Here is a 72,089-nt window from a genome sequence, read left to right on the forward strand (position 1 = left end):
TGCTTTCGGAGAGTGATCTTTATATCGCTTCTCTCACATGCATTAACACATAAAAATTCGACCGGCCTCTTTGTAGGGTGATTTCTACATAAATCACTTGGCGATCTGCTTAACATAACGCAATATTTCGTGTCCCGAATAAAAATATCAAATATGGAAGAGAATTGTATGCGGTTGATTTAAGACTTATGGAAGTGTATCGTGTAGTCGCTATGATTTTATCAAGCTTCTGATAAACTTTCATTGAATTTAAATCCGAGAACATCCTTCACTCACCATCGATCTTCATTACTAACTTTGGTGATTTACTTGACAAGTTTCAAGATGGTCATCTTTAAAACTTAACTACTAACTTTATTTTCAGCACTCTATTATATTGCTCTTTATATTTCTCGTTTTATGCTTCATTTTATCATTCATCATGTTTATGTTTCCGCCATTTTCTCTTTGTCCATTTGGACGTTTATTTTTCGCTATTTTCCCTTTGTCCATTTGGACGCTTTGTTTATGTTTCCTCTATTTTCTTTTTGTCCACTTGGACCATACTCTATTTTTGGGTTAAAACACTAATAAACAACTTAAAATAAAATAAAAAAACACCTAAGGCTCTTTATGGACTATTGGTTACTATCCCGAGCATTTTGGAGATATGGACTTGTTGGACTTAGTACCTCTGGACCCTGTTATTCTGTTGTTACTCTGATGTTATTCTGTCATTCTGGCATTGGATTGTTGTCTGTTTGTGTGTGCAGGTATTTCCTCGTAAAGCCCTTGATGGTTAATTCCAAGGCGTCATGATAAGGATTTTACTCAAAAACAGCCGTTACTCTGCCCGATTTTCGTCATGATTTTAATGTGCTTAATGCAAAGTTGTGCTAAAGTCAATAAGTTCATCTGGATCCCCAAGTGGTAATATGTTGTCTTAGTGTTGATATTCCAAAGGATGGTAAATCTACCTTGACTCTTAATGTCAAGTGTTGGCTTCTTTTTGGTTAGATCTTTCTTTCCTTAGCTTTTATTTTAAGCTCTAGGATAGTCTCTTCATCTCTTGCTTCCTTCTTCGATTTTAAAAATCTTCTCCCTTTTTCCAAAATCTTCTTATGTTTGTTATCAATTTTAAAACCTTTTCTTTAAAAATATCTTTTGCCCTCAGTGGCTTTTCTTTTAATGTTTAGACACGATTAATTGTTGTAGTCAGTTGCGATACCCCACGATTTTGAAATTGATCGATATTATGGGATCTTTTCCACGTGAGAGAGCTAGTGGCATACTCATTGATTTTTATCCGATTTGGAGCCCTTCTTTCATTTGTGATGCAAAGAATCCTTTGTTCTCATGATCAAGATCAATGGCTCAGTATTCTCTCCGACGATGATAAAGTGTTTATTCCTTTTAAAAACCTTTTCCCTTTTAAGTGGAACTACATTAGCTCTGACTTCTCCATTGCACCGAGGAGGTATGTAGGCACAAGGCTTGATGTCTTGCCGAGCTTATTTTCAAAATCAAACAAACTGTTTCTTTTGCATACAATATCTTTTAATAAACACAAATTTTCAAAAAGGTTCCTGTGGAGTACCACAGATATGAGGGGTGCTTAAAACATTCCCCTTGTATAATCAACACCCGTACCTAAGATCTCTTCTTTTTGTTTTAAGAACAAACTTTGGGTTTTCTTCGTTCTTTTCCCTTTTCCTTTGGGAACAATAAAGCACGGTGGCGACTTTCACTGAAATAATGAGTCAAGTCAATTCAATGGCTTTGAACTCAGATTTTCCCCGCTATAGAAAAATAGCGACTTCGCTGGGGACCCAATTTTAAGTGTGTTAAGCCTTTTTTTGTTTATCTGTGTGTTTTATCTGTATATATTATTGTGTGTTTTATTTCTTTTTGGTGCTCGATGGTTCCTCTATGATGAGATAAAGTCCTAACCTGGAGTTTTGTGAGTAACTTGAGATAGGAGGTGGTAAGCCCAATAGTTGCATGTTAGGAGAAATCCTTAACATGAGCATCATATGGTGGAACCCCAATCAGTGGAGGCCCCATGGAAGGTAGTAGATGTTGTTACAAACCATCATAAGAACGCTATTACTTTCAATAGTGAGTGTCCGTAGATGCTGAATGGCCTAGAACCCTTGTAACCAATCTAAGCCTTGTTAGGATGTAGCGCATAAACAAGTTCAAGTACCAATTCGAGCTTGTTGTCATGTGATGCTACGCTCAGACGAGGTCTTTTTAGGAATAATATTGGCGCCCATGAGTAGTTATGCGAGCCGGTAGTATCTGGTAGAAGATTGAAAACTCTGGGAACCTTTGTAGAACCCGTTCAGAAGATACAAAATTCCCTACTACATACCTTTGGGGTGGTTCTTAACCTTGACTCCATGCTCGTGACATCGAACCTTTGAACTTTGTTCGTGCGGCCGTGTGTGATCTTGATTGTGATTGATGCATAAACCATGCATCCATGCATTCATTTGATTTCCAAGGAACTCATAGGTCTTTCTTTGTAAACATCATAAGTTTCATCAAACTCAATGGATCTTGGGTGTTGATAGGGTGAAAACCTTAATCCACCAAAATGGGTGATTGATCTTGATGATAACTTGATCAAAGCTTTGATCCAATATAGGGTTTACATCCTTCATGTTTTGATGTTTACAAGTTAATAACTTGAATTCCTTGAAAATGAAATAAATAAAAAGCGACAACAACAATTGCATCATTTGCATACATACATCTAGGTTGTCCAGAAAACTTATTATTGTCTGTCTCCATCTTCAGAGTTGTCTGTCTACCGTCAAGCTGATTCCTCCACAGAAGTACTGAACTAGAGCCAACGTCAAAAGAAGAATGGAATACCAAGAGCAACACAATGCAGATGTTAGAATAGAAATTGATGGATTGAAGTCAGGCATGACCAAGCTAACAGAAATGCTGCAAGTTTTGATTGCTAGAGGAGAACCGCCTCAAAAGACTGTCATTGTTGAAGTCCTAAGTGCTGATGTTGACCCTCAACCTACTCAACAACCACCTTCTACGTGGCCTGAGTTTGATTTGCCACTTGTTTACACTCCTCCCATTGAGAAGACTCCTGGTATTGGTCAATCTTCACAACTTATGAATGGTCAAGCTTCAAACCAAGTTTTTTGTGCTCCTATCATGATTGAATCTCAGGCTATTGTGCATACTGTTGCTCAACCTACTCATGTGAATCCTGTGTTTAAATATCAAGCTGCCCGTTCCCAGAATGGAAGTCAAGGAGATGCTGGAGATATTGAAGATGTCAAAGAGCAGTATCAGACTTTGGAAAAGCGCCTGAGAGCCATGGAAGGAAACAACTACTTTGGGGTTGCTACGGAGAATATGTGTTTGGTTTCTGATGTTGTCAACGCCCCCGCTACAAACCCCTTTCTGTTTGGCGGTATTATTACTTCCTTGGCTTGTGCCTTAGGTCTTGGTGATGAGCTCCTTTCACTCTCTCATCTCATGATGCATGCTCAATCACTTGACCTCACTTATTGCCGTGACTCCCACTTGGTTTCACCCCGCCATGATGGGTGATACACTTTGGTCGTCAACAAAGTTCTGATTCCTTATGTCATCCTTCCGTGCCCCGAAAGAATCAACATCCGTTATGTTCAGCGTTGGAGGCTTATTGAAGACAATCCTCAAGATAACCAACCTGAACATCCAAATGAACCTGTGGATGCAAATGAAGAAGAACTCAACCAAGGACAAGCTGATGACAACCAACCTCCTCAAAACAACCTTCCGCCTATCACTCTTGATGCCATGTATGCTGCAATTCAACGACAAGACCACCTATTTCAAGCTATGCAGACAAATCAAAATGAAACACTAAGGATTATTCGAGAGATGCAACAGGAGCACCGTGACTATGCTATTAGGAACGAAGGTCAATACACTGAAATTGCTACACAATTGCATGATCTTAACATTCGTGTGAATGGCTCTCCTACTGATAGACGTCGCCGTGTTCGTACAAGAGGCGCAAACAGTTCTCGGAACCGCAACATTGAGGAGTAGTTCTCATGCATTGAGGATACTGCATCATCTAAGTCTGGGGGAGTCGTATTACTTGCTTTAGTCTATTTTCCTTTCCTTTTCCTTTCTAGTTTTATTTCCCTTCCTTGTAATGTTTTTTCTAATTCAATAAAGAATATTTATGGAATTTCAAGTATTATCTTTATAATTCCGTAGTTATTTCAATTTCTTCCATTTTCTTGAGCCATAACAAAAAATTTTGCTCTTAAACGATAAACGCAAAAACCCCACACGTTCGAGAAATACGAAGCTACTTAAACACCAAACGCATAACAATTGGCTAAGATTTAAGTCAATATCCTTATTGTCCCTACACTCTAAAACCCCCAAGTATGCGTAACCTATTTGAATACCCTTTATACCGAAACCATCGACTTTAATTTTTGAAGTAACCCTTAGTAGTTTATTCTAGCAGTCGGCACCGTCTTAGATACCAACTACGCAGAGAGTCGATGAATATAAGTGTATGATCCTCATAATAATAATTATGTGCTTAACCATAATAAGAAATGTGCCTACTAAGTAAGGTGATCCTCACAAGATCATTTAACCTAACGGTCGCAAATCTCAAATACAAAGAATTTAAAAACTCATTGTTGATTGGTTCAGAAGTCATCTGGTACTGAACTTGGTAGGAAGGACTATTGTCCTATTCCCCACAATCCTCAAATGAGCGCTAAGGAGTATACCACATAACGGTGCCAGAACTCCATAAAAAGGATCATAGTCACTAACCGACTACTCTGCTATGTGCGTGTCAAGATAATGGGCTTAATGTGATTGCGCGCGAATGAAAAAGGTAAAACATGATTACGAGTCAAAGGTCGAGCTATAATGGCATGATTCAGATTGGTATGCATACTGGGAGTTGTCTAGTGTCGCTACTATAAGTTTATTGCTTGGATCTGCAACATTATTTTCAAACAAGAACACAATGTAGCTGAGTATGACCGAACGACGTGGTGGAAGCGTATTTCATTTCGCTGTCCTCCCTTTTCTATCTTGTTATTTTGCTTGAGGACAAGCAAAGGTTCAAGTCTGGGGGAATTTGATAACACGATTTTATATCGTATATTTAGCCTGAAATCTATAGATATTTATAGCATTTTCCGTTTATTATATTGATTTATTATGATATTACGCGAGTTTTTGCTTTGTTTCAGGTTTTACACTCTTATTATGACTAATTGTGAAAAAGAGAAGAAATGGAGCTAAAACGACCCCTATCTATGCCTAAAAGATGAAAAAGGAGTGCTGAAGTGAAAGAGGGGTGCAAATAAGGCCCAAGTGTGCTGAAAGAGACCCAAAGACCCAATGAAGCAATCCAGCCCACGAAGGAAAGCATCCCAAACCACACAAGTAAGTGGAGACGCACGTCTAGGCCACATCAGCAAAAGGGAGACGCACGTCTCCATTTCCCTAAAGATTCTCCACTTGAGACGCACGTCTCAAGTCACGCACCCAGTCTTCCTGAAGAATCGGAGACGCACGTCTCCAACCCAGTCTGAAGAACTTCCTCTTTTCACGCAACGTCACTGCAAAGCATCCCCTATAAATAGAAGCAGTCACTTCAGTCCAAACTGTCTGATTTCCTGCTAACAAAGTGCTGCCGAAATTGTACCGCGAACCATATTTTCATTCTGCTTTCATTCAAACACTTATTTTCTCACAACGATTTCTACACCGGAAATTGTTGTGAACTTTTTATAAATCTAGCCTTACGTTAGATTTATCGCTTTTATTTCCTTGTTTTATTTTCCGTTCGTTTAAATTCCGAAGAACGACCCAGCCAACCTGTGGTGGAGGTTCGATACTTGAAGATTTACTTGCCATTTATTTAATTCAGGTTTAATATTTACCGCTTTATTTATATGTTTATTTGCATGATATATTGTATGCCTATTAACATGCCTATTATTATAAACCGAATCTATTTATGCATGTTTAACCGTATTAATATGTCTGGCTAAATTACTAAGGTGTCGGTATGTAGAGTAAGTTAACCGTGGGATCCGAAATAAATTGGCTTAATTATGTTTTATTAAATATCACTTATTTTTGGTTTATATGTCTAATTTAATTAGTAAGTCTTAAAACCAATAGAGCGAAAGTTTGAGGGGTTAAGACAGTCAAAGGTTAAAATCAACAGAGCGAAAGTTTGAGATCTTTAATCAGATAGTAGACATAGGACATTAGTTTTAAGGATGGCGAAAGCGTATTAAAACTAATTGGGTCTTATTTATTTTCAAAAATTGTTTTTACACCCGAGTGGGATGGCGAAAGCGTACGTTAGGGATATTAGCATGTTTCGAGTCAACAGAGCGAAAGTTTGAGATTAGGAGATTTAAATAGATAATAACTTCATAAAATAGGCATTTTATTAATTACGTTGTTTCCAAAAAGCTCTTCTAAAATCTAATGGGATGGCGAAAGCGTACATTAGGATTAGGATAGTAATCTGAATCAACAGAGCGAAAGTTTGAGACGAGGATTTTTAATCAATTGAATTAGTAAAGATTTTTAATTAAATTATGCAAAAGCCAATGGACCTTCGGATTACCTTAAGTTAAACGAAATGCATACTGATACCTATCTTTTATTATATTCTTTATTTCTCACAATCATTCTCCCTTAGGAACAATCAAAATTTTAGTAGCCCTAGCTTTACATAGTAACCTTAGATAACGGTAGATCGATTCATAGTCCCTGTGGATTCGATATCTTTTAAAACTACACGACACGACTGTGCACTTGCAGTCATCAGATTTATAGACACGTAAAATCGCGATCAAGTTTTTGGCGCCGTTGCCGAGGACTATTTAAGTCGATATCGTAACTCACTGTTACATCGTAGAGACTAAGACAATTCTTCCCTTTCTTTATGAACGATTGTATGCCAAATACTCGTTCACAAGGAGGAGATTTAATACAACGAATTAACGAGATCGAACGTTTCATTAACGTCAAACGTCGAGCTCGCAATCTTCCCGAAGTAGCACCAATTCCGATTAATCAGGAATTGACTTTTACTGATCAAATTAATCAAATCACCCCAAAGTTAGAGATGGCTTCTCTTCGTCCTCTTAGAGACTATGCCGCTCCTTCGCGCGCTGAACCGCACTCAAGTATCGCACCACCTGCGATTGAGGCAAACAATTTCGAACTGAAACCTTCGCTGGTCCAAGCTGTTCAACAGAATCAATTCTCTGGAAGCCCTGTAGACGACCCTAACCTCCATTTATCTGTGTTCGTGCAATACGCCGACACCGTCAAAGCTAACAATGTTAGTTCCGAAGCTATTCGATTACGTCTCTTTCCTTTCTCCTTGAGAGATAGATCTAGAGCGTGGCTTCAATCCCTGCCTTCAAACTCCATAACTACATGGGACGAATTGAAGAGAGTATTCTTAGCGAGATACTTCCCGCCTAGCAAAACTGCTATGCTCAGAGGTCAAATCAACGGATTTACCCAGAAAGATAACGAATCACTCTTCGAAGCTTGGGAACGTTATAAGGACATGCTTAGACTATGCCCTCATCATGGACTCGAACCATGGCTGATCATCCATACTTTCTATGGTGGTCTCCTATATAACACTAAAATGACTATAGATGTCGCTGCTGGCGGAGCATTAATGGACAAACCTCATGATGAAGCATATAACCTCATAGAGAACATGGCACAAAACCATTACCAATGGGGTGGAGAACGCGCTGCTCTAGAGAAAGCCCAAACCAAAGGAGGAATGTACGAAGTAAGTGGTATAGACCGCGTTAATGCGAAAGTAGACGCTTTAACTCAAAAGATCGAGAACTTAATCATCACTCCTTCAGCCACCGCTGCTGCTGTAACACCTAACTGCGAGATCTGTGGATTGACTGGACATGTAGTTGCCGAATGTCAACTCTTGACTGGAGCCCCATCTGATCTAGTAAATTATGCTCAAGTAAACCCTTATTCTAACACGTACAACCCTGGATGGAAGAACCATCCAAACTTTTCCTATAAAAACAACAATGCTTTGTACGCACCTGGACAAGCACCTGATGTACCACCTGGCTACCAAAAAGCGCCTGTAGCTGCTCAAAACACCTCTAGGAAGTCGAATCTAGAAATCATGATGGAAAACTTTATAGCTTCCCAACAAAGACTTCCTGAATCAAAACATTCACAATAGCGAGCAACTAAAACAACTATCGAACAAAGTAGATGCTTTAGCTACACATAACAAAATGCTAGAGACTCAAATCTCACAAGTAGCTCAACAACAAGCACCTACTGCTGCCCCTGCTGGCACGTTTCCTGCTCAACCACAACCTAATCCTAAAGGACATGCGAACGCAATAACACTACGAAGTGGAACGAATTACGATGGACCCATTGATCCTAGAACTCAAAACGTACCCATGTCACAACAAGAGCCAAAGGAAACCCAAAAGACATCAAATGATGACCAAGCTGCTAAGACTAAAGAGAACAATAACGAAGTGGAATCTGAAAAGGAAAAACCTTATGTTCCACCACCACCTTATAAGCCGCCAATTCCTTATCCTCAGAGATTAGCTAAATCAAAAACCGAAGCGCAATTTAAAAGATTTGTAGAACTTCTGAAACAATTAAACATAACCATACCATTCACAGAAGCCATAACTGAAATGCCTTCGTACGCTAAATTCCTAAAAGAAATCTTATCGAACAAAAAGAAACTCGAGGATAACGAAACCGTGACGCTTACCGCTGAATGTAGCGCTATCATCCAAAATAACATGCCTCCAAAACTGAAAGACCCTGGTAGTTTCTCCATACCCTGCGTAATAGGTAAAACCATTATAGAGAAGGCCCTGTGCGATTTAGGAGCTAGTGTTAGTTTGATGCCTCTTTCGACCTGAAAGAAACTAAATCTAGGTGAGCTTAAAGCAACGAGAATGTCTCTTCAACTAGCTGACCGTTCAGTAAAATACCCTGTAGGAATGTTAGAGAATATCCCGGTTCGTGTAGGTCAATTCTACATCCCAACTGATTTCATCATTATGGATATCCAAGAAGATTCTAACATCCCGATCATATTAGGAAGACCATTTTTAGCAACCGCTGGTGCAATTATAGACGTAAAGCGAGGAAAGCTTACTTTTGAAGTAGGAGAAGAGAAAATAGAATTTATCCTTTCCCAATTCCTAAAAGCACCTTCTATAATTGACACATGCTGTTCTGCTGACATAATCGACGAGTGTGTTAATCAAATACAATCCGAGCCAAATAAGGAAACCGAGATCCTAAAAATTCCTATACCGCCAATCCTTGAAGATGACAACTGGCGTGGGGAATATCAAGATAACCACTTGAGTGAATGCTTGGCCCTTACTCCTGATCCAATACCTGGATCGAAGAAACCTGCTATAGAACTGAAAACACTGCCTACTGATCTTAAATACGAATTCCTAGACGAAGAACTAAACCGACCAGTTATAGTGAACGCCAACTTAGGACAAACCGAGACTGTAAAATTACTTACTGTCCTAAGAAAATACCCAACCGCTTTAGGATATAACATATCAGATTTGAAAGGAATAAGTCCTTCCCTCTGTATGCACCGCATTATGCTCGGAGACGACTGTAAAACCTTTAGAGAACATCAAAGGCGGATAAATCCTATTATGAGCGATGTGGTTAAAAAGGAAATCCAAAAACTACTAGAAGCCGGAATAATATATCCTATATCCGATAGTAAATGGGTTAGCCCTGTTCACGTCGTACCAAAGAAAGGAGGAGTTACTGTAATCACTAACGCTAAAGGCGAATCTGTAGCACAACGTACCCAAACTGAATGGAGAATGTGCATTGACTATAGGAAGCTAAACAAAGCTACACGAAAAGACCATTTCCCTTTACCTTTCATAGATCAGATGCTCGAACGCCTAGCTAAACACTCGCATTTCTGTTATCTAGATGGATACTCCGGATTTTTCCAAATTCCTATCCACCCTGACGACCAAGAGAAGACTACGTTTACCTGTCCATATGGTACATTCGCTTATAGACGAATGCCTTTTGGGCTTTGCAATGCACCCGCGACCTTCCAAAGATGCATGATGGCAATATTTGCCGACTTCCTAGATGGAATAATGGAGGTCTTTATGGACGACTTCTCTGTCTGTGGAGGAAGTTTCGAAACATGTTTAGAGAACCTTGAACTGGTACTTAAACGATGCGTAAGCGTAAACCTGGTCCTTAATTGGGAAAAATGCCATTTCATGGTTCGACAATGAATTGTACTTGGACACATCGTATCCGATAGAGGGATCGAAGTAGATAAAGCCAAAATTGAAATTATCGAAAACCTTCAACCTCCCAAAACCGTTAGAGAAATAAGAAGTTTTCTAGGACACGCTGGTTTTTACCGACGTTTCATTAAGGATTTCTCTAAAATTACAAAACCCTTAACTGAACTACTAATGAAAGACGCCAAATTCATTTTTACCGATAAATGCACTGAAGCATTTCATACGCTTAAACGAGCATTAATCTCTGCGCCAATTATGCAACCTCCTGACTGGAATGAGCCTTTCGAAATAATGTGCGACGCGAGTGATTATGCTGTAGGAGCCGTTCTAGGGCAAAGAAAAGATAAGAAACTACATGTCATATACTATGCGAGTAGAACCCTAGACGAAGCTCAAATGAATTATGCCACGACAGAAAAAGAATTATTAGCTGTCGTATTTGCATTAGACAAATTCCGTTCTTACCTGGTAGGAGCCAAAATAATCATATACACTGACCATGCCGCCATTAGGTACCTCCTAACCAAAAAGGACGCCAAACCAAGACTTTTGAGATGGATTTTGTTACTACAAGAGTTCGACCTGGAAATTAAAGATAAAAAGGGTACTGAAATGTCGTAGCAGATCACCTCTCTCGATTGGAAAATCTAAAACCCGAACAAGTACCAATTGACGATGATTTCCCTTATGAAAGACTCATCGCTCAATTAGAAGCAAATGAATTCGAACCATACCATCCAAATGCTGAAACCAACAACTTAGCTGAAATAGCGTTAACCCGCTCTGACACACCTTGGTATGCAGATTTCGTAAACTACCTAGCTGCTGGTGTGCTTCCTCCTGATCTAAGTTACCAACAGAAGAAGAAATTCTTCCACGACCTAAAACATTACTATTGGGACGACCCACTCCTGTTCAAAAGAGGCCCCGATGGAATCTTTAGACGTTGTGTACCCGAAGAAGAAATAGGAAGTATAATAACACACTGCCATTCTGCACCGTGTGGAGGACACCATAGCACATCTAGAACCTGCGCCAAAATCCTTCAATCTGGACTTTTCTGGCCCAACCTATGGAAAGACGTTTATTTTGCTGTAATAAACTGTGATAGATGCCAACGAACCGGAAACATTTCGAGACGTGGTGAAATGCCTCAAAAAGGCATTCTTGAAGTAGAAATATTTGACGTCTGGGGAATAGACTTCATGGGTCCGTTTCCATCGTCGTTTAGAAATCAATATATACTCGTAGCCGTCGATTACGTTTTAAAATGGATAGAGGCTATCGCTTCTCCTACAAACGATACACGAGTAGTCACCAAACTCTTCAAAAACGTCATCTTTCCTAGGTTTGGTGTGCCAAGATTGGTAATTAGCGATGGTGGTTCCCATTTCATTTCAAGAATACTTGAGAAACTCCTTCAAAAATATGGAGTAAATCATCGAATAGCTACACCATACCATCCACAAACAAGCAGACAAGTAGAAGTATCTAACCGCGAAATAAAACAAATATTGGAGAAAACTGTTGCTATATCTAGGAAAGATTGGTCAACCAAGCTAAATGAAGCTTTATGGGCTTATAGAACAGCTTTCAAAACTCCAATAGGAACTACCCCATTCAAACTCGTTTATGGAAAATCATGCCACCTACCGGTAGAGTTAGAACATAAAGCCTATTGGGCCATTAAGAACTTAAACCTAAACTACACTGCCGCTGGTGAGAAACGACTTCTAGACATAAACGAATTAGAAAAACTTAGACAAGACGCTTATGAAAATGCCAAAATCTATAAAGAGAGAACGAAAGAATGGCACGACAAGCGTATATCTAGGAAAAATTTTAGCATAGGCGATAAAGTACTTTTATTTAATTCTAGACTAAAACTATTCCCTGGTAAGTTACGATCTAGATGGTCTGGCCCTTTCGAAATAACTAACATATTTCCGAGTGGAGCGATACAAATCAAAGGAGAAACTGTAAAGCCTTTTGTCGTAAATGGGCAACGTCTAAAGTATTACCATCATCTCGAACACGATGAAAACATCGAAGTTTTTAAACTTGACGAGCTGCCCACTCATTCGAAAAAATAGTTTTCCATTTTTTAAAATCGTCGAGCTTACGACATAAAACAAAGCGCTTGGTGGGAGACAACCCACATTTATTTATTCTTCTATTTTATTTTATTTTTATTTTTAACCTTTTATTTTCATTTAAACACTCTATTCTATTTTTAATTATTTTAATTTTAATCATTTTTAATTTTTCATACATCTTATAATAATTATTATAATTATAACTGCTATCTTAATTTGAGAAAATATTCCTTTTTATAATTATATTTATTATTATAACTTGTTACTTAATTTTTCTTTTATTTTTATTTTAAATAAACACTAGCCTAATTCTAACTTAATCTTAATATTTTCAACTTCTAGGTTTTTCTTAACTACTAACTAAGATGCAAGAAGTCGATAATATGGAAGTTGTGTTCCGTGGTAGAGGACAAGAAGCAAGATTTGATAAGCTGGCTGAAAGACAAACGGATTTGACTTGCTACCCTCACCAACCGACTATGGTACGACTTGGTATCGAAGAGAGCGTTTTGCACCTGCTAGACCAAATCGGTTGGACTGGTGCTCACTTGTTCCGCAAGTTTAGTACCTACCGGAAACTCACTCTGGAATTCTTGAGCTCCCTGACCTATCTTCCCAACTGTGGACAAGGACTAAGAAAAGGAGTCATTCTCTTTAGACTCTTTGGTATGGAATTTAATTTTTGCTTCCGAGATTTTGCTGAAATGCTAGAGCTACCTCATGGATCAGATGTATACACCAAAGTAGCTGAAGACAGTCTTGCTTACTGGGAGTTGGAAAGATACTGGGGCAAGATCACTGGAAACGACAACCCTGAAGAGAACGAATTCCAATCTGAGAACATCCATAACCCCACTTTCAGATACTTCCATAAGATCATTGCTCACTACATCTTTGGAAAACCCGATAATGTCACTGAAGTTTCTAAAGAAGAGTTATTCATCATGTTCTGCTCCTCTCAGAATCGCCCGGTTAATGCCATCACATTCATGCTAACAAACTTCGAGCGCATCACGCAAGACGAAGTTTCACCTATTAGGATCGGCGGATTTGTCACTATGATTGCTAATGCTATAGGAATGAGAGTACCTTTGCTTAGATTGACACCTCTTGGTTCCCATAATTCCATGGACATTAACTTCTGCTTTAATCGAGGTATCATCGGTAACCTTGGACCTGATCGGTTTGAATTGCTCATTGAAAACAAAGTTTGGTATCAGTTCACCTTACCGAATCCTAGGACGAGTGTGCACAACCCCGCCAACTGGCTTTACTATGGTCAGATTCCTGAGAGAGAACCCTCACCTGAAACTCCTCAAGCTTATGAACATTTTGATGAGGAAATGCACGTATCAGAATCTGAGCCTGAAACACCTCCTGGATACTATGAACCTTTACCTGTAGATGAACCCATTCCTGAGTATGAACCTCTCTCTGAAGACGAACCTATACCCGAGTATGAGCCTGAGACTCCTTCTGAAGATTCTGCTGATGATTACACTGTTGACATGACTGATGTCGAGCTCGAGCCACAACAACCCGCTGCATCCACCGCATCGGTGAATCAAAGAATGCCTAATCTGGACACAAACGAGCAAGCCATCACTGCACTGCAACAAGATGTACAACATGTGCGCAACGAGCTTCACACTTTGCAAATGCATTTCTTCGATTTCATCGACATCGTCAATGCTCAGTTCGACGTAGTTAGATTATTAGATTTTATTTCTAGTTTTAGTAATTTCAAATTCCTAGTTTAGAATTTAATTTTCTGCACTTTTACATTCTGCTTCTGTTAACACTCAGTACGGGTTTAATTTTAAATGCATTATTCTATTCATTACTGCTGCTGTGTTTTTACTACTACTATTAAACTGCTATGCATGCCTGTATACCATATTTTTGCCGTTTATAGTATGATACAATTACACTGTACTGAGCTGGTATTCTGTATTAATGCTACTGTCAGAGTTGGTCCACCCTTGCACGCGTGGAAACCACTTCCCTAGGCTAGGAGACGCACGTCTCCACCTCTGTGGGACCGGCCTCTGCATGCAAAGGACAGGAGGCGCCCGTCTCCACCTCTGTTCCCCAGCAGACTGACTGCCTGAGACGCGCGTCCCCCAAGGCCAGCAGTCTGCATTTGACCACGTAGAAGCATCTTTATTCCCATTTGAATTTTGAATTTGAATTTCAAAATTCATCATTCAATCTTCTTCATTCTTCCCATTATTTCTTCCATTTAAACACCATTAACCTCATTCATCCCCCATCATTCACCTCTTAACTCTTCATCATTTCCCATTCTTCTATTCCATTCAAACTTCAAACACCACCATAATTCCATTTTAATTCTCCATTAACCACACCATTTTCAAACCTCACTATAAAACCACACCACCACTACTCTTATTTTTCACAACCTTCATACCATTTTTCTACCCTTCTACTATCCACTCTATTTTCTTTCTAAACTCACCATGCCTCCACGTTCAATCATCCGTAGTGTGCGTCCTGAGAGACCACCCCCTAACCTTAACAATGTTATATTACGAGAAGACGACAACGATGCTCAAAGGACCAAATACATCGCTTTCTATGAACGTTCGGTTGTTCCCACAAAATTTGTGAACACCGAATGTCTAGAAACTCTAGGCCTCATTGATGGTGTCACCCGTTTACTCACTAAATCTAGCCTACACCATCTTTGTACCGAACTCGTACCTACTTATGAGCCGCTCGTCTTAGAGTTCTTGAGTTCTTTCAATTACGACACTCCTTCTGATCAACAACTCTTAACCGGTAGCATCCAATTTCGGATGTTCAACCGTGAATATACTCTGGATCAAGAAGTTGTGGCTACGTACTTGCACTTTAATACGTCACCAAATGCTCTCCGCACTATCTTTCAAGAACTCAATGGTCGTTCATGGGAACAACACGCCTTCGACCTTTGGTTTAATCTCACTGGCGAAGTTCAAACTGGTTGGACGGCCCTACATGCTTCTCACATTCAAAACCCCGCTATACGTTATTTTCAACGTGTTTTGGGGCATACTATTTTTGCGAGATCCAACAACCACAAGGTAAATCAACATGGACTACTTTTCCTTTACTGTGCGTTAAACAATCTCTATTTCAATGCCGCACCATTTATGCTCCAACACATCCAAGGCTGTGTCAACGCCCCCGCTACAAACCCCTTTCTGTTTGGCGGTATTATTACTTCCTTGGCCTGTGCCTTAGGTCTTGGTGATGAGCTCCTTTCACTCTCTCATCTCATGATGCATGCTCAATCACTCGACCTCACTTATTGCCGTGACTCCCACTTGGTTTCACCCCGCCATGATGGCTGATACACTTTGGTCGTCAACAAAGTTCTGATTCCTTATGTCATCCTTCCGTGCGCCGAAAGAATCAACATCCGTTATGTTCAGCGTTGGAGGCTTATTGAAGACAATCCTCAAGATAACCAACCTGAACATCCTAATGAACCTGTGGATGCAAATGAAGAAGAACTCATCCAAGGACAAGCTGATTACAACCAACCTCCTCAAAACAACCTTCCGCCTATCACTCTTGATGCCATGTATGCTGCAATTCAACGACAAGACCACCTATTTCAAGCTATGCAGACAAATCAAAATGAAACACTAAGGCTTATTCGAGAGATGCAACAGGAGCACCGTGACTATGCTATTAGGAACGAAGGCCAATACACTGAAATTGCTACACAATTGCATGATCTTAACATTCGTGTGAATGGCTCTCCTACTGATAGACGTCGCCGTGTTCGTACAAGAGGCGCAAGCAGTTCTCACAACCGCAACACTGAGGAGTAGTTCTCATGCATTGAGGATACTGCATCATCTAAGTCTGGGGGAGTCGTATTACTTGCTTTAGTCTATTTTCCTTTCCTTTTCCTTTCTAGTTTTATTTCCCTTCCTTGTAATGTTTTTTCTAATTCAATAAAGAATATTTATGGAATTTCAAGTATTATCTTTATAATTCCGTAGTTATTTCAATTTCTTCCATTTTCTTGAGCCATAACAAAAAATTTTGCTCTTAAACGATAAACGCAAAAACCCCACACGTTCGAGAAATACGAAGCTACTTAAACACCAAACGCATAGCAATTGGCTAAGATTTAAGTCAATATCCTTATTGTCCCTACACTCTAAAACCCCCAAGTATGCGTAACCGATTTGAATACCCTTTATACCGAAACCATCGACTTTAATTTTTGAAGTAACCCTTAGTAGTTTATTCTAGCAGTCGGCACCGTCTTAGATACCAACTACGCAGAGAGTCGATGAATATAAGTGTATGATCCTCATAATAATAATTATGTGCTTAACCATAATAAGAAATGTGCCTACTAAGTAAGGTGATCCTCACAAGATCATTTAACCTAACGGTCGCAAATCTCAAATACAAAGAATTTAAAAACTCATTGTTGATTGGTTCAGAAGTCATCTGGTACTGAACTTGGTAGGAAGGACTATTGTCCTATTCCCCACAATCCTCAAATGAGCGCTAAGGAGTATACCACATAACGGGGCCAGAACTCCATAAGAAGGATCATAGTCACTAACCGACTACTCTGCTATGTGCGTGTCAAGATAATGGGCTTAATGTGATTGCGCGCGAATGAAAAAGGTAAAACATGATTACGAGTCAAAGGTCGAGCTATAATGGCATGATTCAGATTGGCTTAATTATGTTTTATTAAATATCACTTATTTTTGGTTTATATGTCTAATTTAATTAGTAAGTCTTAAAACCAATAGAGCGAAAGTTTGAGATCTTTAACCAGATAGTAGACATAGGACATTAGTTTTAAGGATGGCGAAAGCGTATTAAAACTAATTGGGACTTATTTATTTTCAAAAATTGTTTTTACACCCGAGCGGGATGGCGAAAGCGTACGTTAGGGATATTAGCATGTTCCGAGTCAACAGAGCGAAAGTTTGAGATTAGGAGATTTAAATAGATAACAACTTCATAAAATAGGCATTTTATTAATTACGTTGTTTCCAAAAAGCTCTTCTAAAATCTAATGGGATGGCGAAAGCGTACATTAGGATTAGGATAGTAATCTGAATCAACAGAGCGAAAGTTTGAGACGAGGATTTTTAATCAATTGAATTAGTAAAGATTTTTAATTAAATTATGCAAAAGCCAATGGACCTTCGGATTACCTTAAGTTAAACGAAATACATACTGATACATGTCTTTTATTATATTCTTTATTTCTCACAATCACTCTCCCTTAGGAACAATCAAAATTTTAGTAGCCCTAGCTTTACATAGTAACCTTCGATAACGGTAGATCGATTCATAATCCCTGTGGATTCGATATCTTTTAAGACTACACGACACGAATGTGCACTTGTAGTCATCAGATTTATAGACACGTAAAGTCGCGATCAATGGCATACTCGTTGATTTTTATCCGAGTTGGAGCCCTTCTGTCATTTGTGATGCAAAGAATCCATTTTTTCTCATGATTAAGATCAATGGCTGTGTACTTTCTCCGACGATGATAAAGTTTTTATTCCTTTTAAAAACCTTTTCCCTTTTAAGTGGAACTACATTAGCTCTGACTTCTCCATTGCACCGAGGAGGTATGTAGGCACAAGGCTTGATGTCTTGCCGAGCTTATTTTAAAAATCAAACAAACCGTTTCTTTTGTTTACAATATCTTTTAATAAACACAGATTTTCAAAAAGGTTCATGTGGAATAGCACAGATATGAGGGGTGCTTAAAACCTTCCCCTTGTATAATCAACACTCGTACCTAAGATCTCTTCTTTTTGTTTTAAGAACATACTTTGGGTTTTCTTCGTTCTTTTCCCTTTTCCTTTGAAAACAATAAAGCGTGAAGGCGACTTTCACTGAAATTACGAGTCAAGTCAATTCAATGGATTTGAAATCAGATTTTCCCCGCTACACCTAGAGGAAGAGTATCAAGTGGGGGACAGATCTGTTGTCGCGCGCGGATCAATAACGAGGATTTTGAAAATGTAATTTAGCGACAATGACTCGAGTCGTATCATAAGGATTCTTATTTTGTTATTAACTAATATAAATAAAATTGGGGGTTTATGGTTTTAGAATCAATTTGTAAAACAAAGTAAATAAGTGATTATCAAAATTAAGCTAAATGGCTAATCATATTGATTCGGGTTCTGACTTATCATCGGTTATAATAACACCAATCCCTAATCGGCTTCAATCCTATTCGATTATGAGATTAATCAGACAAGTGCTTATCAAAACCATACGAGTTATGGTCCTAGTTACCGAATTAAGAAATAGTTAAGAATATGACGAGTTAACGAATTAAGAAAACGATAATGCACAATTAAATTTAGGAACATGCTGTTAGAACAAGATTTATTCTGATCAATATTCTTAGTTTTGATGATAACAAGGATATGAATTTTGTGTGAGATAATGTGGTACTCTAATACATTGAAATTTCCCTTTCAGGAAATATATAAAGAGTATGCACAAATCAGCGCTCAGAAGCTTTGTCTCAGAAGGTTCAGCATGCAACATCAGAACATGGTCTGGCAAGACATCAGAAGATGGTCAAGGCAGAATCAGAACATGGGTCTATGGAAGCATCAGAAGAACTAGAGATCAGAAGCAGAAGCACTGAAGTTATCATGGTATCACGCTCAGAAGCACTTCAAAGTCAGAAGACAAGAAGATGCTATGCACCAAGCTGTTTGACTCTGATGATATTCAAATATTATATTCACAAACATCAGATCAGAAGAAAGTACAAGTGGCAGGCTACGCTGACTGACAAAAGGAACGTTGAAAGCTATTAAAGGCAACGTCAGTAGACACAGCGTGAACAAGGCTCGAGGTAGTTGACAAAAGCGTGAAACATTAAATGCAATGCTGTACGGAACACGCAAAGCATTAAATGCACCCAACGGTCATCTTCTCAAATGCCTATAAATATGAAGTTCTTATGAGAAGCAAGGTTAACAACTCTGAATCAAATTCTGTGAATATTAACTTGCTGAAACGCTGTTCAAATCAAAGCTCAGAATCTTCATCTTCATCAAAGCTCACTACATTGCTGTTGTAATATATTAGTGAGATTAAGCATTAACGTTAAGAGAAATATCACAGTTGTGATTATAGCTTTTCAGAAGCATTTTTAATACTCTTAGAATTGATTACATTAAGTTGTAAGGAACTAGAGTGATCGTGTTGATCAGAATACTCTAGGAAGTCTTAGAGGTTATCTAAGCAGTTGTAACTAGAGTGATCGTGTTGATCAGGAAACTCTAGAAAGTCTTAGAGGGTATCTAAGCAGTTGTTCCTGGAGTGATCAGGTTGTGATCAGAATACTCTAGAAGACTTAGTTGCGGACTAAGTGGAAAACCATTGTAATCCGTGTGATTAGTGGATTAAATCCTCAGGTGAGGTAAATCACTCAGTGGGGGTGGACTGGAGTAGTTTAGTTAACAACGAACCAGGATAAAAATAATTGTGCAATTTATATTTATCGTTCAAGTTTTAAGACTACACTTATTCAAACCCCCCTTTCTAAGTGTTTTTCTATCCTTCAATTGGCATCAGAGCGCCGGTTCTAAGGTGCAAGCACTTAACCGTGTTTAGAAAAGATTCAGGAAGAGAAAAACGCTTCAGTAAAAGATTGCTGGTGATGAACACACATCTACATCTGGCTCTGCTGAGCAATACAACGGAAATAGTAACAATGGTTATACTAGACCACCAGTATTTGATGGTGAAAACTTTGAATATTGGAAAGATAAACTGGAAAGTTACTTTCTTGGTCTAGATGCTGATCTATGGGATCTTCTGATGGATGGTTACAAACATCCAGTGAAAGCTAATGGCGTAAAGCTTACAAGGCAAGAAATGGATGATGATCAAAAGAAGCTTTTCAAGAATCATCATAAATGTAGGACTGTTTTGCTGAATGCTATCTCTCATGCTGAGTATGAGAAGATATCTAATAGGGAAACTGCCTATGACATATATGAGTCCTTGAAAATGACTCATGAAGGAAATGCTCAAGTCAAGGAGACCAAAGCTCTTGCACTAATCCAGAAGTATGAAGCCTTCAAGATGGAGGAAGATGAAGACATTGAGAAGATGTTTTCATGATTTCAAACTTTGACTGCTGGATTGAGAGATCTGGATAAAGGCTACACCAAGGCTGATCATGTAAAGAAGATTATCAGAAGCTTACCCATAAGATGGGGTCCAATGGCGACTGCATTCAAGATTGCGAAGAATCTGAATGAAGTTTCTTTGGAAGAGCTTATCAGTGCCTTGAGAAGTCATGAGATTGAACTTGACGCTAATGAACCTCAGAAGAAAGGTAAGTCTATTGCTTTAAAATCTAATGTTAAAAAATGCACTAACGCTTTTCAGGCTAGAGAAGAAGATCCTGAAGAATCAGAATCTGAAGAAGAAGATGAACTGTCCATGATCTCCAGAAGGGTAAACCAACTCTGGAAGAGCAAGCAAAGGAAGTTCAGAGGCTTCAGAAGTTCAAAGAAATTTGAACATGGAGAATCTTCTGATGACAGAAGATTTGACAAGAAGAAGGTCATGTGCTATGAATGCAATGAGCCTGGACACTATAAGAATGAATGTCCAAAACTTCAGAAGGAAAATCCCAAGAAGAAGTTTCATAAGAAGAAAGGTCTTATGGCAACCTGGTATGAGTCAGAAGATGAATCAGACTCGGAAGATGAGCAGGCTAACTGTGCGCTGATGGCGACAGAAGATGACGGATCAGAATCTACATCAAAATCAGATTCTGAAGAGGTATTTTCTGAACTATCTAGAAAAGAGTTAGTTTCCAGTTTAACAGAACTTCTGGAACTCAAAGCTCATCTTAGTATCAAATACAAAAAGCTGAAGAAGCAATTTGAATTTGAAACTAAGAAGCTGGAATTGGAAAATTCTGAACTGAAGGAAAAAGTTTTAAATCTATCCAAAAATAGTGGATCTCCTTCTGAAACAGAAAAAGCCATTCCTAGCATGAATCATATTCTGAAAGAATATGACTTGAGCTTCAGAAAATTTCTATCTAGAAGTATTGGCAGAAGTCAGCTAGCTTCTATGATATATGCTGTGTCTGGAAACAATAGAGTAGGCATTGGTTATGAGGGTGAAATCCCATACAAGCTTGAATCTATGGATGATATGAAAATATCATACAAGCCTTTGTATAACCAATTCAAATTTGGCCACTCTCATGATATTAGGCTCACCTCACATACACAGAAGTTTTACACTGTTCACACCAAGAAACATGTGACACAACCTAAGAAATATCATGAATCTCCTATTAAAGATTATCATGTTGTTCCTCCTATGTCTTATATTGCTAAACCCAAGTTCAATCAGAACTTGAGGAGAACTAACAAGAAAGGACCCAAGAAAATGTGGGTACCAAAGGAAAAGACTATTTCTATTGCAGATTCTCTTGGTGACAAAGAAGACAACATTCAACATGTCATGTCACCTGGAATCAAGATGTTATCAACACTTGAAGGGAAGAAGGACTGTTTTCCAAGTCCTGGTACTTAAATCTGCTGGAGAAGTTAAGTTTGAAGGAGATCAGAAAAGCAAGTTTATTGGTTCTGGAACCATCTGTTTAGTTTGTTTCTAAAGCAATGGTGTTTCGTTCTTGGTTATTCTGAATGCTCTAAAAGCTACAGAATATACAATATTGAAACATTGATTGTAGAAGAATCAATCAATATCTGGTTTGATGATAAACTTGGTTTTGAAGAACCAAAGCAGCTTAAGTTTTTTGCAGATATAGTTTGTCTTATCAGAAGCTGCAGAGCCAAGAAGCAAATCTCCAGAAGCTATGTATATCAGAAGTAATGGATCAGAAGATCATTTAGACTTACATTAGCTTACTTCAGAAGAAGTGATTCTAGAAGAGAAAGTTGATCAAATCAGAAGCAGTGATCAGAATCAGTAGGCGTAAAGTCTATTCATAATACAGCTGTCATCTACTCTCTGATGATGAACACGTGTCTGTACGGTTGGTACAAAGCGTGCAGTTGAAAAGACGCCGACCTAGGTAACTGTTCTAAATCATTTCTTTTACCACGTTATCTCTCCTTACGTCACTCATCTTTTAATGAAATTGATTTCTTTCGATTCTGGAACTGTTCATTTTTTTATCTCTATTTCAAATCCGTCTCTATATATTCTTTTCAAATCATTTCATATATCTTTTTCGCTCCCTGTCTCTCTTTCTTCTTGCATACTCTCTTTTGAAATCTTCTTAGTCGTTTCTAAAACCCTAACAGAAAACCCAGAATTTGTTCCTCTTAGTTGTTCATTCTGTTTCAATGGCTGCTTCTTCATCCCAAAATGTTGGTTCATCTACTACTCTCCATATTCAAAATGAAGAAAATCAGGAACTTACTCCAGTTGTTGCGTGCTCCATTCCTAAGGGTGAATTGGAAGTTCTTTGTGAACTCATGGTTGATTTTGATAATATTGAAGAACACCAATTTCATCTCAAAGAAGATATAATTTTCCAAGGATGGACTTCGTTGTTCGCAGAATTCTGTGGACCAGTCTACCCGGATCTTGTCAAGGAATTCTGGATACATGCAGTGGTTTCCCCTAAATCCATCCTATCTTTCGTCCATGGAAAGTTTGTGGTAGTAACTGAGAACATCCTAAGGATGATGTTTGATCTGAGAAACCCTGAGGGAGCTTTTGAAATCGATAGAAGGGCTGATTGGAAAGAATTTTTATCCACTCTCTACTTAGATATAAATGAAACAAAAAGTGTCAAGGACATGAAAGATCTCTACAAAATCTGGACCAAGATTCTTCTTGGATGTTTCTATCACAGAAAAGGGACACATGCTTCTGACTTCGTTAACAACGAGCAGAAATACATTCTGTATTGCATTGCCACCAAGAAGAAGGTTGATGCTATCTACATTATCTTCAACCATATGTGGAAAGCTGTGAAGGATTCCAGAAACGCCTTTAGAGAAAAAGGTGGAACAATCATTCCTTTTGGTAGAATTATTACAAACCTTCTGGTGCATTCCAAGATTGTTGAGAGTCTGGAATCTTGAGGTATTAGTAAAGACCTTGTTGTCACCTCTGGGAGCTGCCTGAGTGCTCTCACTCTAAAGAAGATGAATATTATTGACTCTGTCATCAAAATTCCTCAACCCCCTGCTGGAACAAGAATCAGAAGAAAACCTGTTCTAGCTGACTTTGAAACCTTCTTCAATAGTGAGGTACCTGAAGTCAGATCTAAGTATCTGAAGTCACAAAGAGAGGATAAGAGTCTTAAAGATCAAGACAAAGGTGCTCCTATTAAAGTGAATCGCAAGAAGGAAGAAAGAACCAAAAGAAAGTTTGATCATCTCTCTATCAATCAGGTGAAGGTTGTTAAGAAGGCTGCTGCTACCACTAAGAAAGAAGTGGTTCTAGAAGAAGTAATTACTAAGGTTGTCAAGGCTGTTTCAAGTGAATTTGAGCAGAATAAGAAGGAAGCTGAGAAGAAGAAAAAGAAGAAGAAGTCAAATAACAATGATGAGATTGTTGAAGTTGTTGAGAAGAAGATAACCAGAAAAAGGAAGATGATTATTCAAAGCTCCGATGAATAGAATGTTATTCAAAAGGCTGTGAACCAACAGGAAGTTCTGGCGAGTGACAGAAGGAAAGAGATCTCTAGCGGCAAGACAAAGATTGTTGAAGAGCCGGAGAATAAGAAGCAGAAGAAGGTAGAGGCTGTGGTCAAAGCCCTTCAGAAAGCATCCAAAGGTATATGTATTTCTGAACCTGATTCTACTCCTGCTGGTCTTTCAGAAGTTGCACCAATAGCGGTTACCCCTATCCCTGAACCAGAAAAAGCCACACCAGAATCACCTATAACTGTCCGTGTTCTTACACCTCCATCTTCTCCTGCAACCAAACCCAATTCTCCTCCTCTTTCACCAATTCCAGATGCCTCCATCCCTTCTCCTTCACCCTCAACTAACCTTGTTTCTGACCAAGCTACTGATGATCATGTTCTGGATATACTACCCATTCAAACCCTCTTTCCACCACACTCAAATATCTCCATCTCTCAACCTCTTCCCCATGCCACCTTTGAACCTATTCCTTCTACCTCTCTAAATAACCATAGTGACTATATTCTTCCAACCTCTGCATCACATGAACAGTTGTTCCGTGATTGCAACTACACTCCCAAGCCTCGCCCTGAAGCTGAAGTGGTAGTGTTAGATTCTGATACTGAAGTAGAATCTTCTTATAGGTTGAATAGAGAACCTCAAACGTACTTCTTTCCCAACCCTGCCTTTTCAAAAACCCAATTAAAATCCCACTCCATCTACCCTATTGGTGAAATTTTTGAAAAAGTAAAGAGGAATCTCAGAAGTATCTTTGATACTCTCAGAATTGCTGAAAGTTCTGGCTTGAATGATGTTGCTATGCGGAACTTCTGGAGGATCTTGCGCAGAGAATCTGATGCTCTGTTTTTAGAAATTCAGGAAGCCTGTATAGAAGCTGCCCCACGGCCTCGTGGAATTCTGAGAAACTATGAAGACTTCTAGTTTGTTCGTCTCAGAGGAAGACATCTTTTGGAAGAAAAGCCCTTTTTGGATGAATTGGAACAAGCAAGACTGGCTGCTGCAATGGAAGCTAATCCATGCAGGGATATTGTTATCTGGATTCCTGATTATCTTGTTCTTCTTGGAGATTTCAAGACCCTCTTTGACTTTCTGATGGAAAACCCTTCTGAGAAAGACCCAAGCTTGGTCATTCCAGAAATTATTGACCCACCAGAAGTTGAAGGTCCTTCTGCTCCCAAGAATCTAGCTGACATTCTTCAGGCACTTGAGAATGGAGACTCTGAGATTCCGGCTGCAGATTATGGAGATGCTTCTATGCAAGAAGCAGATGTAGAAGATCATGTTGCTGAATCAGTTCCTGTTGAGGAAATCCCTGCAAATGATCTATCTATGGAAGCTACAGATCACAATGCTATTCCTGTGGTTAGAAGCGGTGAAGCTTCTTCTGATGAATTTTCCCGTTTTGAAAGGAAGCTGGAAGTTATTCAGAAGAACCAGGATGAGCAAAGCTCAGTCAATGCTGAGTTTAGAGCTTTCATGGAGAGGCGAGATGGATACAACAATGTGATTCAAGAGATGCTGGCTAAGATCTTGTCAAGGCTAGGGCCATCTTAGATTGAGTCTTAGTTGTCTGTGTTTTTGCCTTTGCTGCATCTGTTTTTTTTTTGTGCATCTTGTCTTCCTTCTCTCCTTGTACTTTTGTACTTCTGGATTGTTGAGCTTAAAATGAAAATTATCCTTTTTCTTCCATGTGTTCCTTTTTAGTTTTTCATTTGAATCTTTTATGTTTTTGATGTTATGACAAAAAGGGGGAGAAATATGTGATAAATGATTTGATTTAATCAGTTGCTTCACTAACAGAACTTGCGAAGTTCTATGTTTTTAAGTTGTGTTGTTGCAGGAATCAAAGATTCAAGATCAACATAAGAAGCAACAAAATGAATCAAGCTCTTGGATTCTTGAAGCAAGCTGAGTGCTAGGAAGCTTCAGAATCTGAAGCTAGAAGGAAGAATGATCAGAAATAGCTCTTGGATTCTTGAAGCAAGCTGAGTGCTAGGAAGCTTCAGAATCAGCAGCAAGAAGGAAGAATGATCAGAAATTCTGATAATAGAATATGATCCAAATCATTGTCTATTTGCTCTGATACATTGTCTATTGGATCTGATATATTCTATATGGCTTATATGACTCTGATACATATTTTGTGTTCTGATACACATTTTATGTTCTAACTCATTCATGCTGACTTTTGTCGTTTAGTTTTGTTCTGTAACATTTCACGATGTAGAGATGCTCTGATGATGCTCTGGTACATTCAACAATGTTCTGATACAATCTAGCATGAAGTGATGTAAGAAGAAATTCAAAGTTCTGAAGCTGTCCTAAATGGAAGCAGGAATCAGAAGCTGTGAATGTTCTGAAGATCAAAGAAATTCAAGTTCTGAAGCTGTCTTAAATGGAAGCAGGAATCAGAAGCTGTGAGTGTTCTAGGGATCTAAAGAAATTCAAGTTCTGAAGCTGTCCAATGGAAGCAGAAGTCAAAAGCTATGAATTATCAAAAGACAGAAGCTTATGTGATCGTCTCTACCGAAATAATCAGGGAAGTCTTTTCTTATCAAAGTTCTTCGAGTATTTATTTCAGGGGGAGATTGTTCATCTCAGGGGGAGATTGTTAATCTCAGGGGGAGACATATTCACATGCTTATGCTATAGCTGTGTAATTTGTCTTTAGCCGGCTGCTCTTTCTGATCGCAAATTCATATCATTTATATATGTTTTTGTCATCATCAAAAAGGGGGAGATTGTTAGAACAAGATTTGTTCTGATCAATATTCTTAGTTTTGATGATAACAAGGATATGAATTTTGTGTGAGATAATGTGGTACTCTAATACATTGCAATTTCCCTTTCAGTAAATATATAAAGAGTATGCACAAATCAGCGCTCAGAAGCTTTGTCTCAGAAGGTTCAGCATGCAACATCAGAACATGGTCTGGCAAGACATCAGAAGATGGTCAAGGCAGAATCAGAATATGGGTCTATGGAAGCATCAGAAGAACTAGAGATCAGAAGCAGAAGCACTGAAGTTCTCATGGTATCACGCTCAGAAGCACTTCAAAGTCCGAAGACAAGAAGATGTTATGCACCAAGCTGTTTGACTCTGATGATATTCAAATATTATATTCACAAACATCAGATCAGAAGAAAGTACAAGTGGCAGGCTACGCTGACTGACAAAAGGAACGTTGGAAGCTATTAAAGGCAACGTCAGAAGACACAGCGTGAACAAGGCTCGAGGTAGTTGACAAAAGCGTGAAACATTAAATGCAATGCTGTACGGAACACGCAAAGCATTAAATGCACCCAACGGTCATCTTCTCAAACGCCTATAAATATGAAGTTCTGATGAGAAGCAAGGTTAACAACTCTGAATCAAATTCTGTGAATATTAACTTGCTGAAACGCTGTTCAAATCAAAGCTCAGAAACTTCATCTTCATCAAAGCTCACTACATTGCTGTTGTAATATATTAGTGAGATTAAGCTTAAACGTTAAGAGAAATATCACAGTTGTGATTATAGCTTTTCAGAAGCATTTGTAATACTCTTAGAATTGATTACATTAAGTTGTAAGGAACTAGAGTGATCGTGTTGATCAGAATACTCTAGGAAGTCTTAGAGGTTATCTAAGCAGTTGTAACTAGAGTGATCGTGTTGATCAGGAAACTCTAGAAAGTCTTAGAGGGTATCTAAGCAGTTGTTCCTGGAGTGATCAGGTTGTGATCAGAATACTCTAGAAGACTTAGTTGCGGACTAAGTGGAAAACCATTGTAATCCGTGCGATTAGTGGATTAAATCCTCAGGTGAGGTAAATCACTCCGTGGGGGCGGACTTGAGTAGTTTAGTTAACAACGAACCAGGATAAAAATAACTGTGCAATTTATTTTTATCGTTCAAGTTTTAAGACTACACTTATTCAAACCCCCCCTTTCTAAGTGTTTTTCTATCCTTCACATGCATACAATCGAATTTAATCAATTCTATCCTATAAACAACATTCGAATTAAGAAAACAATTTTAATCAAATTAAGCAAATGATTTCATAGAAAATAATTGAACATAAATCGAAGTTAAATTAGTATTAGAATAACCTCAAAGCAATGGAACCCATAAGCAGCAGGATTTGCCTTCGGGAATTAGTTCTTCCTTCTAATCATGAAAGAAAAAGTAAAATTTGTGGCAAAAAAAAGGTAAAAACTACTGTAACATGGCTGAAACCCTTCTAAACAAAATAAGGGTTTCCGCACCAAACTCAAACTGGGTCGGAAACATAACTCAGACCCATAAGAAATGACCCAAAACTAAATAAAACTAATGTTGCAGCTTCAAACGAAATTTTGGAAAATATGCACTCCGAATCTGACTTCACCTCCAACACAAAAGTTGTAGCTCTTTCTCTTAGCTTTCCGTCGGTTATTAGAACACATCAATTTGATTCCCATAGCTCCAGTTATGATCGTTTTAGTGCTGACTGTTAAAGCTGAAAAATAAGTACGAAAATCAAATCACAATAAAAATAAACTCAAATATAAAAACATAATAAAATAGAAAAATAAACAAACCAAACCATAGAAATGCCTAAGTACAAACATAAAGGAACATGCATCAAAATGCACTGATCAAATTCCCCCACACTTGAACTTTTGCACTCCGAGCAAAATAAAGTCAAAACTCAAGAAAACTTACAGCATTATTTACTCATTCTAGGCTACAAACTCTTCTTCGGTTAAGGTTGCATCAATAGGTACTAACCTTGCACACTAAGTATATCTTAGGAACGCTAATCCATGATTGTGAAGTCATACGTCTTCTACATATACAAATCAATCTGAATCATGTTAATATGCCTAAGCCTAACTTACTCATCCTCCTCTCTTTCTTTCTGGCGCAATCACATTAAGCTTGTTATCTCCACAAACTCATAGTAAGGCTACTGGTTAGTGACTTTGATCCTTTTTGCATGGGGTTCTGGTACCTAAGTGGTATACCCCTTTCATTCCCCAATTGTAGTTGCGGGGGATCAGACCGTAATCCATCCTACCAAGTTCAGCACCAGAAACCTCTGAACCAACTAACAACAGGTCTTGAAATGATTTTTTTTGTAGGTTCTACAACTGTTGGGTTAAATGACCGGGTGAGGGTCACCAAACTTAGAAGGTGCATTCATTTTCTTTCTTTTTTTTTTCTTTTTCAAATAAAACTTGGATCATTCACTTATTTTCATCGGCTTCCTTACGTAGAGCATGTGTGAGATGGTGCCGACTGCAAAGATAAACTACTCAACAGCTATTAGAGAATGAGAATTCAAGTCTATGTCATAATAAGTATTCAAATTAATTTCCATATGCAGGAGACTTATAGTGTTAAGACGATACCTGTCTTGTGAACTTTTCCCAAGTCTTCACAACTAACCTCAGATTAATCTATAGTCCAAAACTTTCAAAATGATGCTTTTTTAGAACGAAAACAAAGGAAACAAAAAGAAAAAAAACAAAGAAAATAAAGAAAATAAAGTATTCCCTCCCCCACACTTAAAATATGCATTGTCCTCAATAAAAGAACATAAATATAAAATAAGAGTGAGAGAAAGGAAAGAACACACCCGAGGGGTTAAGGTGTAATGTAGCTTTCATGTCTGGTGGTTTTGGTGGAGTCCTTTCTGAAATACGAACACATGAAATAGGAAAAAGTAAATAGCAAGTGAACTTGGATATTAGTAAAAAATCTGGTGGCTTAGGAGGAATAGTCTGCACATGTGGTAAAGCTGCAATAACAAAAGTATGAAAAATAGAAAATCCACATTTAGCTTGTGAGTCAGATAAAATAGGTAAAAGAGATGCAAAAATGGTGAAAGATAACTCCATTTTGTTTGACTTAATTAGATTTTCCACCAAAAAAAAATCTGCTATGGACAATGGTTGCTTATGGCAAAAATCCATATTTTTTGTGTCAAATTGAAGAGTCGTTGAATTTGCTATAATTTCTGCACAAGTGGTTGTGGGCATCAAACTATCTTCACCTAAAATGGTTGCTCCGATCTCAAGACAAACATTACAAACACCACATTCACAAGAAAAAATTTCAAGAGAGTTATCTACTTCAAGAGAAGTATATAATTCATCCAAATCAGATTTCAAGAAATTTTGTGGCATAATCTCTTTCATGCATTCACTTGAACTTTTGCTTCTTACTATGAGTTCATCATATGAAACAAAAACTGTTTTAATGGGCTCACCTAGAAATTCATCAAGACTGGTATCACACTGTATTAACTCTAATGATGCAACAGGTTGTACATCATCATGAAACATCACGTTCTCTTGAATTTGATGGGCGCTTGAGATTATTTGTTCACCTTGGACTTTTTAATTGGAAACATAAATTGCATATGTTGTTGAAATTGCAAATTATTTTCAGTCATTCGCTTATTGTTTTCAGCCATTTGCTTGATAAATTCTTCCAAATATGATTGTGTGTCAGCTTTCAATGATGCATTTTGTTGAAATTGTTGATATGGCCAAATAGGCTGCTCTCCAATATATGAGTATTGTCCTTGAAGATCACCTACCATTTGGGCCTCATCACAAAAATTAGTATCTAACAACATAGGACATGCATCATTACCATGAAAATTTGAAGAACAAATATTGCAAATTGCAAGTGGAATATGATTTTGACAGCACGATTGATGTTCTCTTTCTTCCATCAAATTAATAAGATAAGCCAACGGATCCAATGAGTCTCCCATTTTTTTATTATTTTTTTACACTAAAGAACAAATATGATTAAAATAAATTCAAAAAAATACAAAAGCACGAAATTTAATTTAATGAGACAAATAAAAAATTTGAGAAATTTTTTAGAATTTTCTGACACTATGAAAATAGTAAAAATCTAATTAAAAATAGATAAAAGAGGAATTTGCGATTTTTAGGGTCGAAATCTTTTAGAATTTTATTCTAAATGAGTACTGTTCCTCGAATTTTTTTCTGATTTTCTGGAAAAAAATCAGAGCAAATCGAAATAGTAGGTTTCAAAACTTACTTGATAGGCTGGAAAACTTACCACTGTCTGTAACTGGTATTGGAAGTGTGTAAGTGTGTACGAAAGGTTGTTGATGAGCCACCCAAGGTTGTGGAAGTGTGTAACACCTGAGGCCGAAGAAGGCGAGGGGTGGTTGCAACACATGTAACACTCGAGGCCGAATATGGCAAGAGTGGTCGCCACATCGGAATGAGAGGGATCTTGAGGCTATGCATGTATGAGACTGCATGGTTGAAGGAAATCTTATAAGGATTGATGGGTACTACCTATATCAACAAGATGCATCTTCTTTTCGGTAGCTCATTCCATAAGAACTCCACAGTAAAGCGTGCTTGACATGGAGCAATTTTAGGATGGGTGACCTTCTAGGAAGTTTCTCGGAAAGCGTGTGAGTGAGATCAAAGCATGCTGAAAGGACTCGTGTTGGTTTGTGGAGTCAGTCGATCATCCCAAAAGCAATATGGGGCGTTACAAAGTGCAGCAGCATATTCCTGAGGGGCGTACTAACCAGGAACAACAATAAGCATCGGGTAATACGAAGGCTGAGCAGCAGGATAGGCAGGAGCGCTACCTTTGTTAATGGAAGCAGTACTAGTCTCACCCTCCTTCTTAACAAAACCTGAGTACGGGCAATTGCCATTGCCATTAGTGGTGCTAGAACCAGAAGTACCTTGGATCGTACCAGCCTTGACACAATTCTCAACCTGTTCTCCAATAATGACCACATCAAAGAAAGAAGAAGAGGTGCTACTAATCATATGCTGAAGATACGGCCCTTTCAAAGTTCCCATAAACAAATTAATTAATTTGCAGTCCAGGAGTGGAGGTTGGACTCGAGCAGCAAGTTCACGCTACCTCTGGGCATACTCTTTAAAAGATTCCTCAGGCTTCTGTGACATATTCTGAATTTGAGCACGGCTAGGATCCATAGCAGTGTTATAGTGATAATGCTTCAAGAAAGCATCAACAAGCTCTCCCCAAGTACGAATATGAGTCATCTCGAGTTGCATATACCATTCTAATGGAGCTCTAGTAAGGTTGTCTTGAAAGAAATGCATAAGCAATGGCTCGTTGTCATCATGAGCCGCCATCTTACGACAATAAGAACGTAGGTGAGTCTATTGGCATGTGACACCTTTGTATTTGTCAAAATCAGGCCCCTTAAACTTTGGTGGAATGACAATCCCATGAACCAGGCACAAAGCAGCAATATTGAAACTAGAAGTCTTGGCAGTCTCCATGGCCTTGAGACGCTCCTCAAGAGCATGGTACATTTTAGCAGCCTCAGTCACATCATTAGTAAGATCCTGATCAAGGTCAATAACATTGTGATAATCGTCCACCACCTTAGGTGTACCCTCAATAGGAACCTCCACAGTTTTGGGCACTCCATCAGCAAAAGTGGTAGGAACATCCTTGGTCAGATTAACAACACTATGCCTGAGCTCTTCTTGCCCCTGAATCACAGCATGGAGAGTCTCCAATAGCTGGTTCGTCCTCTCCCTCATAGTGTCCATGTCCTTACAGAGTGCGTCCTGATTCTGTTCAAGATTGCCCATGATTCTTCTCTAATTGCTCCTTGTATGATACGGATGGAGGGAAGTCAGTTTTGTTGATGAAGCAGAAATCCGTTGAAAGGGACCCCAATTAGTTTCTGAAATTGAACCCTAAAATGCGATATGATAGTATGAATGCATGAGTGCATGTGTGCATATGATGTGATGTGCCATTTTCAGAGAATCCAATTTTTTTATTATTTATCAAGAATAAATAACAACATGATATAAGACAAGCATCAAGAGGAAACAAAAGACTCGTTTTTTCATTCATAACAAACTTTTAAACTTGGGCAAGCCCATACAGAAGCAAGATAGTTCGATACAAGAAATAGAGGCCCCATCCAACAAATCTGGTGGTGGTCCTGAAATATAGACTCAAACATTATTCCATCTCTGTATAAAATAACGGCTCTCCTTGTCTGAAGTGCTCGTCGTTCCATTTATTTGTCTCATTAAACAATTTCTTAGTTTGTTCTCGATTGTGCTTTTTGACGAAACTCTGGACCACCACGTTTTTCCGAAAAAGTTGTCCATCTAACTTCTTGCATTGGGCTATTAGGCCCTCACATTATTTGCATTTTGGAAGAGGATTTTTTGCAGGTGTACTTTCCATCTCCACTATCTAATTTTTTAGCCTTGCATACTCTTTTGTTACTCGGGACGTGCAAGGTGGCCCCCTTTGAGCTGAGTCTCAAATGCTATCCTTTGGGTCGTCTCCACTTCCAGCTTCTTTTTCAGACTCTTCACCTCAGCCCTAGCTTCTTTCTCTATCTTGAGTTTGTAAGCTTTCAAATCTTCCTTGTACTCTCGCTTGAGTTTTTCTTTGGCTTTGGCTAGAGCTTCCTTGAATTATTTACCATGAACAAAGGCATCTCTTCTACCACTTTCCACTCTGACTCTTTTCCATATTCCTGATGATTCCTCTATTACCATCTTGAGCTCACGAGCCAACTCAACCTTTTTTTGATCCACAAAGTAACAATCCTTTTTTGCATCTTGTTCCTGTTCACGCGATCGGATATTATCCATAGGCACTTGGACATACTTCTCAGCTTGCACAGTGGCGGTTAATATTTCTGGGGGTTGCTCATACAATGGGCTAACCTTTGGGAATACTAGCAAGAGGATCTTGACCCCTTTTTAACCCAGTTGTTGTAAGCTTTCTTGGCGATAGCATTCTTTTCCCCTAAGGAAGTCCGATCACTTGGGTGTATGTTATTCCAGGCACTTCTTATTGTTTCTAGCATCATAGGATCAGTTCCCTTTTCAAAGTACACGAATTCATATATCTCCTTATCCAAAGGCTTATCCTTCATTGCATAGTCCAACTGACGAAGAGCAAGGAATGGGTTGTAGTTAATGCTTCCCCTTGTCCCTATGAATGGAACATTATCAAAATCCCCACACCTAATAATGACCTTAGATATTCCTATTCGGAGATGATGCCATACAATGTCATTTGCAGTAAGCCCCATGACCCTTTGAGACCACTTCTAAGAGTCTTTAGCAGTTATGAATGGCCCACTAGTAGGTAGATAAGACTTAAACCAATTATACAATAATGGTAAGTAACCTCGAATGGCCCCCCTCTTTCCATACTTTGAGTGGATGGAAAAGTATGTATCATCTAGCAGGGTAGGGACCAAATTCTTATCCATAAAGAGACAAATAGCAGCCAGGTCAACAAACTTGGAAATATTGGGAAACATCACAATTCCATAGATCAGTGCGGCTAGAAGAGCGTTGAAGGCTTCCCACTTTCCTCTACCAGCGAACTCTTGGACCTTCTCCATTAAGAAACTCAGATGGAATCCGCGAGTGTCATCCTTCTTTTTCCAATTGTCATGGACGTCCTTCAGGCTCAAATAAATAGCACCAGTAATGAGATCCAATTTGGGCTTCTCAGGAATACAAACAAAAGCATATATGAATACTCTTCAAGGGTAGGAGCCAACTGATAATCTCAGAAAGTGAAGCAGCGCAAAGTGGGGTCATAGAACTGGAGGAGAACAAACAAGGCCCACTCATCAACACGAGTAAATAAGAGAAATATGATATTGTCGTAGTTTTCACTGAATATCATCTCATTATGGCCAGTAACCAATTCACCCAACTTCATCAACGGAACCATGCCTTCTAAGTGGAAATTGTAGGTATATGTGTGCCTGATAACATCTTTGTCAATGACCATGTTGTTATCCATTCTCGACGAAGGTAGAGACTCTTTTGGATACCCTGAAAAAAAGACATGCACATGAAGATTGAATTTTTTCTTTCTCTTTTTTTTTTTAGACTTTTGTTTGAAATTTAAACATGCTATGATGAAGATGATGCAATTTTATGTCTCCACAACATGGAGGGTCTGTTGCACTATTTCTGAGTAGGATCGGATGTCATAAGATCAAAGGTCCGACATAGGTATCACAGAACCAAAGGAACAATAGTCACCAACAATACAAAGTCACCAACGGTACCTATACCTGTAAAAATGATTGATTCCCTCCCCCCTCACGGGTAAATCTAGGCAAGGTGGGTCAAAAAGCCAACAGAGGATTGAAAGTAGGCGCAATCATACGATATTACCTTGTTTAACCAAGCTCTTCCCGTGGATACATGATCGGATCAGTCACATATACGTCTTCTGTCCGTCATGGCCACTCTATTCCTAGTTCCTAAGGTATCACTCATAGCCTTGGTATTGGGCCTTTTACCTCATAGAACATCCCACCCATCTGCAAATAGAGAAATATGTGGCCCCCACGGGGACCCATGTAGTATAGTCCAAAATGCGAGAAAGTAAATATGATATGCAAGCAGAAAATAAACATGATATGCAAGCATATATATATATATATATACATAATGCAAACGTATAAACAAACAAGGCTAGGATCGACTCGCTAAGAGTAGACCAACACAGGTCTATCACATCCCCAGTAGAGTCGCCAACTGTCGCTACCGCGAAAAATGATATGGAGTCACCACTAATATATTTATCCCATCGAGGGAAAGGAATATCATAACGCCTAACAAAGAATAAGAACAAGGTCTTACGACCAGAGAAACTGGGTACGGGAGTCGGTTAAGCAAGGGGAAGGTACTAGCACCCCCCACGTCCGTCCTACTCGACGGTATCCACCTATGTTTGTTTCTATCTAAAGGGTGCAATCTTTGTCTAAGCCTAAATGTGAATGCATGCAAAAGAAATACGGTGAAAAGAAGGAATTATTTACAATTATGCTCGCTTAGGCCCCGCAACCTAATGCCTACGTATCCTATTCAGGAATTAGAGCATCGTAGTTCACCTGACATATTTTTGTTTGTTTTTATGTTTTTTAGTGTGGCGGAGTTAACGTTCGTGTTGTTGCGTAAGGGGACGACCTACGATGTGATCGAGCGAAAATAACATTGCCCTTAGATGCCTACGAGGCAAAAAGAAAAAAACATATTTAGTTTGTGTCTTTTAGGGTAATTCCATGATGAACAAAAACCCACTACAGGGCTTCGCACCTCTTCCTTACTTTGTTTAGATTTGAACCTTTATTAAGTATTTTGAGTGTTTTTTATTGGCATCTTTTAAAGGGGAATATATTTGTGATTTGGATCGTACCAAAAAAGAGTTTAAGTATTTAGAGAAATACACCAAGGTCTACATCTCCATCATTTCTCTAAATAGTAGTCAATAAATGCACCAAGGTCTACACCTTGATCAGTTTTTTCCAACTAAGTAGAAAAGAAATACACCGGGGCCTACGCCCCAATCATTTCTTTCCCACTATAAAAGAAATAGTAGTATGATCCTCGTCGGTATTTATTAGGTTTTTTAAAGTTAAAAAAGAAAAAGGTAATGAATAAGGGAGACTAACCTAATATTCTAACCTAATGATTTTTGTTTATAAGGGAAAACTAAATCTAATCATATACTAGAATTATTGCATAAATGCAACCTAATCAAGAACAAAAACTATACAAGTATTATTAAGTAACACACATGAATCGGGTCACAAAAACTCAATTAAAACCTAACCAAAAATAGGAATAAAAACTTGTAAGTTCATATATACAACCCTACACATATCAATAGAATTTATACAAAAAATCGTGACTAAAATCATTTTCTAAGTCATTTAACAAAATTATTTACACAAGGTGCTAAAACAAAAATTATGTATGTGCATATCAAAGAAAATGATTTATAAAAATATCAAAACAATTAGAAAAAATTCACAAAAAAATGGAGAATTATCTACATATCTTAAAGTGTCTAAAGGTTTTTTATGTATTTTTTATTTGAATTAAAACTGATTTATGAAGTAAAAATCAAAGAGGAACAAAATAAAAACAAAATTGAAATTCTAGCAACAAAAGGGGTGTGCCAGCAATTACAGAAATAAACTAGATTCAGTTGAAGGCGCATTGGGCCTGAAATCAAGGAGGTGTGGAAAACAGTAATAATTAGCCCAAGTCAAGTAGGGAAACGTGTGTCAGCAGTAATTGAGGGGTGCAGTCCAAAAACGTCCCAGGCCCAGTGTGCATGGCCCAATCCCCACACAACCAAATCCATTATTTCAATTATTATTATTTCTATTTATTTCATTTTATTTTTATTATTCAGCATGCATTATTTAAACTATAGTATGTATTAAATGAAACGTGACATGAGTATAAAGACATAGTATCAATTGGTTCACCTTGACTTAAGTCATAAGAAGACAAAAAAAGAAAGCATGAACCAATCAGGACGGACCAACTCATTGCACAATTATATGGATAAGACAAAAATAAGAAGATTCTGAATATAAGAACCAATGAGTCTCTTCCACGCAAGCTCATATGAAAACCATGCAAAACAAACTCAGACGTCGGAGGTATTCTCCGATCATCTTCACCGGTGGAACCATCACCGAACCACCGTCAGGCGCCCAGAACTCAATCAAATTACTGAAGGATAGAAAAACACTTAGAAATGGGGGTTTGAATAAGTGTAGCTTTAAAAACTTGTAAGATAAAAACAATTTGCACAATGATTTTTATCCTGGTTCGTTGTTAACTAAACTACTCCAGTCCACCCCCTTGGAGTGATTTACCTCACCTGAGGATTTAATCCACTAATCACACAAGATTACAATGGTTTTCCACTTAGATAACCTCTAAGTCATCTAGAGTATCCTGATCACAACCTGATCACTTTAGGAACACAATGCTTAGATACCCTCTAAGACTTTCTAGAGAATCCGATCACAACTTGATCTCCTCTAGTTCTTAAAAATTAATGTAAACAAATTCTTATAAGAGTTACAATGCTTCTTAATAAGCTATTATCACAACTGTGATTTTTCTCTTAAGTTTAAGCTTAATCTCACTAAGATATTACAACAGCAATGTAGTGAGGTTGAAGATGAAGTTTGAGAGCTTTTGAATTTGACAGCGTTTCTGTATGTTTGCGCAAAGTTATGTTTGTGAATTCATAACCTTACTTCTGATCCAAACTTCACTATTTATAGGCGTTTGAGAAGATGACCGTTGGGAGCATTTAATGTGTTGCATGATCCGTACAGCATTGCATTTAATGTTTCACTCTTTTGTCAACTACCTCGAGCCTTGCTTTCGCTGTGCCTACTGACGTTGCCTTTAATAGCTTCTAACGTTCCTTTTGTCAGTCAGCGTAGCCTGCCATCTTGTACTTGCTTTTGATCTAATATTTGTTTAAACAATGTTTGAATATCATTAGAGTCAAACAGCTTGGTGCAGAGCATCTTTTTGTCTTCTTACCTTGAAGTGCTTCTTAGCGTGATACCATGAGAACTTCAGTGCTTCTGCTTCTGATCTCAAGTTCTTCTGATGCTTCTATAGACCATGTTCTGATTCTGCTTGACCATCTTTCGATGTCTTTCCAGAGCATGTTTTGATGTTGCATGCTGAACCTTTTGAGTCAGTGCTTCTTGCGCTGATTTTGTGCATACTCTTTATGTGATTCCTGAAATGGAAATTGCATAGTTTTAGAGTACCACATTATCTCATACAAAATTCATATACATTGTTATCATCAGAACTAAGAATATTGATCAGAACAAATCTTGTTCTAACAATCTCCCCATTTTTGATGATGACAAAAATATATATAAATGATATGAACTTGCAATCAGAATATCAGACGAATAAAGACAATTACAAAGTTATATCATAAGCATATAAACATAGTGTGTGAATATCTCTCCCCCTGAGATTAACAATCTCCCCCTGAGATAAATAATCTCCCCCTGAAATAAATACTGGAAGAAATTTTTAAATAAAGGACTTCCCTGAGTATTTTTCATTTCAGTTGAGACGATCACATATGCTTAGATCTTCAGAACATTCATAGCTTCTGCTTCTTGCTTCCATATGACAGCTTCAGAGCTTTGAATTTCTTCTTGAATCATTGCATTCTAGATTTTATCATAACATTGTTGAATGTACCAGAGCATCATCAGAGCATCTCTACATCCTGAAATGTTGCAGAACAAACTAAACGAAAAAAGCCAGAGCATGAATGAATCAGAACATAAAATATGTGTTAGAACATATAATATGTATCAGAGCATAAGAATAATGTTTCAGAGCATATTAAGAAACAAAATGTATCAGAACATATAGGGAATAAGAATGTGTTAGAGCATATTCTATCATCAGAATATCATAACATTCTTCCTTCTTGCTTCTGATCTTGAAGCTTCACAGCACTTAGCTTGCTTCAATTTCATTGAGCTTGTTTCTATATAGAATTGCTTTTCCCCATGTTTTTGCTTCTCATGTTGAGCTTTTTAGAATGTATTTAATCCTGCAAAACACTCAAAGACATAGAACTTGCAAATTCTGTTAGAAATGTGGAGACTTACTCCCAGCAACTGATAATATAAATCAGATCATTTATCACAGTTTCTCCCCCTTTTTGTCATAACATCAAAAAACATAAAAGATTCAGATGAAAAACAAACAATATGAGAGAAGGATAAAGGATTTCATTCATTGGAAATAATCAGAAGATACAAGGGATGAGAAGATAGATGCACAAAGCAGATGCAAAAAGAAAGAGACAACTAAGACACAACAGACTACGACTGGCCTAGTTTGGAAACTATCTTCGCCAGAAGGTCTTGAATCCCAGCATTGCTCTCAGCCTGCTTCACCATGAATGAGCGAAAATCATTGTTGATATGTTCTTGCTTGTCTATGCGAGAAGCTAGATCAGCTTGATTCTTCTGAATAACCTCTGGAGTCTTCACCAGAAGAGAGGGTTCACCAGAAGAAGCTTCACAACTTCTGTTTAGAGGGACAACATTCTCAACAGTAGCATCCATTGTGAGATCATCATCATGATTTTCCTCAGCAGGAATATTCCCAGCAGGATGAATCTCAGCATCAGCTTCTTCCCTAGAAGCATCTTCTTCATACTCAGGAGTAGGAAGATCAGAATCTCCATTCTCAAGTGCTTGAAGAATGGCAGTAAGATTCCTAGGAGCAGTAGGGGCAGCAACTTCTAGAGGATAAATAACTTCTGGAATGACCATATTGAGGGACTTCTTGGAAGGATTCTCCCTTAGAAAGTCAAACAACCACTTGAAGTCTCTAGTCAGAACTGGATACTTAGGTCTCCAAACAACAATATCCCTACAAGGGTTGTCGTCCAGCTCATCAGAAACTTGTGCTTCTACAAGTTCATCAATGAATTCCTTTTCTTCAAAACAATATCTCCCTCCAATACACTGAACCAAAAATCTTCATAGTGCCTCAGAAATCCACAAGGTCGTGGAGCAAGTTCTACACAAATTTCCTGAAGTTCTTGAAAATAAGCATCTGCTCTTCTTCTGAAGATCCTCCAGAAATTTTGCATAGCAACATCATTTAATCCAGCATGATGAGCTATTCTGAGAGCATTAAAGACTCTTCTAACATTCCACTTTACCATTTCATAAATTACACCAATAGGGTATGCTTGGCGGGATTTTATTTTGGTTATGGCAGAATCTGGTTTCAGAACAAAATAGGGTTGAGGTTCTCTATCAAGACAGAGAGATGATTCTGCTTCATTCTCAGAATCTAACACTACCAGCTCAGGTTCAGGACGAGGCTTGGGTGTGTAATTGCAGTCACGGAGCAATTGCTCATGTGATGCAGAATCTGGAAGGTCAGATACAGAAGGATTATTTTGTGAGGTAGAAGGAATGGATTCATAGTTTGCATGAGGTGGAGGTTGAGAAGTGGATATATTTGTGTGAGGTGGAAAGCGAGTTTGAAGGGGTTGGATATCAAGAACAAGGGTTTCAAGGGATTGGTCAGAAGTAACATTGGTTTTGGGTGGAGAGGGAGGAATGAGAACGTTTGAGATAGGTGTAGGAGGAGAAGTAAGAACATTGGTTAGAGGAGAAGAAGGAGGTGTGAGAACATGGATGGTTATAGGTGATTCTGATGGGGCTATTTCTGGTTGATTTTCTGGTTCAGCGGTTTGAGCAACATTTATTGGTGCAACTTCTGAACGTAAAGCAGGAACAGAAACAAGTTCAGAAAGATGTATACCTTTAGACATATTCTGAATCGCTTCAAACTCAGCCTCAAATCTTTTCTGCTTCTTGTTCTTCTTCTCTTCCACAATCTTTGCCATCCCAAGAGAAATTTCTCTTCTTCTGGCAGATTCCAGTCTTTCCTTCTCATTATCAACAGCATTTTGACCTTCAACTTCTTGAGTTGCAGGTTCTTGATTAATTTCTTCTTGCTGATTCACAGCTTCTGCTTGCTGATTCACAGCTTCTTGAACTTCTTCTTCTTCCTCTGAGGCTTCTATGATAAATTTTCTTTTTCTTTTCTTCTTCTTTTCAACATCCTTTCCATCTTCCACATTTTTATTTTTCATCTTTCTCTTCTTCTTCTTCTTCTCAGCAGTTTCTTTTTCACTATTTTCATTTTCAACTAAAACTTCCTGAACTTCTTCAGCAACAACTTCTTCTTCAACAACTTTCTCAACAACAAGAGTAGCAGCTATATCTTGGACTTCCTTATCCTGGTTAACAGAAGGATGATCAAATTTATGCTTTGTCCTTCTTTCCTTCTTGACAACAGCTTCTTGTGCAGCTTCTGAAACATCTTTCGAAGTAGCAGGCCTGGAAGTAGAAGCTTTCTTACGACAACCTTTTGCAGGAGCATTTTTGTCTTTATCTTCCTTGAGAGAGTTAAGATATTTAGTCTTAATTTCTAGCAGCTCATTTCTGAAGAAAGATTCAAAGTCAGCAAGAATAGGATCTCTTCTGCTTCTTGCTCCTGGGAGAGGTTGAGGAATAACTCTAACAGCTTGAATTAGATTCATCTTTCTCAAGGTGTGAGCATTCAAACAACTTCCTGTATCAGTAACAAGATCCTTGATGACTCCTTGAGCTTCCAAGTCTTCAATAATCTTGGTATGAATCAGAAGATTAGTAATTATTCTTCCAAAAGGAATAATATTACCCTTCTTTATTCTGAAAGCGTTTCTGGAATCCTTTACAGCATTCCATGTATGATTGAATATTATGAAGATAATATCAACTTTCTTCTGAGTGGCGATGCAATACAGAATATATTGCTGCTCTTTGTTGACAAAATCTGCAGAATGGGTTGATTTCCTGTGATAGAAACACCCCAGAAGAATCTTGGTCCAGATCTTGTAGAGATCCTTCATGTCCTTGACACGCTTTGTTTTCTCCACATCTGTATAAAGAGTAGCCAGAACATCATCCCAATCAGCTCTTTGATCCATTTCATGGACACCTTCAGGGTTTCTTAGGTCAAACATCATTCTTAGGATGTTCTCAGTAACAACAACAAATCTTCCATGGACAAACGACAGGATTGATTTAGGGGCGACTACAGCGTGCACCCAAAATTCCTTCACTAGTTCTGGGTAAACAGGTCAACAGAACTCAGAGAACAGAGAAGTCCATCCTTGAAACAACATATCCTCTTTTAGATGGAACTCGTGTTTTTCAAGACTATCAAAGTCCACCATTAATTCACAGATAACTTCTAACTCATTTTTGGGAATAAAGCAAGAGACAACAGGAACAATTTGTTGTTCTTCTTCTTGAAGATGTAGAGGAACAGAGGAACCGATGTTGAGAGAAGATGAAGCAGCCATTGAAACAAACCTGAGATTACTTGAAACTTTTCTGGGTTTGCGTTTAGGGTTTGAGAAAAGTGCAACGAGGTTGCAGAAATGCATGCAAGAAGAGAGAGAATGGGAGCGAAAAAGATAAACGTTATGATTTGAAATATATTTATAGAGGCAGATTTGAAAAAGAATGCAATTAATTTATGAGAATTAACAGTTACAGAATCAATTGAAATCAAATGCATTAAATGAGAAGTGACGTTAGGTGAGAGAACATGGTAATTGAAAATATTTATACAGTTACCTAGGGCAGCGTCCCGTTAGTTTCACTCACACTTTTACCAATCGTGCAAACACGTGTTCACCATCAGAAAACACTTGATGACAGCTGTGTTGCATTGTATTTGCTTCTATTGACAAATAGAACTTTTCATCTTCTGATTCTGATCAATGATTCTGACCACTATTCTTTAAAAATGATATAGTTCTGATAGGATCATCTTTCTTTCCAAGAATGGCATCTTCTGAGTGAGCTGAGGTGAGTCTAGAAGATCTTCTGACTGTTGGCTCTTCAGAAATTCTGAGATTCTCTAAAGATGCAGCAACTTGATCTTCTGATCCTTTGCTTCTGAAACTTTGCTTCTTGGTTCTTCAGCTTCTGATATATCAATATCTATATCTGCAAAATTCTCAAACTGCTTTGGTTTTTCAAGACCAAGCTTATCATCAAATCTAATATTGATTGATTCTTCTACAACCAATGTTTCAGTATTGTATACTCTGTAGCCTTTAGAGCGTTCAGAATATCCAAGAAGGAAACATTTTTGTGCCTTAGAATCAAACTTACCAAGATGATCTTTAGTATTCAGAATGAAACAAACACATCCAAAAGGATGAAAATATGAAATGTTGGGCTTTCTGTTCGTCCACAATTCATAAGGAGTCTTATTTAGAATAGGTCTTATAGAGATTCTATTCTGAATATAACATGCAGTATTTATTGCTTCTGACCAGAAGTGCTTAGCCATATTGGTTTCATTGATCATGGTTCTGGCCATTTCTTGTAGAGTCCTATTCTTTCGCTCTACAACTCCATTTTGCTGTGGAGTTCTAGGACAAGAGAAATCATGGGCAATACCATTTTCTTTGAAGAACTCCTCAAAGAATCTGTTCTCAAATTCACCACCATGATCACTTCTGGCCTTTATGATTTTGCAACCCTTCTCAGATTGAATCTGAGTGCAGAATTCAAAGAACACTGAATGTGACTCATCCTTGTGTTTTAAGAACTTTACCCATGTCCAGCGGCTATAATCATCTATGATGACTAATCCATATTTCTTCCCTCTGACAGATGCTGTTTTGACTGGTCCAAACAGATCCATATGCAGAAGTTCTAAAGGCCTAGAGGAAGAGACAACATTCTTAGACTTGAATGCAGGTTTCGAGAACTTGCCCTTCTGACATGCTTCACAAAGAGCATCTGATTTTTATTTCAGATTTGGGAGTCCTCTGACCAGATTTAGTTTGTTAATCTGAGAAATCTTTCTCAAACTAGCATGTCCTAATCTTCTGTGCCAGACCCATTGCTCTTCAGAAACAGACATAAGGCAAGTCACCTTCTGCTTCTCAAGATAAGAAAGATCAATCTTATAAATGTTGTTCTTTCTCTTGCCTGTAAATAGGATTGAGCCATCCTTCTGACTTACAGCCTTACAAGACTTTTGATTGAAGATTATGTCATAACCTTTGTCACTTAATTGACTTATGGACAATAAATTATGCGTTAATCCTTCTACAAGAAGTACATTAGTTATGGAAGGAGAGTTACCAATACTTATGGTTCCAGAGCCAATTATCTTGCCCTTCTGATCTCCTTCAAACTTGACTTCTCCACCAGACTTAAGCACCAGATCTTGGAACATAGACCTTCTTCCCGTCATGTGTCACGAGCACCAAGAGTCCAGGTACCATGACATTATGTGCTTTGTCTTCTTTGCTGCCAAGGATATCTGCAACAAAAATTATCTTCTCCTTAGGTACCCACAACTTCTTGGGTCCTTTCTTGTTAGTTTTCCTCAAGTTCTGATTGAACTTGGGTTTAGCATAATAAACAACAGGAGGAACAGCATGATATTCTTTAGGTTTGGCAGCATGATATTTTCTAGGCTGTGTCACGTGCTTCTTAGTGTGTGTAGCATGAAAGCTTTTGGCATGTGAGGTGAGCCTAATATCATGTAAGTGGCCATATTTTAACTGATCATACAATGGCTTGTATGTGATTTTCATATCATCTACAGGCTCAAATTTGTGTGGGGTATCCCCCTCATAGCCAACACCAATCCTTTTGTTTCCAGAAACACGATATATCATAGAAGCAAGATGACTTCTGCCAATACTTCTAGATAAAAACTTTCTGAAGCTCGAGTCATATTCTTTTAGAATATGGTTGAGTCTAGGAATGGATTTTTCTGATTCAGAAGGAGATCCAATATCTTTGGATAATTTTAAAACTTTTTCCTTCAGTTCAGAATTTTCCACTTCCAACTTCTTAGTTTCATAATCAAATAGCTTTTTCAGCTTTTTGTATTTGATACTAAGATGAGCCTTGAGTTCCAGAAGTTCTGTTAAACTGGAAACTAACTCTTCTCTAGATAGTTCAGAAAATACCTCTTCAGAATCTGATTCTGATGTAGATTCTGATCCATCATCCACTGTGGCCATCAGTGCAAGGTTTGCCTGCTCGCCTTCAGAGTCTGATTTTGATTCTGATTATGAATCATTCCATGTTTCCTTAAGACCTTTCTTCTTATGAAACTTCTTCTTGGGATTCTCCTTCTGAAGTTTTGGACATTCATTCTTGAAGTGTCCAGGCTCATTGCACTCGTAGCAGGTGACCTTCTTCTTGTCAAATCTTCTACTTCCAGAAGATTCTCCTATTTCAGGCTTCTTTGAACTTCTGAAGTTCTTAAACTTCCTTTGCTTGTTCCTCCAGAGTTGGTTTACCCTTCTGGAGATCATGGACAGTTCGTCTTCTTCTTCTGATTCTGATTCTTCAGAATCTTCTTCTTCAGCCTGAAAAGCGTTAGTGCATTTTTTATAATTAGATTTTAATGCAATAGACTTACCTTTCTTCTGAGGTTCATTAGCATCCAGCTCAATTTCATGACTCCTCAGAGTACTGATCAATTCTTCAAGAGAGACTTCATTCAGATTCTTGGCAATTTTGAAAGCAGTCACCATAGGACCCCATCTTTTTGGCAAGCTTCTGATGATTTTCTTGACATGATCATCCCTTGTGTATCCCTTGTCAAGAACTCTTAATCCAGCAGTTAGCGTTTGAAATCTTGAGAACATCTTCTCAATATTTTCATCATCCTCCATCTTGAAGGCTTCATATTTCTGGATCAAGGCAAGAGCTTTAGTCTCCTTGACTTGGGCATTTCCCTCATGAGTCATTTTCAATGATTCATATATGTCATAGGCAGTTTCCCTATTAGATATCTTCTCATATTCAGCATGAGAAATAGCATTCAGCAAAACAGTCCTACACTTATGATGATTTTTGAATTGCTTCTTTTGATCATCATTCATCTCTTGTCTTGTAAGCTTTACACCACTAGCTTTCACTGGATGTTTGTAACCATCCATCAGAAGATCCCATAAGTCACCATCTAGACCAAGAAAGTAACTTTCAAGTTTATCTTTCCAATATTCAAAGTTTTCACCATCAAATACTGGTGGTCTAGTATAACCATTGTTACCATTTTCATTATGTTGCTCAGCAGAGCCAGATGTAGATGTATGGGTTGGATCTTCACCAGTTATCTTGACTTAAGCATTTTTCTCTTCTTGAATCTTTTCTAAACACGATTAAGTGCTGGCACCTTAGAACCGGCGCTCTGATACCAATTGAAGGATAGAAAAACACTTAGAAAGGGGGTTTAAATAAGTGTAGCTTTAAAAACTTGTAAGATAAAACAATTTGCACAATGATTTTTATCCTGGTTCGTTGTTAACTAAACTACTCCAGTCCACCCCCTTGGAGTGATTTACCTCACCTGAGGATTTAATCCACTAATCACACAAGATTACAATGGTTTTCAACTTAGATAACCTCTAAGTCTTCTAGAGTATCCTGATCACAACCTGATCACTCAAGGAACACAATGCTTAGATACCCTCTAAGACTTTCTAGAGAATCCGATCACAACTTGATCTCCTCTAGTTCTTACAAATTAATGTAAACAAATTCTAATAAGAGTTACAATGCTTCTTAATAAGCTATTATCACAACTGTGATTTTTCTCTTAAGTTTAAGCTTAATCTCACTAAGATATTACAACAGCAATGTAGTGAGGTTGAAGATGAATTTTGAGAGCTTTTGAATTTGACAGCATTTCTGTATGTTTGCGCAAAGTTATGTTCGTGAATTCGTAACCTTGCTTCTGATCCAAACTTCACTATTTATAGGCGTTTGAGAATATGACCGTTGGGAGCATTTAATGCGTTGCGTGATCCGTACAGCATTGCATTTAATGTTTCACTCTTTTGTCAACTACCTCGAGCCTTGCTTTCGCTGTGTCTATTGACGTTGCCTTTAATAGCTTCTAACGTTCCTTTTGTCAGTCAGTGTAGCATGCCATCTTGTACTTGCTTCTGATCTGATGTTTGTGTTAACAATGTTTGAACATCATCAGAGTCAAACAGCTTGGTGCAAAGCATCTTCTTGTATTCTGACCTTGAAGTGCTTCTTAGCGTGATACCATGAGAACTTCAGTGCTTCTTCTTCTGATCTCAAGTTCTTCTGATGCTTCCATAGACCATGTTCTGATTCTTCTTGACCATCTTCTGATGTCTTGCCAGAGCATGTTCTGATGTTGCATGCTGAACCTTCTGAGTCAGTGCTTCTTGCGCTGATTTTGTGCATACTCTTTATGTGATTCCTGAAATGTAAATTGCATAGTTTTAGAGTACCACATTATCTCATACAAAATTCATATACATTGTTATCATCAAAACTAAGAATATTGATCAGAACAAATCTTGTTCTAACAACCACCACTATCCCACTTGGATTTTCATGCTGATTACAAATCTGCCCTCAGTTTTTATTAATTCTTCTTCTAACATGTTAACCGAAGCCAAACGTAAAACCCTAATATTACCATTCTTCATCAAAATGAAAGATTCTTACATCAAACTAATTCTTATGTCATGCAGAGATCAAACATGCGATTCAAATGTTCAGGCAGCAAGTAATTCATAAAAACATGATCTCATTCAAGATCCAAATATTTGCGAACGAATGCATCGAACAACAAGCAAATTTCATATACATACAACATGTTCAAGCATGGTTAATATGCTGAGGAGTTTGAATCACTTACTTTTTTGAAGCTTGAATCTCAAAGATGAAGAAAATTCTACTGCTGCTTTCCTCCTTAGTGATGATGATACCGGCTATACAACTTGTCGATTCATGGTGAAATGATGATGAAGGAACCTTCAGCTTCTGAGAAATAAACTCAAAAGCACTCAGTGTTTTGAATCTCCAATCGGAAGTGATGATGATGGTGATGAAAGTTGAGGGAACCGTGGCTTGATGATGGAGGATGATGAAGATGCAGTGATGGTGGCTGGAGGTATAGATGAAGGTGGTTATTAGTTGTTGAAGATGGAGGTGATGACGGTTATGAGTTTGTTACCATATGCATCAAAAGCCTCAAAATATTTTCTAAGTGTCAAAGTTTCCATCTATGGAAATTTTTAACTTTAATCACTTTCCATTTTGGTAATTTTGTCAACCTTTTGATTTTATTCATTTCTCTGACTTCTCTTTGTCAATTTTCCACCATAAGTCAACATTTGAATAATTGACTTAATTTTGACCAAAATACCCAAAAGTCAACTGTTTGACTTTTTCCAGTTCCTGATGACATTCCTGATTAATCAACTTCTAACCAATGGTAATTAATTGAATACTTCCACATACAGCCCATGCCATCTCTCATCATAAAATCAGCTCCTGATTGGTATGTTAACCAAAAAGTCAACTGTGTTGACATTGGTCAAAAACCCCAACTCAGGGAGACCAGATGAATTCAAGCTTATATATTCCAACCAATGCCTTGAGTTGAAGATGAGGAAACCCTGATTCAAGAAAATCTTCAAAATAAAGATGATGCCACCTGATTAGACCTCATATCCATTCCTTTTGATCAAGAATTCTCTTCCGTTGAAAACTCTTTCTTGCCACCCTTTGAATTGTATCAATGATATGAATGCATGCATTAGGTCATGGCCTAAATGAAGTATGTTTATGAATTGTAAGCCAGATAAATAGGGTAGGAAAATTTGGGGTATGAAAAGGGTATGGTACTTTAATCATTTTAAAATCAATTAGGATTAGGTGTGTTTCAAAACCCTAATATTTCAAAACCTAATTTGAATATTTGATCTTTAGCTTCACCATGTTAATATAACTTGTTGCTTTAATCTATTTCTTTGTCTTTGTACATATACTTGTTGATTTTCATCCTTGTACTCTTTTACTTTATTCATAATATTATCATTGTATATACTTTGTTCACTAACCATATGCATGAGATATTTATCCATCCATCATACATCATCTTCATTCATACCTGAAATGATTCCAAGGTACAAACATCCTTTTACCCATTATCATTTGAATTTACGTTGATTTCTTTGTTATACTCACTTATTTACTTTTGTGACACATGCTATCACACACACACTTGAGGTATTCTTGATTGATTGCTTAAGTTGTTGTTGAAATATCCAAAGGAATGGGAATGGTATTGACTAAAATTGTCAAGGTACTCAATCTCTCTTCCAAACTCTTTATCTCTGTATTAAGTATTGTTAAAGCTTTGCACCCCGCTTGTTTTTGAAAATGGTTTTATATTGTTAAAGCTCAACCTTTTTAAAATCAACCCTTGGTTTTGTATTGTTAAAGCTCAATAAACTTCTTTTAAACCCTAGCCTTGTATTGTTATAGCTTGGCTCTTTTATTAAAACTTGTTAAGTATTGTTAAAGCTTAAAATTTTAAAAACACGTTGAGTATTGTTATAGATCAACACCCAAAAAGATTTTGCCTCTTGTCTCTATTATTTTCCTTTTAAGAGGAACTACAAAAGCTCTGACTTCCCTATTGCACTTAAGGGGTATGTCGGCCTAAGATGCGATATCTTATCGAGCTCACTTTCAAAACCTTCTATTCTCATCCCCCACTCTATTTAAACAAAAAACACAAAGGAATTTTATAATAATAACAATAACAATAATAATATTTTCAAAAAGGTTCCTATATAGTACCATAGATATGAGGGGTGGTTAAAATCTTCCCCTTGCATAACAAACCCCCTTACCCAAATCTCTGTTTATTTTATTAATTTTGATTTTAAAAACTTCTGTGGGTTTTATTCGCTCTTTCTCCCATTTTATTTGGAAACAATAAAGCATGGTGGCGACTCTGTTATAAACATATGAGCTAAGTCAATTAATGTGTTTAGTCTCACAAATTTCACTGCTATAGAAAATTGGCGACTCTGGTGGGGATACTCAATATTCCTAAGAAGGGATTACCCTATCTTTGTTTATATTGTTATTAATGTTGTATATACTTTTATTATGAACTGCCTATGTGAATACTTGTTATTTTTGTAGGTTATATTGGGAAAGGGCTTGATTCCCCCTTGTGTTGAGATAAATCCTAACCCGGATTTGAGTGCAACTTATGATAGGAGACCGGTATAATCATTTTGATCTCGAGGGAGTAATCCCAAAGAAGTCAATTTGAGATCCATTGCTCAGTGGAGACCTCTTTGGAAGTAACTTTGTTGACCAAGTTAATTGGAAAAACATCGTTGCATTCAACTAGGTTGTAGAAGTTGGGGACCTAGAAACACCTTAACCAATCTTGGCCATTAGGAAGTAGTGTGGAAATTGTATTAGGATTCAATTCCAGAATGGTTGTTACATGATACTACACTCAGATGAGGATCTCTTTAAATATTATTCAAACAAGCAAGTTAATTGCGACATCTATAATTTTCAAGTTGAATTGTTTAAGTCTAGGAACTTTTTAGAACCTTGTTTTGCAGGTACAAAATAACCATAGTTTACACCTTTGGGATGGGAAGACCTTTGACTCCATGCTCGTGACGTTGAACCCTTGAACCCTGTGTTTTTACTATGTTTGCATTCATGCATCCATGCATTTTAAAACCAAAATATCTTTCACAGAATTAAAAGAAACCATTTTCGTAAACATTATAGGAATGGAACTTGAAAGAAGAAAAACCAAGAAGTATACTTTCAAGAGTTTAAAGTTAGAAGAGTTGAGAAAGCTAGGATCCTTGATTGTTGATCAAGATGAGTTCTGTAGCAAGTATGGAAGGTTGTTATATCTCCTCAAGACAAAGATGAAAGAATGAATTATCTCCACATTGATCCAATTATATGATCCCTTGTATCATTATCAACTATTGCCAACCTTGGAATAATATTCAAGCATCGTAAGATTGCCCATTACTGGAAGGATTCCCTTTACTAGTTTGGAAGGAGATCCTGAGTCTCATGACATTGCAAAGTTTACCCACTTAAGGAAGGATGAGATTGAGAAGAACATGGTTAGCAAAGGAGGATTACCTGAACTACCTGCTCAGTTTTTGATAGAGAGAGCTCTCTCTATGTCACAAGAAAGAAAGGAAGATGACTTTGAAGTTGTATTTTCCATGTTGGTTTATGGATTGTTCTTATTCCCAAATATTGACAGCTTTGTTGATATGAATGCCATCAAGATCTTTATGAAAGGAAACCCTGTTCCTACCTTGCTAGGGGACACTTACTACTCCATCCATTTGAGAAATTCCTATGGAAAGGGAACAATTACTTTTCATACTCCTTTGTTATACAAGTGGTACATCTCTCACTTTCCAAATACCAATGATTTTTGGGATCTCAAAGAAGGGCAAAGATGGTCACAAAAGATTATGACTCCTCACTAACACTGATATTGATTGGACTGACAACAACATTTGTAGGATGAAGAACTTGGATAGCTGTGGTGATTTTCCTAATATGCCCCTTCTTGGTACAAAAGGAGGAATCAGTTACAACCTTGTTGAAAATTCTAGTAACACACGCTCGATGTCAAACTGGATGTTATGACATCCACAATTACGTAGTACAGACAATAATAATAAACAGCATAAAATAGTAAGGAACACACAAAATTGTTTACCCAGTTCGGTTCTAACTAACCTACTCTGGGGTCTACCAAGCCAGGGATGAAGTCCACTATTAGCAGTATCAATTCATAGCTAAACTCCCAGTTTACAACTCCTCACTTAATCACTACCCAATGACCCTTATACCTAGGTTCTACCTAGATATGGAATATCTCCATTCCACTCCCCCTCAACCACAGCAGTGATACACATACACAATAAACAATTACAGATAGAAGACACTCTTCAAAAACACACCTTGATCTGCTTAAAAGCTTCAATCAAGAGACACACACTCGTGCTTAAAAGCTTAGAGTGACACTATAAAAACACAAACTCATTCCAACGTTATCATCAAAGATAAAAGCATGGATCAAAAGAGACAGTTACAGAACAGCCGTTCTTCACAATTACAATCTTCTGTCTGCGTTCTAAATTAGGACTACAGGTCTTTTTATACGCAGTATTGGGCCTTGGGCTTTTTAGAAACACATTAGGATTAACAAAGTTAACCTAATTCACACGCCAACTCTCTCTTACACAATGTGCTGTCATTAGGATCTTCTAGACGAAATATGCAGCACTCAATAAAAAGCTTCCTAAACTGATAAAAAGGATAAATCAGGAAACACAATTCATAAACAATAACAGCTCCTGCTGTCACACATGGATGTCATGACATCGATCATGACACTCCTTACAAAACCTGTATTAGCTCCACACATATATGCAACCTGCATAAACACAATCAACCAGGTATGTTTTACCAATAATGCAGCCGACATGCAAAAAACCTTAAATCTCCCCCTTTGGAAAAATTTTGGCTAAACATCATGTCACACCATACCAGAGAAACACTTGCAGCAGATAGACAAAACAAACATAAGCTAATACAAACAATCAGCATACATAAGCAGTATGCACACAGTGCCTAGACAAAAACAGACAGTGCATAAGAGTAGCACAAGCACAAGCAAAAAACAGATCAACACAAAGATAAGCAATTAGAATTATTGATCACACACAACCACCAGTCTTGTTGTTTTAGGGTGACACATATTACCTCTCCCCATGTTTGGCCACAAATGTTGCCAAAGCCAAAGAAAGTGTCTTCTCCTTGCTCAACAAGGTTAAATAAGTCCAAAAATAAAACAGACCGAAAAAAAATAAAACATACGGAACTAAATGAAACAGAACAAATCAAACAAAACAAAAAATAAACACACTAGACTCTAGTTGCAATTACTGCTCAGAGTCAGAACCAGCTGAGGTGTCTGAAGAACTTTCTTTCTCAGAGTCATCAGCAGAACTAGCACTTTCTTCCTCCACTTCTTGATCATCTTTATCTTCCATCTCTTCTGTATCTGCAAACTCCTCATTCTCATCCATTTCCAGAGTTCGTATCATTTGTTCAAGAGACATTTTTCTAGCTTCCATTTCTTTGTAAGTCTCTTTTAGGATTGTTATGACTTCTGCTTTACTGACTGATGCTTCAGATTTGGAAGTTTCAGCTGATGTCATGATAATGTCTGGAACATGCTTTCCCTTAAACAGTTTGTAATGGAAAGCCAAGGGACTTTCTCTCTTGCACACCACATCATGTTCGTTGAGAATGTTTGGATATTGATCCAGAATTATACCACTCAAGAGGGATGGAAAGGAAATTGGACCCTTAATACTGAAGCTTCCAGCATGCTTCATGGTTTGGTCAAAAATATATGCTTCATAATCAAACTTTGGCTTTGTTCATACAACATACAGAAATCTACCAAGCACAGTTGAGATAGTGGACTTGTGATTTTTTGGAACCCAATTAGCTGCTCCTATTTTGTGAAGCATTGCACACTTGATGCTCAGCTTACTTGCAGTTAGTTTCTCTTTCATGGGCCAGCTTTTTACCTTCTTGGCTGTGATCACTTGACAAACTTGGTTGTCTGTTACTTCCAGCTCAGTTTGAGCTTTATCTGTTCTTCCCAAGAATTTATTAATCACAGAAGGAGAGAACGATACACACTTACCTCTTACAAACACCTTTCTGTAGTCTGTACTTCTGCTATTGTCACACTCTTCAGATAGGTTTACCACAAATTCTTTGACCAACTTCTCATAGCATTTGGGAAGATTGCACACAGTTTTTAGCAGTCCAGCTTCTTGAATCAGTTCTAGGACCTCCTTGTTTTCAAGAGCATTTGGAGCCAATTCCCGTTCGACAACCAATCTCTTTTGAAGAACATATTTCCATCTGCTGACACTAGAGGCATGGTGGAAAGATACATTATCAATGGGAACTTCAGGGATACTAGCAACAAGCTTACTGGTTGTAGGCTTCTTCCTTGATGGGATGTTAGGGACATTTACTTCAACATCAGATTCAGGTTCAACAATTTCCCGCTCTTTTCTTTTCTTTGGAATGACCCTGCTCCAAGATTTTGAAGGACCAACCCCTTTACTTTTGGTAACAACTTTGCTCTTGACAGGACCTGCATAAGTACTCTTCTTCCTGATAGTGTCTTTGGCAGGGTTGTTCACTTGAGTGCTCCTTTTTGGTAATCCTTGAACAACAGCTTTGCCTTTTCTTCTTGTCATTAGCCTGTTGGCTACACCCGGATTCAAGGAAGTAAGTAATTCGTCTTCAGAGTACTCATCAAAATTTACCACATTAGTGTCAGTTTCAGTGATGGCCTTAGGGTGATCATTATTGTCAATGTCATTGACATCCTTGGTGACATTGGTATTCTTAGTAACTCCTTGCTCATCCTTGTTAATTTCTAGGTCACTATCCACGGTGTGAACAGCCTCAGCCTTGCTGGTGTTATTGGGGGGATCAGCCATTATGGTTTGAAGTGGAATGGTTATTTCAGACACTTGATGATTCTCCTTCAGAATACGATTAACAATCCTGGTAATTGCATTATCAACATACTTAGATCCTTCTTTAGTAAGTTTCTCCATGGTAGCAGATGTTGAGGATTTGGTACCCTTGTTGTGAATACCCTCCTTGGGTCGTTTTGGATGAGTCATTTTAGGATTTGTGGCCTTTACTTCGTCACTACTAATCGTCCTTAAAGGGACAACCTTAAGAACCTTATTAGGGTTAGCGCACTCTTCCGGTGTTGCTGAGTCTGAAACAGGAGATTCATCATTCGATTGCTAAGACATTCTGAACCTTAGAGAACCAGAACTTGTTTCACACTTGTGAGAGCAATGGAAGTAAATCAATCTCGGAGAGTAGCTAGTATACCTACTGGGAAGGTTTGCCTTTTTTAGAACATTAGGGGATCGAGGGGGCTTTATATACACACTGAGTGAGGGAAATTTCAAAACATGGATTTTGACAAAGCCTAAATAATATTCCCTCACGTTGGTTAATTGCTATAATGAGTTTTGGTAGCAAATACCCAACATACCCTTTTCTGTCACATTGTCTATAGATGTTGTTGCAACATTCTCTGTGACATTGCTTTCAGACAGTCCTTTAGGATCATTGTTCACATTTGACTTTTCCCGTTTTCTTTCCCGATCTGTAATGTCCATCACAAGGCTTACTCTTTCTTCTAGCAGAAATCTATTGATACTTCTATATTCCCTTAATTTTGCACACAGTTTCTCATTCATTAGACTGGTCTCAGAAAAACTAGTAGACAGTTCACTTATGGCGAGATCACCAATATAAGATTCTTTATCTGATTCATCAGAATCATAAGATTCATCAAATTCGTGATGGTACATTTTCAGTTCTTCCTTGATCATGGAGTAGTCAGAAAGGTGGACAGGAGTGTCAGGCTTCCATAGATAGCAATTATCCTTAGATCTAACTCCCTTCATGACTTCCTCATTTGCTTCATTTGTGATGATACACTCATCTTTGGTGAACTTAGCATTGAATCTTTCATCACACAATTGACTGATGCTTATAAGGTTTGCAGCTAAACCTTGTACAAGTAGAACATTGTTTAGATTAGGTATACTCACCCCTTCTGTCTTCCCAACACCTTTGACTTCTCTTATATCTCCATCACCCAGAGTTACATAGTTGTTTCCTTCCAATTAGAAATCTACTAGAGAGTTCTTCCTCCCGGTCATATGATTTGAACGACCACTATCAAGGTACCAGTCTTCTTCTGCTGGCATCCTTAGAGAAGTGTGTTCTATTAGAGCAACATTCTTAGCTATCCCAGATTGTTTCCTGGTACAGGTATCTGTCATACCCCAATTTTTGACCTAAGATACCACCTCATATCATTTGCATATGCATCATTTGCATCTCTAACAAATTGCATAGCTTGTGTTTGCTACTTGTGCTTAGCAGGGTTTAATCAGGAAACCACTCATCAGTACAAGTAACAATCAATTAGGGCTTTGTTCTCCCTTCATTTCAAATGAATCATCTTCATCAACAATCAACATTTGGTCCTCAGAGATTCACTTCAACAAACTCAACAGCTTTGAATCGACTGAATTAGGGTTTTGACTGAAGACAGCATACTCCTGACTTTTGCTCAGGATTTGACCTAATGACTTGGGACATGACCTCAAGACCCCAAGTGCATCATTTTGACCTAATCCATTGGCTCAGAACATCTCCTACACAAAGATTGATCAGACAAATCCTCAGATCAGGGTTTTTTGAACTATCAGGGACTAAAATCAGGGATCACATTTGGGAAACCCTAAAAACCCCCAGGAAGTCAATCAAAGGTTTCAATCATCCTCAAATAATCCCTATGACAATATACAATGGAAATTACATCTCAATTCAAGACCTACAGGCATCAATTTCATCAGGTCGACAATTAGGGTTTTTGACCTAATTCACTGAGCAACTGACTTTTTAATCAAGACATGGTGCCACAACTCAAATCATGGTTCAATATCCTCTAATACCTCAATATGATCCATTCATGCTATTCATTTGATGAGGATAGCTTGTTTCACTTGAAATCTCCAGAAACGCGATTCGTCTGAAAAAGTCAATTGTACAAGATCACCATTGACTTTTGGGGAATTTTGGTCAACCATGACTTTTGAAGTTTTGAATCATCAATATATGATATGAGAAGTCATTTGATCAATAAAAATCAAGAAAATCAATCAAGAATCAAAAAGTCAAAAGTTTGACTTTCATACTTAGAAAATTTTTCTAAGTGTTTTTCATGGTTTTTTCCAAACTTTGGAAGGGAATAACTCAAAATTTCACCTACAAACTGAAAAAAACTTCCAACATGAAAGTTGTAGATTTTGATCCAATAAAAAACTTTGACACATATAAAATTTTTCCATAAGATCAACCATTTAAGAGATATGGTGTTTCAAAGTTGGTACTTTTTGAAAATTACACTTAAAACTTCATTTTCTTCAAAGTTCATGGATCTTTTTCACCCATTTCCTTAAAGGTCTTGAAGAAACTTTCAACTAGGATTTTGAAGTGTGTAACATGAGCTTTCCAAAATGTCCAAGAGCATGAAAAAATATGGAGCATAGCTATGGTTTTGAATTATGCATTTAGTGATCATTTTCACTTGAATTCCAAGCCATTTTCACTAAATTTCAAGCCATTTTGCCTAATGATGCAAGCAATGACATAAACCACCAATAATTGTGAGATACTTCTGGTTTGAGATCAGAATAGAAAGAGATAAGAAGCACTTGAGATTTTTAACCATGGTTATCATTTTTAACCATGTGCATTAAATGTAAAGATTCCATTTTATCTTCAAATGCCAAATCACCAAACTTTGAAGCAAGTTGCAAAGCTCTGCATTCAGAACTCTTGGCCTATAAATAGAGGTCCAAACTTCATTGCAATTCACACCAAAACCTCACAATTATAGGTTTTCTCTCTTCTTTCTTGAATTACAAGTCATGTGTTTCAAAGTGAGGTAGAAAACTCAACCTCCAAACCTTGCAAGTTCTGAACAAAGTAATGCTTCCCACAACTTCTAAATGTCATATATGATGTGTTTGATCCACTCACACACCCCAAAAACACCTAAATCTCATAATCACTCTTCAACCCCCATGTTTGCATAAAGAGAGCCTTATCATGCCAAAATCCATACCAAGCTATATCTGTCCAAACTAACACTTCCAACACCTCACATACATCACATATGAGCTATCCAAGCACTCACATATGATCTGTAACCTCATAATCATCAAATTCGATTCACACTCCAAGGTTATGCAGATCGGGTACCACAGCTTAGCACAGATGAATTCAGATGGTTCCAAGCATCCAAACATGTTCTATAATCATCATTGAAGCTGTTCAGATTGAGCAACAACTTCTGTAACACCTCTACTGAAGAATTCAATCTCCAGTTTTGTCGTTTTTGAGGTAAGAACACTTGAACTTCAAACTCTATGAATCATGCATCATAAATGAAATATTGCTTTGCCATCTTGTTTCTGCACTATCACTGATCATTAGCCCTCAATCAATTTCATAATTCATCAATCATACACGATTTCACATTGAATTTCAGTTCTAGGGTTCTTAGTGTTCATCACAAAATTGATCACCTTAGAGCAAAAATAAATGAATTATGAGATCATCATCATGTTCCTCGTCCAAAACCGAGTGAGATAGACCCTTTGATCGATCAAAACAACACAGATTTGAAGAAATTCAAAAATCAGTTAGGGTTGTGTTCTTGGCGCCAGATTTGGTTTGGGAAATTCAAATTCTTGATTTAAAATATATTTTATTGAACGCGTATCATAAACAAGCTGCACGCGCAGCTCAGTTGGTTGTTGTTTTGGTTAGTGAGCAAGGGTGCGTGGGTTCAAGCCCTTTGGAAGACAAAACCAACTTTTTATCACTATTTTTCTTCATTTTCTTCACAACTTCACCAATTAATTTAACCAATCAAAATTCATTATTTTCACTTCATTTTTTGCATACTCTTTGTTTAATATACATATTTTATGAATACCAAAAAAAATCATCAAAAAAGATTTATTTAATACATTTTTATATAGGTTTAAAATGACATGTTTTAAGTGTTTTTTAATACTTTAAAATATTGTTTTTCATTTGATTTTCAAAGTTAATCACTTGTAAATATTTTTTGAATAAACCCTAATCATCTAAGTGTTAATTGAAGACGATCTTTTTGTTTATCTTGATTAATTTGACTCCTTTCAAAATTCAAATCGTTTTAAAACGAGCGATCGCGATTCTTTTCAAAACAATAAACCATTTCTTTTTGAAACTATTGATTACATTTTTTTAATTGATCAAATGATTTTCAAAACGAAGTGGGGCCTCTCGAATATTAGAGAGTATAAGACCCACTCTTTTTTTCCTTTTTACAGTTTTTCTTTGTACAGAAAACTTTTTCAAAACAATACTTTTCAAACTGTTTTTAAAACAATAAATCTCACACCTTTTTTTCAAAAAACCGTCCACCCTGTTTTATGAAAATAAAACAGGGGCCTCTCGAATATTAGAGAGTATAAGTCCCTTCCGTTTTTCTTTGTACAGTTTTTAACAGAAAACTTTTTCCAAATTGCTTCCAAACAGTTCTTTCAAAAAACATTCAAATCATTTTCAAAACCATCCACCCTGTTTTATGAAAATAAAACAGGGGCCTCTCGAATATTAGAGAGTATAAGACCCACTCTTTTTACAGTTTTTCTTTGTACAGAAAACTTTTTTAACATTTCAAACAACTCTCAAACAGTTTTTCAAAAGCGAAACGACGCGTCTGTAAATAAAACAGTCAACCATGTTTTGTAAATAAAACACGGGCCTCCACATAGGTATAAGTCCCAAGCCCCTTTTGTACATACCCATTCCTGTACATGAAATTAGGTATTTCATTGTACACACACCGTTTTGTACATATCTCGATCAACTTGATTTTTAACTTTGAATAACAAACCAAAAAATGAAGGTTTTCTTTAAATCTTCCCAAAAATACCATGGGCCTCCATGTAGGTATAAGTCCCAAGCCCTTTTGTAAATACCTGTTTACATAGCTTTGAATAAACTCAAGCGGACCTCTTCCCGAGTGTAAGTCCCGAGCCCCTGTGTATACAAATGGATCATACTTACAGGTATATTTCCTTCATAAACTCCATTATATACACACACTTTGTCATATATATAATTGTTCATATCTATTCATGTACTTGCTCATACTTGTTCATGTTTGTTCATATGTGTGATATGTGTGCTTGTTCAACTTAGTACAACACTAGGTTCCCCATAGCCTCCTATTGGGCTTCGTGCAAAGAATCTCCACTAGTTTAGGTTAGGACATAGAGTATGGTTTCCCGGTGAAATCGCTCTAAGAGCTCAGACCAACTATACCATGCCTCCCCTTGGGCTTTGTACAAACGAGTGACCCTCCCATAGCCTCCTCTTGGGCTTACAATGCAAGGACCCTGGATTGTCCCTCCCATAGCCTCCTCTTGGGCTTACAATGCAAGGACCCTTGGATAGCCTCCTCTTGGGCTTCGTACAAGGACCCACGGGCTTCTTATAAGCATCCCCAATATCCAAAACAAATACCCTAGGAGATTAGACATTTATCATCTCTATGATAGGAGTATCTCTTCTATATCATCACAAACAATCAATCAAACTTTTTTGCCACAAGGCTGGCTAATCAATCAAACCTTTTTTGCCACAAGGCTGGCTAATCAATCAAACCGTTTTGCCACCATACTGGCTGATTAATCAAAGTTTTTTGTCACAAGGCTGACTTCATTGAAACTTTTGCCACGAGGCTGGCTGATTAATCAAAACTTTTTGTCACAAGGCTGACTTCATTAAAAGTTTTTGCCACAAGGCTGGTTAAACAAAAACATCTTTATCATTCTAAGCACCCTAAGTGGCATGGCCCCGGGCTTATAATGAAAAGATTTTCAAACAAAATCAAACAGATGTATGTGATGATATAGATTAGATACATCGAACATTTAGATGACATTTGTCTCTTTTCCTTTGCTTCCACTAGCATAAGTGGGAACTACGATTGCTCTGACTTTCTCAACATCCCTTTGAGAATACGTAGGCACAAGGTCGATCCTTGGCGAGCAAAATAAAACAAAAAAAACCATTTAAACCTTAGCACCCGTAGACCCCGAGCTACAGATGCTCTGATTCCCTCTAGGGGATATGTATGCAGAGGATCGCGATGATCTTTGCGAGCATAATCAAACAAACACCTTAGGTCCCACCTATTTCACAAGAACCTCCACCATAACAAGAATGGAATAAATAAAACAAAGAAACCTATAGAGTACTATAGATACGTTGGGTGCTAATACCTTCCCTTCGTATAACCAACCCTCTTACCCAAGATCTCTCCCCCACTTTTAAGGTTATTGCAACTTTTTTCCTTTTCCTCTTTTGGAAACAATAAAAAGTTTGGTCCGTACAAAAGAAAAATCATTTTTTGAGCACTCGAGCCCAAAGAAGGCATCAGGTGTCTCATCCCAAAAAAAAGACAACGATTTTTCCCCGCGACAGAAAAATGGCGACTTCACTGGGGACCATCTTTTTATTGTTTCCAAAGAAAGGGTTATTTCTATTTGTTTTATTTTTATTTTGTTCTTGTTTGGTTCTTTGGTTCTGTTACTTGTGTGGATTCTGTTACAAGTGATACATTATGGACAAATCCTAACCCGGATTAAGTACACATAAGAAATTAGGTGGAGGGTATAGTCATGTGCAGGCGCACGTGAGAATCCTTCCGCTCAGTGGAGGTTCCTTGTTTGTAATATATGTTTAGCGAGTTAATTGCGAAGACATTATTGCTTTCATTGAACTGTAGAAGCTGAGAGACCGTAGAACCCCAACCCATCCTGGCCTTATTAGGTTGTGGTGCAGAAACTATTCAGGTGAAGACTTGGATTAGTTGTCATGCGGAGAACCACACTCAGACGAGTTTTTCTTGAGAATATTACTGGCTCATGAGTTTAATTGTGGAAAGCCGGTAATATCCGAAAGAAAAATGTAGACTCTGACGTATCAGTAGAACATGTTGTGCAGGTGATTAACTAGAACTATCCCATTTTGGTTCTCTGACCTCATGCTCGTGACGCTGGACCTTTGAACCTGTGTGTACCATGTATTTGTGTTGCCATTACCATGTCTGTATTACCATGTATGTGCTACCATGTATGCGTTACCATGTTTGAATATGTGGCATCCATCCATCCACGCATTCATACATCCATAAAAAATAAAAAAATCTTTTTCCATAAAAACATGATTTTTCCAAACAATTAGAGAATTTTCTTTGCAAACATTATAGGGTTAAGTTATGGAAAAAAGGTATACCAAGAGGTACGGTTTCAAAGAGCCTAATGTGGAAAGACTGAAAGAGTTAGCATCTTTTGTACAAGATCCTTCTGATTTTAGGAAAAGCCATGGAAAGCTTTTGCCTATTTTGAACACTCATGTTGATGAAGGGCTTCTCAAAACTCTGGTTCAGTTTTATGATCCCGTCTACCGGTGTTTTACCTTTCCAGACTATCAGTTGGTACCAACCTTGGAAGAATATGCCAATCTTTTGGGTATTCCTGTGTCTGACAAAATACCTTTCAATGGTTTGGAAGCCATTCCTAAGTCACCAGTCATTGCAACAGGAACTCACTTGAAGAAATCTGAAGTAGAGAGTAATTGGACTACCAAAGGAAACCTTCCAGGTTTGCCTTCACAGTTTCTAATAAAGAAAGCCTTTGACTTCATCGAGACTGGTAGCATGATAGCTTTTGAAGCTGTACTAGCCTTGCTCATCTATGGGTTGGTTTTGTTTCCCAATATCGACGACTTCGTTGATATCAATGCCATAAAGGTCTTTTTGAATGGAAATCCCGTTCCGACTCTGCTTGGTGACATGTATTTCTCCGTCCATCATAGGAATCACCAAGGTGGTGGAATTATTGTATGTTGTGCACCTCTGTTGTTTAAATGGATTGTTTCACACTTACCTAAGTCTCCCATTTTCACGGAAAACCGGGAAGGTTTGCGATGGTCTCAAAGACTTATGTCTCTTACTAATAATGATATTCAGTGGTATACCTTGGCTCGCTGCGGTACAGAAACCATTGAAAGCTGTGGAGAATTCGCCAACGTACCCCTCATTGGTACACAAGGAGGAATTAACTACAATCCAGTCCTAGCCCGACGACAACTCGGGTATGCAAATTCAACTAAACCCATTGGACCTACAGTGGAAAGTTACTTTTATCAGGAAGGAAATGATCCTCAGGGGTTGAAAACAAAAATGGTGAAAGCCTGGTACGACATCCGATGGAAAGAAAAAGGTGAGACAAAGAACTGTATCGCTACGAGCGCCTACACCTGTTGGGTAAGGAAAAGAGCAAGGGAGTTTCAAATGCCTTATGATTATGAAAAACCCATGTTCCCTGTGGTGCCTCAACGACCCAACATTCCCACTATGGAGGAATACCAAGACACTTTGACCAAGATGAGGATAGAGAAAGACGCTTGGAAAGAAAAGTTTCGAAGAACTGATGTGGAAAATAGAAAGTTGAAGAAACAAGTGAAAGAACACGAAGAAACTCTCTATTATCAGGATGGATGGCTCATGAACAAAGATGAGAAGATCCGTCGGAAAGATGCCGCAATCAGAAGATACATCAAAGAAAGCAAGAAAAAGCTTGAAGGCTCAACAAGCAACGCTCCGATACCTGACAATTGGAAGAATGTGGTTGACAAGCTGAGAGCTGAAAAGGCCGAGTTGAAAGCTCGCTATGGGAAAGAAATCATGAAGCTCAAGTTGCACAATGCATTTGGTTCTTCGTCTGATGAAGATGCTTAGGATTTATTTAAATTTTCATGTATCATTTGATTCTGTAAGGAGCTACGCTCCAATGTTGTAACATTTCCCATTATTGTAATAAAAAATGAATGAATAAAAGAATAGTTTGTGTTCAAATGTTTGCAAAGGAAATAATCTTTAAAATGTTTGGAAAAATCATAAATTTCTTTTTGCATACATCATTCTGCATATCGAGTCTGTTGTATAGAGTCTTATCTTTTGGATCTTTCTCCAATAGATCGTCAAGCTGTCGCGTCTCAAAGTTTCTCGACCGCGCTCGCAATCAGATCACAGATACAATACTCGTTCAAACAGAAGAAGAGTAATGGAACACTCTGAACAAGAGAATATTGAGCTTCGTGGTACGGTGACCACCCTTCAGGAAAAGTTGGAAAGTCTCACTACTCTGGTTGACTCCTTAATGGCCGCACAAAATCAGCCGCCGCCACCCAACAGTCAAGCAACGGTAACATCTGAAGTCACTACTCCAGTTTCTACAGTTGCGTTCGGTATTCCATCTTTCTCCATGCCAGAAGGTTGGGGCACGCCTTTCAGCTTTGGTACAGGATTTCGCCATAATTTCTCTGGGGTTCAAACAGCTACAACTGAAGCGCCTGCTGCACAAAGTTCACAGTTTACTCCAAATCAGGGGGTAACTTTTTCTCAAGTCACTATGGCACTTTCTCAGCCCACTATGACAGTTCCGACTCCTACGGTTCACACTGTTCCTTATGATGGCAATGAGATTTATCATGATCAAGGTGATAGCACAAATCAGCGTAATCTTGTAGGAGATCTCCAAGAGCAGTTCAACAAGATTCAGCTGGAAGTCAAAGCTATTCGTGGAAAAGATTTGTTTGGAAAGAATGCCCAGGAGCTATGTTTGGTTCCCAGTGTACAAATACCAGCCAAGTTCAAGGTCCCAGACTTTGAGAAATACAAAGGAAGTTCTTGCCCACAAAGTCATCTTGTGATGTATGCCAGGAAGATGTCTACTTATGCAGATAATCATCAGTTGCTTATCCATTACTTTCAAGACAGTTTGACTGGTGCCGCACTGAAGTGGTACACAGGCTTGGATAGCACCAATATTCGAACTTTCAATGACCTAGGTGAGGCCTTTGTCCGACAATACAAGTATAACTCGGATATGGCTCCAGACAGAGATCAGCTTCGATCCATGGCTCAGAAAGACCATGAAACTTTCAAAGAGTATGCCCAACGATGGAGAGAAACTGCTGCTCAGATTAATCCACCGTTAAAAGAAAAAGAGATGACAAAGATCTTCTTGAATACTCTCAGTCCGTTTTACTATGAACGCATGATTGCTAGTGCTCCAAGTGATTTCACCGAAATGGTAAACATGGGGATGCGTCTAGAAGAAGGAGTCCGAACCGGACGTCTAACTAAAGAAGGTGGATCTTCAAGCGGAACCAAAAAGTTTGGAAGTGGTTTCCCAAAGAAGAAAGAACAAAGTGTTGACATGGTATCCCAAGGAAAGCCAAGAGGAAATGTCAATCGCCAACGACAGGTAGCTGCTATCGCACCAGCCGTTAATACAACACCGAATCCGGGATTTACTCCGCAGTTTCAACAACAACAGCCTCGACAACAGGCTCAGCAGTTTAACAATAATCAGAATCGTGTACAAAGAGCTCCACAGTTTGATCCGATTCCAATGACCTACACAGAATTGTACCCTGCTTTGATTGAAAGAGGTCTTGTTCAAACTAAAGCACCACCACCCGTACCTGAGAAACTCCCATGGTGGTACAAAGCTGAGGTCTCATGCCCTTATCATCAAGGAGCCCCTGGCCATGATCTCGAGCATTGCATAGCTTTGAAACATGAAGTTCAGAGGTTGGTAAGATCTAATCTCCTCTCTTTCAGAAATTTGAATCCAAATGTGCAAGCAAATCCGCTGCCCAATCATGGAGGGCATGTTGTAAACATGGTGTATGGATGTCCTGGTCCGTACCGAGTCTATAATATCAATTTCTCAAGAGCCAATTTGGTACAAATGCACGCCACTCTCTGTCGAGGGCAGAATTTTCGCCAGCATCACTATGGTTCCTGTAGCATATGTTGTGTAGATTCTCATGGATGTTCGATTGTGAGAAGAGATCTCCAAGTACTGTTGGATAATGGTACTATTCAGATCTACAGAAATAGGAATGAAAATGAAGTTAACATGATAGGATGCTATCCGCATGAGCTTTTAGTCTCAGATATCAACTCGGAAATGCCTACAGTTAACGTCATCGTTCCTCATTTCAACATGCCTGAGCGCATGGAAGTTACTTACAACAAGCCGAAGGTTCCTGTTGCTCCTTTGATCATTTGTCTACCTGGACCTGTTCCTTATGACTCTGACAAGGCAGTTCCATACAACTACAATGCAACAATGATAAAGAATGGACAAGAAGTTCCTTTACCTACTCTCTCATCTGTCGTGAACATCGCTGATGTGAGTCGAGTAACAAGAAGTGGACGTGTGTATACTCCATTACCTCCGAAGCAACCTGTTGCTCCTGCGACCGGACAAAATTCTATCAGTACACCAGCAGGGAATCCTGTGGAAACTCCTGTCAGTAATACAAACACTGATGTTGGTCAATCCAGTGGAACCAATGTCAATCCTGACTTTGATGAAATTTTGAAGCTTATCAAAAGAAGTGAATACAAGATTGTGGATCAGCTTATGCAGACTCCTTCAAAAATCTCAATACTTTCATTGCTGTTGAATTCAGAAGCCCACAGGGAAGCCCTGATGAGAGTTTTGGATCAAGCTTTTGTAGATCATGATGTGACTGTTGACCACTTTGATGGGATAATAGCCAACATAACAGCTTGCAACAATTTAAGCTTCTGTGATGAAGAACTCCCCGAGGAGGGTAGAAATCACAATCTTGCTTTGCACATTTCTATGAACTGTCAGTCAGACTCTTTGTCCAATGTATTGGTAGACACCGGATCTTCCTTGAATGTGATGCCAAAGACGACTCTTGCTCGTTTGTCTTACCAAGGAATGCCTATGAAGTTCAGTGGTGTAGTTGTCAAAGCATTTGATGGATCGCGAAAATCTGTTATCGGCGAAGTCAACCTTCCCATGACAATTGGTCCACATACATTTCAAATCACCTTCCAGGTCATGGACATTCAAGCTGCTTATAGCTGTTTGTTAGGACGACCATGGATCCATGAAGCAGGGGCAGTAACTTCTACGCTCCATCAAAAGTTAAAATTTGTAACAAATGGAAAATTGGTAACGATAAGTGGAGAACAAGCCTTGATGGTGAGTCATTTGTCCAATTTCTCTTTTATCAGTGCCGAGGATGTGGAAGGAACTCAGTTCCAAGGTCTCTCTTTAGAAGACGAATCTTCCAAAAAGAAAGCATCGATCTCTTCTTACAAAGAGGCGGTAAAAGTAGTGAAAGATGGAACTACCACTGGCTGGGGGCAAGTTGTGATCCCTACCAAAAATGAAACTAGAGCAGGTCTCGGATGTTCACCAACATTCTCAAACTGCACTAAGAAGGATGAAACCCTTCGTCCGATCAAAGAAACATTCATTAGTGGAGGATTCCTTAACCCAATTCCTCAAGAGGTTAATGTCCTTATCGAAGAATGTATCGAAGAAGGTCTACCTGATCCTGAAGAAGAATGGAAATGTTATCTCAATGACTCGGGATACATATCTCAGGAAGAACCACATCCTCCTTCAGAGAAATCCAAAGGCAATGAAACTGAACCTGTTCCTGCAGAAATCTGGGACACCTTGGGACAACCAAGTGGAAAATTTGATTATATGGTGAAATATACAGCACCTGAAAGTTACAAGATTGCGATTGAGGATATCCAACCAACTGGATGGGGAGATTCCTTTGAATATAATAGTCAACCAGAAGAGGTTTATCAGCCCTGTCAATTTTCTCAGCAACCTGAAATTACTGAAGATTTCGGATTCAACGCATCTGCCAAGGTTTATAATCCTGAAGATGGTTATTATCACATAAATGCCATTTTTGAAGATGAAGGGGAAGATGATCCCGCAACCGACTCAGAAAGTGTTGCTGACAATGAGTCTCTTCATCCTGAAGACTGGGAAATACATCCTGAAAATTCTGAAGATTGTGACTCATCTTATGCTCTTCAAGAAGTAGAAGAAGACCGTTTCAACTCTACAAAGAACAAGGGTGACAAACCAGGACCTTCAAATCCTGCTCGACCAGCAAACGATGTCAATACTGAAGATCACTCTGGGGAGAATTTTCCTGAATACATAATACACAGAGGAGTTCGTTGCTACTGGAAAGCTGTCGACGTTCCGAATGTTGTTCGCCGCTCAAAGTAATCACTTCGCTGTTATTTTGACCTCCTGCCTTGCCCAAAGCAGAGAGATGTTTTATAGGGCTTTGCTTTTAAATGTTCCGCCCAAATAACTTTGTGTATAGGGCTTTGTTTTAAAAGTTTCCCTCTTTGTCCCGCCCAAGACAAATGAGTTTGTGTTTAGGGCTTTGTTTCAAAAATGAATCATAAATAAAGTGTCATTTTGAATTCCCTACATTATATGTTTTATTTTTTGCTTTTTTTTTCTGGAAATGGTAATCCTAAAAAACCAAAATAAAGAAAAAACTTTTCAAAAATCTGCATACACTCTTGCATTCATAAATTTTCTGAAATAAATATAAATCACATGTGCAGATTTACTATTGATAAACCCATTGAATGCAATAACCCTATGCCCTCTCCCAACTTTGAGTTTCCTGTGTTCGAAGCCGAAGAAGAGGAAGAAGAGGAGATCCCAGACGAGATTTCTCGATTACTTAAGCACGAGGAAAGAGCCATTCTGCCTCACAAAGAGCCTTTAGAAAAGATCAACTTGGGTTCTGAAGAAGACAAAAAAGAAGTGACCATTGGATCGCTCCTTGATACTGATGTCAAGAGTAAGTTGACAGACCTCCTCAAAGAATATGTTGACGTGTTTGCCTGGTCCTACCAAGACATGCCTGGGTTGGATACCAATATTGTTCAGCATTACTTGCCATTGAAGCCAGAATGTCCGCCGGTTAAGCAGAAATTGCGAAGGACTCACCCTGATATGGCTAATAAGATCAAAGTGGAAGTTCAAAAGCAACTCGACGCAGGTTTTCTTGTCACCTCTGAGTATCCTCAATGGTTAGCCAACATAGTGCCAGTTCCAAAGAAAGATGCCAAAGTCAGAATGTGTGTTGACTACCGTGACTTGAACAAGGCCAGTCCAAAAGATGACTTTCCATTACCACATATTGACATGTTGGTTGATAACACCGCTAAGTTCAACGTCTTTTCCTTCATGGACGGGTTCTCCGGTTATAATCAGATCAAGATGGCTCCTGAAGACATGGAGAAGACATCTTTCATCACTCCCAAGGGTACTCATATCCCGTTCTCCGCCAGATTGCTATTTGAGTGCACCAACAACATCGCAGAATATGAAGCTTGTATCATGGGTCTCGAAGAAGCCATTGACTTAAGGATCAAGATCCTCGACATATATGGAGATTCAGCCCTCGTGATCAACCAAATCAAAGACAAGTGGGAAACTTACCACCCTGACTTGATTCCTTACAGAGATTATGCAAGACGTCTGTTGACTTTCTTCAACAAGGTTGAATTGCATCATATACCTCGAGATCAGAATCGAATGGCAGACGCCTTGGCTACTTTATCTTCCATGTTCAAAGTCAATCATTGGAACGATATGCCTACAGTCAGAATTACGCGCCTTGAAAGGCCCGCCTATGTGTTTGCAACTGAAGCAATCATCGATGATAAACCGTGGTTCCACGATATCAAACGCTTCCTTCAAACTCAAGAGTACCCGCTTAGGGCATCAAACAAAGACAAGAAGACTCTAAGGAGACTTTCTGGCAGTTTCTTCCTGAACGGAGACGTGCTATACAAAAGAAACTTCGACATGGTTTTGCTCAGATGCGTGGATAGACACGAAGCAGACATGTTAATGCATGAAGTGCATGAAGGGTCCTTTGGAACTCATTCAAATGGGCATGCAATGACCAAAAAGATCTTAAGAGCAGGATACTATTGGTTGACAATGGAATCAGATTGTTATAAACACGTGAAGAGATGTCACAAGTGCCAGATCTACGCAGATAAGATCCATGTGCCACCGACTCTACTCAACGTTCTCTCATCTCCATGGCCTTTTTCCATGTGGGGTATCGACATGATTGGAATGATCGAACCGAAAGCTTCAAACGGTCATCGTTTCATCTTGGTAGCAATTGATTACTTCACTAAATGGGTCGAAGCAGCGTCTTATGCCAATGTTACAAGACAAGTGGTTGTAAGGTTTATCAAGAACAACATCATTTGCCGATATGGTATTCCCAGCAAGATCATTACTGACAATGGTTCGAACTTGAATAACAGGATGATGAAAGAATTGTGTGAGGAATTCAAGATTGAGCATCATAACTCTTCTCCTTACAGACCAAAAATGAACGGCGCCGTTGAAGCTGCTAACAAGAACATTAAGAAGATCGTCCAGAAAATGGTCGTCACTTATAAAGACTGGCATGAAATGCTGCCATTTGCTTTACATGGATACCGTACTTCAGTGCGTACTTCAACAGGGGCAACTCCCTTTTCTCTAGTATACGGCATGGAAGCTGTGCTCCCCGTAGAAGTTGAAATCCCATCAATGAGAGTCCTCATGGAAACTAAGTTATCAGAGGCTGAATGGTGTCAAAGCAGATACGATCAGTTGAACTTAATCGAAGAAAAACGTATGACTGCTCTATGCCATGGACAGTTATACCAAGCAAGGATGAAACAAGCCTTCAACAAAAAGGTTCGACCTCGTGAATTTCGAGAAGGTGACCTCGTGCTTAAAAAGATCTTGTCTTTTCAACCAGATTCTAGGGGCAAATGGTCTCCTAATTACGAAGGCCCGTATGTTGTCAAAAGAACATTTTCTGGCGGCGCCATGACTCTTGCAACCATGGATGGTGATGAACTCCCATATCCTGTGAATGCTGATGCAGTCAAGAAATACTTTGTCTAAAAAAAAATACAAAAGAACAGCTCGGTAAGTTGAAAACCCGCAAAGGGCGACTTAGGCAAAAATGAGCGTCTCGGTGGACTGAAAACCCTAAAGGGCGGTCCAGGCAAAAATTAGAGACAATAAACAAAAAAATTCATCCCGGTAGATTGAAAACCTGAAAAGGCAATCTAGGCAAAAATTAGGGATTTACGACAAAGTAACTGCATCAGTCCATACTTCGTCACTTGAATCGTCTTTTCCATCAAAGGATCTTCAATCAAATCATCGCCAATCAGAAGCGATAAGCACAATCGGAACTCAAAGTTGTTAGGGGGAATAGTGGTTATTGCTTTCAATGTAGCCTTTTCCGCATAATTACCATTTCCAACTTTTGTAAATACTCTATGGAATCATGCCTTTAGCTGATTACCATCCTATTAAATAAATTTGAGCCTTGTGCCCCTTTGTTTGCAATCTCTAATTTCTTTTAGCTTGCAAAATGACGCTTTAATTGTGTTATTCACTTTTGAAAAAAGAAAATAAGTTTTAAATGAATTTACTTCACTTTTCTTTTTCAAAATAAAAGCGAAATTTTCCTTTGAGTTGTGAACAACGAAAGGAACATCAGCAGTCGTCTCCATAGGATGAATCAAAGATTATGATAGGAAAAGCTCTTCTATCCCCAGTGAAGAAGCTCTTCTATCCCCAGTAAAGAAGGTCTTTTATCCCCAGTGACGAAGATTTTCCATCTCCAGTGAAGAAGCTCTTCCATCCCAGTAAAAATGCTTATCTTCCCCAGAGAAGTTTAAAACACGCAACACCATTCATCACCCGTGTTATCTACACCGTGTTGAAGAACATTTGCCAAGTATCTGGTTGTATTGCGACGTCGGTCCCTCTCCAGTATATACTCTTTTGTCTGTCAGTCTCGTCAGCATGCATGCTACATTCATGACATTCATCATTCATACATATTTGCATCATTTATGCATTCTTGCATTTTTCAATGTTTGCTTTAAAATCACTTGTTTAGGATATATTTATCCTCAAAAAAAAAGAAAAAAAAAAAGAAGAAAAGAAACAAGTATGGGCGTGTCATCTCTCCAAGTAGGTTGTCACCCATAAGCA

At 38.2% G+C, this 72,089-nt stretch overlaps 1 protein-coding gene, 1 non-coding gene and 1 pseudogene across 2 annotated transcripts; 1 reads left to right on the forward strand and 2 right to left on the reverse strand.

Annotated features, from left to right (window-relative positions):
* LOC131604674 (uncharacterized) overlaps positions 1-10,472 on the forward strand; it is a 15,338-nt pseudogene extending 4,866 nt beyond the window's left edge.
* LOC131608315 (small nucleolar RNA R71) lies at positions 7,505-7,611 on the reverse strand. The gene has a single exon (XR_009285581.1). It is a non-coding gene; the product is annotated as a small nucleolar RNA R71 (small nucleolar RNA).
* A 43,386-nt stretch (positions 10,473-53,858) lies between the features above and the next one.
* On the reverse strand, positions 53,859-55,937 carry LOC131604675 (uncharacterized). The gene is made up of 2 exons (XM_058877101.1): positions 55,520-55,937; positions 53,859-55,234 (listed from the first exon to the last, which is right to left on the reverse strand). The coding sequence occupies exons 1-2, from the start codon at positions 55,935-55,937 to the stop codon at positions 53,859-53,861; spliced, it is 1,794 nt and encodes a 597-aa protein (XP_058733084.1).
* Between the last annotated feature and the right edge of the window lie 16,152 nt (positions 55,938-72,089).

Source organism: Vicia villosa, linkage group LG5, assembly GCF_029867415.1.
Source record: "Vicia villosa cultivar HV-30 ecotype Madison, WI linkage group LG5, Vvil1.0, whole genome shotgun sequence".
In the NCBI taxonomy this organism is placed as follows: Eukaryota; Viridiplantae; Streptophyta; class Magnoliopsida; order Fabales; family Fabaceae; genus Vicia; species Vicia villosa.

Coding starts and splice junctions, on each gene's coding strand:
- LOC131604675 (XM_058877101.1), bottom strand. CDS start 55,937: ATGAAGGGAGTTAGATCTAAGGATAATTGCTATCTATGGAAGCCTGAC. Junction 55,235..55,519: donor AGACAATGTGACAGAAAAGG/GTATGTTGGGTA, acceptor CTCCTGTTTCAG/ACTCAGCAACACCGGAAGAG.